The 71249-nt window shown below is 40.7% G+C and overlaps 4 protein-coding genes and 1 long non-coding RNA gene across 10 annotated transcripts in view; 2 read left to right on the plus strand and 3 right to left on the minus strand.

Annotated features, from left to right (window-relative positions):
* Positions 1–5918: 5918 nt before the first annotated feature.
* snrpa (small nuclear ribonucleoprotein polypeptide A) lies at positions 5919–9327 on the minus strand. The gene is made up of 7 exons (XM_076281493.1): positions 9276–9327; positions 8673–8748; positions 8384–8556; positions 7711–7893; positions 7112–7294; positions 6938–7026; positions 5919–6599 (listed from the first exon to the last, which is right to left on the minus strand). Exons 2-7 carry the CDS (start codon positions 8743–8745, stop codon positions 6440–6442), a joined length of 861 nt encoding a protein of 286 aa, XP_076137608.1. The 5' UTR covers positions 8746–8748; positions 9276–9327; the 3' UTR covers positions 5919–6439.
* Positions 9328–9499: 172 nt separating this feature from the next.
* actmap (actin maturation protease) lies at positions 9500–13481 on the plus strand. Of its 2 annotated transcripts, XM_076281494.1 has the most exons (7): positions 9500–9785; positions 10017–10211; positions 10694–10762; positions 11484–11608; positions 11905–12034; positions 12129–12199; positions 12359–13481. In XM_076281494.1, exons 2-7 carry the CDS (start codon positions 10018–10020, stop codon positions 12688–12690), a joined length of 921 nt encoding a protein of 306 aa, XP_076137609.1. In that variant the 5' UTR covers positions 9500–9785; position 10017; the 3' UTR covers positions 12691–13481. The 2 variants fall into 2 exon arrangements, with proteins under 2 accessions (XP_076137609.1, XP_076137610.1); XM_076281495.1 differs by lacking the exon at positions 10694–10762.
* A 723-nt stretch (positions 13482–14204) lies between these two features.
* On the minus strand, positions 14205–39979 carry itpkcb (inositol-trisphosphate 3-kinase Cb). Of its 2 annotated transcripts, none has more exons than XM_076282038.1 (7): positions 38725–39979; positions 22215–22314; positions 20999–21212; positions 19835–20039; positions 18481–18582; positions 18061–18132; positions 14205–17097 (listed from the first exon to the last, which is right to left on the minus strand). In XM_076282038.1, exons 1-7 carry the CDS (start codon positions 39868–39870, stop codon positions 16879–16881), a joined length of 2058 nt encoding a protein of 685 aa, XP_076138153.1. In that variant the 5' UTR covers positions 39871–39979; the 3' UTR covers positions 14205–16878. The 2 variants fall into 2 exon arrangements, with proteins under 2 accessions (XP_076138153.1, XP_076138154.1); XM_076282039.1 differs by lacking the exon at positions 38725–39979 and adding an exon at positions 35890–38660.
* Positions 39980–55015: 15036 nt separating this feature from the next.
* LOC143121602 (von Willebrand factor A domain-containing protein 5A-like) overlaps positions 55016–71249 on the minus strand; it is an 18749-nt gene continuing 2515 nt past the window's right edge. Inside the window, exons 4-15 of one of the 4 annotated variants that reach the window (XM_076282040.1) lie at positions 66423–66645; positions 66052–66221; positions 65849–65963; positions 59102–59277; positions 58798–58886; positions 58477–58621; positions 58244–58323; positions 57337–57451; positions 56870–57169; positions 56516–56619; positions 55493–55894; positions 55016–55099 (exon numbers count right to left, since the gene is read on the minus strand). In XM_076282040.1, coding sequence (XP_076138155.1) covers positions 55672–55894; positions 56516–56619; positions 56870–57169; positions 57337–57451; positions 58244–58323; positions 58477–58621; positions 58798–58886; positions 59102–59277; positions 65849–65963; positions 66052–66221; positions 66423–66645 — 1740 coding nt within the window. In that variant the 3' untranslated portion in view covers positions 55016–55099; positions 55493–55671. Of the gene's footprint in view, positions 55100–55492; positions 55895–56515; positions 56620–56869; positions 57170–57336; positions 57452–58239; positions 58324–58476; positions 58622–58797; positions 58887–59101; positions 59278–65848; positions 65964–66051; positions 66222–66422; positions 66646–71249 lie in introns of those variants that run through there. The other 3 variants (XM_076282041.1, XM_076282043.1, XM_076282042.1) reach the window with 3 other exon arrangements.
* On the plus strand, positions 68460–69264 carry LOC143121603 (uncharacterized). Its single transcript, XR_012986519.1, has 3 exons — positions 68460–68655; positions 68786–68869; positions 69179–69264. It is a non-coding gene; the product is annotated as an uncharacterized LOC143121603 (long non-coding RNA).

A 71249-nucleotide genomic window follows, 5' to 3' on the forward strand; every position in this document is an offset into this window, starting at 1 on the left:
GGGGACTGAGCAAGCCTTGGGAAAATGTGGAGGAATGCACATTAATGTGCACGATTATACTGTGCTCAGGAAGATTGAACTTTCCCTGTTCACTGGTAAAATTGATTTCCACCAAAATGTCATCCTGAGACATTTTAAAACAGCTTTAGTCTGCATGCACAATCTACAATTTGAGATACCATATCATTCACACTACAAACGTGTAAGACCACCATAGAACCCAAATAAGCACAGTCAGCTCTTTTAAGCATTAAACGCCATAATATACACACTTAAAAGCTTCATGGCTATTCTTTTTTCATCCTCGCTTTATAAAATCCTGTCATATCCACCCCATCCATACTCTGTACCTAGACTTGTAGTCAAGACCGCCTAAACCGAGACCAAGACACTACCAAGACCAGAGGGTATCAAGACCGAGACCAAGACGAGACCAAGGCCAAGACAAAGTCGAGACGAGACCGAGACCAAGACCGAGACCAAAAAAAAAAAAAAAACCAGCTAGCGAGCTAGTGTTACCAAAGTCCTTTTAGGCATGTCCCTCCACTCGGCGGCCATATTGTAACGCTTTTTGGGTACTCATCGGGCATCCTATTCAGCAGAAATGCGCGTGCGCAAGGCTTCACCACACCAACCGTGCTCCAGTGTCGAGTTCACAACACATGATTGGCACAATGTCTGCACAACACAGCACATAATTGGCTCAAAGTAGTCAACTCACACCACATGATTCGCTCAATGTATACACATGTCGACATTTTGGCGAGGAAGGGGTGGGATATGTGTAGACAACGGCCATATTGGCGTTGCAAACTAGCCCCATGCATTTCTATGGAGGATTTTTTGAGTGCTGCGTCTCCACATTAGAAAGTCTCTGGTGTTACACCATAACTTGCATCAATTGAAAAAGAGCAGCATACTGGGGCAGGGTTCTCAAGTTTTGAGCTCAGCTTGGAGTGAGATTGGGGGGGGGGGGTTGCACTCACTCACTAATTATAAAAAAAAATTGGAAAGAAGCATTAACCCTTTGAGACCTTGAATTTGTCATTGTAATCTATACATCCTATATCTTGTTTTTGTCTGGGAAAGTATAATGCATAGCCTATGTCTCTTATGTCAGCCTTATCAAGGGAAACCATTTGTCACCAGGAAGCATGTCAGTAGAAATAACTTTTCATATTTAGGTGGGATAGATTGGAATCTTGAAATATAATAATCGTGACGCTGGGATATTCTATGGCTCACCAATTTACGAGATGTGGGCCTATATGTACTGAGTGAGACAAATATTTTATTTATTAGGCTAATTGCTTTATTCACTTGAGTAGCCTATATTGTCACTGAATCATTAGACTAAGCATGTGCATGCCGAAACCGAGGACAGCAAGTTCATTATACATTATGTTGGTTGGCAGGTCATTGTCTGCAGCAGTCCTGTATGTTTAGAAAAAAATGTAGGCCTATGTGTAGCATACTCGCTCAAATTGATAACACTCGTTAATAATAAGCTAATTTTCATTCATTGTTGACATGGTCCATGGAGGATCAGATGGGTGTCCCGGGATCTGATGAACACGGCGCTAAAAAGCACAAACGAGTGCGAAAGTTGCAGCCGTGACGACCGTGGTAAAGTTGGTTTTATATTGGACGTTGGATATTCGACACATTCGAAAAATCTATTTAGCACTGACTACGAGGGTCGAGTTTGTGTCAAACCAACTTTAATGTGTTTAAACAAGGCCTGCCTATATTACACAAAGCTTCTTTTGTCCAAAAATCCATGTTTTGATTTTATGAATTTTTTATGCTGATGAAAGATTTCAATCTATTATGTGGCTTCACCTTTTGACTTACCCATACTAAAACACATCTCCTGAACTCGCCTTACTGCCCTTTCTAGTACACAAAGCTTCTTTTTCCCTAAAACCTACTCTTTGATTTTATACAATTTTTAATGTTAAATGTTTCAAATCTATTATGCGGCTTGCCCTTTTGACCTACCCATGTCAAAACACATCTGGTGAACTCGGATTACTGCTCTATATAGTACACAAAGCTTCTTTTCCCCAAAAACCCATTCTTTGATTTTATAAATATTTTTTAATGTAAAAAAAATGCTATAAATGCTTTAAATCTATTATGCGGCTTGACCTTTTGACCTACCCATGTCAAAACACATCTGTTGCACTCAGCTAACTGCCCTTCATAGTGCACAACACTTATTTTTTCCAGAAACTCACTCTTTGATTTTATATAATTTTTTTACTTTATAAAAATGCTATAAATCTATTATGCGAATTGACCTTTTGACCTACCCATGTCAAAACACATCTGATGCACTCAGCTAACTGCCCTACATAATACACAAAGCTTATTTTGTCCAAAAACATACTCTTTGATTTCATATTAATTTTTTACTATTCAAAAAATGCTATAAATCTATTATGCGACCTGACCTTTTGACCTACCCATGTCAAAACACATCTGCTGCACTCAGCTAACTGCCCTACATAGTACACAAAGCTTCTTTTTTTCAAAAATGCACTCTTTGATTTTATATTATTTTTTTACTATTCAAAAATGCTATAAATCTATTATGCGACCTGACCTTTTTACCTACCCATGTCAAAACACATCTGCTGCACTCAGCTAACTGCCCTACATAGTACACAAAGCTTCTTTTTTTCAAAAATGAACTCTTTGATTTTATATTATTTTTTTACTATTCAAAAATGCTATAAATCTATTATGCGGCTTGACCTTTTGCAAAATTTTATAAAATCAAACAGTAGGTTTTAGGGAAAAAGAAGCTTTGTGTACTAGAAAGGGCAGTAAGGCGAGTTCAGGAGATGTGTTTTAGTATGGGTAAGTCAAAAGGTGAAGCCGCATAATAGATTGAAATCTTTTATCAGCATAAAAAATTCATAAAATCAAAACATGGGTTTTTGGACAAAAGAAGCTTTGTGTAATATAGGCAGGCCTTGTTTAAACACATTAAAGTTGGTTTGACACAAACTCGACCCTCGTAGTCAGTGCTAAATAGATTTTTCGAATGTGTCGAATATCCAACGTCCAATATAAAACCAACTTTACCACGGTGCCGTACCGTGACGACAGGGAAAGTGCAGGCAGCCACGAGAGTGATTGGTCGTGTAAAATGAACGTTGCTGATGTCTGGCTTACACAAAGCTATAACGACACAATCATTAGGTTTTCTTAATGACCGACAGTTTAGTTTAGTGTATAGATAAGAAATAATTTTGCCATAAAGTAGGCTAGGCCAAATGTTCGTGAAAAGGCTTGATTTACACACCCTGTAAAGTACCATAAGTAGGCTGGTTTACCAAATGACAGACAGTTGAATTTCTGAATAAAAAGAATGTTGGTGTAGTTTTGAAATCTTAAACGTGTAACCCCACACAAGCATAACGTGGTTGTAGGTGCTATTTTGGAATTTTACCCGGATACAACGAATAGCCTACTATTTTTTGATTGGATGTCGGTGGCTATTTATTTTTTTGATTTTGCTGGTGAGTGGTGCGCTAGTTCTGAACCCTGCGAGAAATCCTCTCGTATCCCTGCGCCTCCTCTAATAATTATGCAGATACCTTGACATCCCTAGTAATATTTCTGCGTGAGAAATGCAAGGTGTGGTGTGTGAGCGTGTGAACTTGTTGAATTGCGTGTGTCTCACGCCCATTGCGTGAGACTTGAGAACCCTGCTGGGGTAAGAGGTTCAGTCCCAGTTTAAATTAAATTTAAGAAGGTATTATTTCAACTACAGACAGAACAATGCAGAGACAGAGCATGTCATGAATGTGTGTGACTGTGACTGCTCACTCACTGTAAATGTTTTCGTAGACTGGGTGAGATAAACTATGTAGGCTATAGCAATTGCATGACAATGATGAGAGAGAGAGACTTTGCAAAACTTGCATTTTGCAGAATGCTTCTTTCTTGCCCCTGGACTGCAAATTTCTTTATGTTCCGTGAATGCAAATTTAATGATGGCGGAATTCGCTGACATTATTATTACTAGGTCTGACTGAGACTGACAGCTACGACGTAAACCTAACGTTTCGCGCTGGCTACACTTGCGTCTTTTGATTGAATGAGCGCCAGTTTCTTAATCACAACAAAATACATGTATGTCATTGATTGGTTGCATTTGAAAGGTTGCATTTGAAGGGCGTGAAAGGCGAAATAATTTAATGTTGCATTATCGAATGTTATGTTTTGTATCATGGACATATTTTTTGCAAATCTCCCGACCACTATGTCGACCCGAGACCGCAAGACCAAGACAATGAGACCAAGACAAGACCGAGGGATCCGAGACCAAGACAAGACCAAGACCGGTCTCGAGACATTATCTGTACCTCAACATCTTAATACGCACACCCCACTCTATTAGTCGTAGTCATGCCTGACCGATCAATCACTGTTGTCTGCCTTTGTTCAATAATTCCTACTGCCACCACAGTTCAAGACATCCTTAAACTACGATGCTCAAAACAGAAAGTCTCTTCAAGGAACATGTTGCTCAGTACAGGTCATCATTTCAGGATGATCTTCCACACTCCATCTGACTGGAGAATCTCTAGACCCATTTCCAAGCTGCTTTTGAGGGCAGTGGAACAGGGTGGCCTTCAAACCGTCAACATGACCCAAAACACTAATGAGAAACAGTAACAAGGTCACATGGCAGTCGCGATATAATCTGCGAGCGCTACAATGAACCATCTCTGAACATTCTCTTGCTTCAGGACATCCCAAACTCAACGTCGGTACTAAGAAAATGAGAGCAGAAGTCCAGATGGTCAGAGTGCGCAAATGAAATCGGTCCTGTGAGCTAATGGGCTGCTCAGGAACGCCCGCACACTAGCTCCCCTTTAGGCCTACTTGTTTATTTGAAGTATCACCAGAAATATTCTGTATTCTGGTGATACTTCAGATAAACAAGTAAAGGGGAGCTAGTGTGCGGATATTCCTGTTCTACTGTATTGTGCGGAGATGTTCTGCAGCGATACTTTTTTAACCAGCACCTATTTTTGGATGTGCGAACGTAACGTTTTTGGATTACAGCTCAGGAATGCTGCATTCACACAAGGTTCTTGAATGGAGAAAAATGCAATTGCAAACTCCAACTAAAAATGCTAGACAGAAGTAAAGATGAACAAGAGTAATATGAAACCAAAGGGATAAGCTCAGCCAGCAAATGCTTTCTAGCAAGATCCTGCAGGACATGTAACTAATCACATTAAAGGTGCACTTGTACCACCTTGGTGTCACCAATGTTATATTAGGGGTTTGCACGGCGTGTCATTAGATCTGGACGTTGCCATATTGGAGATACTCGCCTCATTAGAAAGCATTAGGCACTGAAGTAAATCCCTAACATCATCAAGGAAAATGGTTAATTATTGCCGTGTTTTAGGTTGTACCAATAGGTCCGACCGAGAAAAACATCTGGTGTAGGTATCGACTTCCAAAAGTTATTAAAAAAACAGGGAGAAAGTAGAATAATGCCAGAAGTTATCGGAGGAAGGGGGGCGCTTGTGGTTGAACTTGGTTACTTCGTCTCCCTCACCCAACTCATATGGATCTGCGCTGCCAATAAACCGTAATTTCTCGAAATATCGCACCTTTTCTTGTGGTCCAAGTCCTGCCCTATATGCCTTTGCATCTTAGACGGATTTTGATTAGCTTTTCTGTTGTTTAGACACGGCTACAATCACGTAAGATATCCAAAGTGCATAATACTCCATTGTACTTCATTCACAGAGTACCGCCAATATGGCCGCGCGTGCTGGGTTACCATGGTTACCGGCCAGAATGTGACGTCCGTGCAAACCCCTAATATAGAATGTGTTCTATAAAACACTTTTGACACAAAATGATTAACACCAGACACCATGTTAAAAACACAAAACATCTTTAATTAAAAAAACAGAAAAGCTCCAGGTATAATGTCTGGCGAACCAGACTCTGGGTGCAATGCTTGTAGAATCAAAACAGAATCAAGTACAAAAACCTAAAAGAAATCTGTACTTACAAACCATACCATAGATGCTGTTCTCCATGATGTAGAGACGAGCCCAAGAGAGACAGACAGCTTTTTTTATAATTACCTGGACAATACCAGTGGTCACCTGCTGAATCTATCCAAACGGCCGCTGCAGATTTGCCCACAGTATTATTTTGAGGAGAAATTAATTTTACCTGTTCCACAGAAGTGTCCTTGCAGACTATATCAGTCTTAGATGAAAGTAGTAGTGCACAGAGGTGATGGACTAATTCATTAATATGGGAAAAGTTCTCTCGAAAGAATCATTGTGTTATTGTCTATGTTGCGCATGAAGCAGCAAGGGCAGTCTATGGTGAGGGCGTTTAAGGGCTGGCGGGGGAGGGTGGGGATTATGCATTTGTGTGTAACAAATTATTTCTTGGCAAAGGAGATCTTCATTGCATTGGTCTGTGTGATCTTAAAGCCCTGGAGGGCCTCTCTAGCTGCGCCTGCCTGCACCTCGTTATCAAACTCCACAAAGGCGATGTCGTGGCGTCCAGGGACCAGACGCACTTCTTTGAATCCAGGAAACCTATAAGAAAAACAGCAATTGTCATTTCTGTCCACAACTACATGTTGCAATTATTTAGGACAACGGACTACTGAATGAGTGTCCAGAGGACAAACACAGTTCACAAATGTCTACAGCTCGCTTAACATTTGACTCAGATAAGTTAACTGGTTATGATGAGTTTTGCGGAAGAATACTGTAGGTCTTGAAACTTTACACAAGGGCTTCAAATATTCATCAACTTTCTTTTCTGCCTTTTTTCAATAGTGAGTCCTGAGTATCAAAGGCTAAAAACATACACTGACTGTTTTGAGAGAAAACAGGTAGAAGAGCAATACAGGTAGAAGACAGCTACTCACTGATTGAAGAGCATAGACAACATAAGCTCGTTCGTCTCTTCTGGAAGGTTGGTAAGGAAAAGGATATGATTGGGAGGGTTCTCGGACACCTGTTGACAAAACAGATTCTGCATCAGCACGAGTGTCAATAACCTTCAGGCTTGTAATATACAAAGAAGTCTGATGTATTCTTACTGCCTGGGCATGGGGCATCTGGCCTGGCATCTGTCCAGGCATCATCTGACCAGGGGGCATAGCACCAGGGGGCATCTGCCCAGGGCCCATGCCAGGGGGAGGCATCATACCAGGAGGTGGCATATAAGGAGGCTGTCCTGGCATTGGCATCATTCTGGGCGCCTGGCTCATGGGTGGCATACCCTGACGGATACAAGCAGGAAGATTAAGGACACGGCCATTCCAAGATGGCACCTTCACTCTAGAGCAGGTCTGATCTTGCTTTGCATACCCATCAGATGAACAACCTCCTCTATGGGTTTAAGTCCAAGGTCGTCCAAGGGTAACCAAATAGACACAGTTGAAAAAAAAAATAGTGGTTTGTCTGACAGTACTCTTTTGGATTCCATAATAATTTGCTAATTAAGTAATATCCAGATGAGTATTGTACACATATTCATACATATGACATATGCATATGTCTGCATTGTCATGGGAGAGTCAATGGTCAGATCAGAATTATTTGCATATCTAAAACATTCTAGACCAATCCAGAGTTCTAACAGCAGAGCGCAAGGTAGCTGTGGAAAACCAAACAGCCAACGTTTTGACACACTTACAGGCATAGCGGCAGGTACCCCAGGGCCCATAGCAGCAGCGGCTGCAGCTGCAGCAACACCCTTTTTCCCTCCAGGAACCTCGGCAGGTTTGGGCTTTCTTTTCTCCTTCTTGCGGTCCCGCTCCACATACGTTCCCTTCATCTTAGCTATGATGTCGGAGTCCATTTTGGAATACTGGATACGCTGTTAGAGATTGTATTAAGACAGTTTAACACAAAATAATGGGCCAATTTCAAAAATCTAGACCAGAGTTATGAAAATGTCATGTGAAAATTTGCCTTTGAGGAAAATCACGTTTTAGCCTTGTTAACAAGTCCGTATGCTGTCTGCTATGTTTTACAAAACATATTGAGTGAAATAAGCAGTAAATGTCATTGCTGTGAATTTCTGCTTTGGATCTACTGTCAACCAATCACAGCCTCAGTTTGCCAGTTCAAACTGCAGCCCTTTATGACCGTCATAAGGGTACTGAACTTGAGGAACAAATAGATCTCAATTCCCATAATAAGTGTGTAAAAGGACATTTAAGCCACTTTAAGGGAATGGGGGGATTTTACTCTAGAGGAACACAGAAGATATTTAGGGCTGTAATAAACTACTGGAGTCCATCTTTAAGGACCTAGTTTATGAAGCTTTGAAAGTGTTGTTCCAACATGATGGTCCTGGTTCATACCATAGGTTTATCATAGAAGGGGAAACCCTGCATAGATCGCAGAGCATTGGAGGCACTGTTGATTTCCTTGAATATAACAAAAGCTTGACCCCTCAGTTTGATAGTCCGGGAGACCAAGATGTCAAGAATCTGCCCAAACTGGGAGAAGATGGCGTATAAAGACTTCTTCAGCTCTGGGGAAAACATAAACAGTGGGGTAAATATGTGACTCCATTTGCAGAAGGTTAATGCATACTGTACTTCATGGGAGTGCAATGTCACAACTTCTTACAATCTCCACACTTCTTACCATCTTTTTTAATCTTCTCGTTTAGATTGTTGATGTAGATGGTATGGTTGAGCCTTACGTCCTGGGCAGCCATTTCCTGTGTGGAAAAAGAAACAGATGATAAAGGTTTCGTGCCTTACTTGTTCCACAGCCAGACTTCTAAGGGTATGTACGTTAACTAACTTACTACAGTTAACGTTACTAACAGTAGGCTACTACTACTTTTTGCCTACGACTAGCTGTTCTTAAACTATACAGACACTGGTTAGGTAAATCTGACTGCTCGCACGTGAAAGATAACAACCATGAGTCGTAGCCCCCAGTCTAACAATGCGTTATTGTACACACAAATATATACATTTACAAACTTCACAATCGACTAAGTCAACTTGTTTTGAAAGCTATTTAGCGAGTGTTACATCTACAACCAGTTTACTAGTTAACGTTAGTAAGCTAGCTACTGATTAGCTAACAGTAACTAGCTTGCCCGACAAACTAAACTTAACGTTAATCCACAGCTTCAAGAGAGCGAAGACCAAACATTATGAAAGACAAGTATTGTGTTTTCAGTCTGACAAGATTATATATTTCCTACCATTAATGCGGATTTTAAAATAAACTTACGATTCCGCTTCTGCGTTTGAATGGACTACTGCCACAGTGAGACCGCCGAGTGATGAACACAGAAGGAGGAAATGAGGTGGGAAGGCATTTGAACATGGACTATCTTGATTGGACAAATCTTCAGTTGTGAATTCACGGATTGGTTAATAGTCGGATTTCCGGTTAGCTATTGAATTACATCTCTTGTAATTGGACAGTATAACAACCCTACTATTCCGTACATGTGATCATAATGTCATAAATAGTTTGGAGTTGAAATGAACTTAAATGTGTGCGTTTGTTACCGTTAGCTGAATATCGATCTCCGAATGGGAGTTTCTTTAATGTCGATGAAAGTAGGACGACGACTTTTTAGTGTTGTGTTTCTATGGGCCCCCATATATTGCCTTATTTGGGAGTCGTCCCCTTAATAGTTGGCTAGTCCTAAACTCAACCCTTTGGTCCTTCATTTCCAGTCGGTATTTGTGTTTGTCTAGCTTCTACGTGATACAGTGTGACAAGGTTATTAGTGTAAGTGTGTTGTTTTCCTTCAAAACATGGTGTTATTCAGCCATTGTGATTTGCCATTGCACGCCTGTTACTTTGAGCAATTGTCAAAAAATTACTACTTTGCTTTGGGCTTCTTGGTGGAATGGTTGGTGGAAAACAGTTGAACATTGTATGTTTCAACAGTAGCCTATTTTCTCATCTAATAGGGACTGAACTTTTCAGCACATGTACGTTTTTTGTGTGTGTTTATAGTATGTCAATGGAACATCCCAATTTGCCACCTCCACCACCGCTGCTGCCTCCTCCACCACCTCCACCTCCTCCCACAGTGCCAGGACCTTCAGTGCCTGGGAAAAAGAAGCTCTATCAGGCCATAGCTGAGGGAAGGCCCGCTGTAGAGGGAGACCATGAGGAGGCTCTGTGCCTTCTCAAGCAAAGGGAGATTGGGTACGTGTATATTCAGAGAGAGAGAGAGATAATTGACATTGATGACCATACATTGCACTTTTTAGACATCATGAATTTCCCCTAGGGATCAATAAAGTATCTATCTATCTATCTATCTATCAAAATGAACCCTTGAGTGAATACCTTTACATGTAGTGTGGCTTGCTAAGAGGGGATAGTGATTGTGTTGTCCATGACTTTGTACTGTAGGATACGTGCATTCACATGGACATACAATGAACAGGCCACTAAAGGGGATAGGTCATGTTTCTACAAATGTCAAACATGTCCTCTATTGTTAAGAAGTGGCAGTTGGGACTGCTGTAAACTTTTCATTCACTTTCTTTGGGACAAGTTAACCCATTACTTTTCCCTAACTGTGCTCCTCTAGCATTGAGCAATCATTAGTTATTTGGTCATAAGCAGTCATACATTGGTTATAAACCACATTGACAACTCAAACTTGTGTCTTTCTCATTTAGCTTTAGGAAAGACCTACAGTGGTTGCTGCTCAACAAATATGTGCCTTCTCTTATTCAGGATGGTCCGCAGTGAGTAGTCATAGTATGTTATTCTCCTTTATCATGGTGCACTAGTCATTATGTAAGATGCTTCACAGATTGTAGCTACAGTATCTGACATTTGTGGCCATGTGCAAAAAGGCCTTATATAGCAAGGCTATGCATAACCTGAAACAGAATGTCTTGTTTGCTTTCTGGTGAACCTCTTACCACTACGAAACGTGATGTACTCAAATTTACCTTAGATTACCCCTGAAAACATACCAAAACCTTAATTTATATTAAGTGGCCCTTAATTTGTAAAACAGGCCCTTAATATTACCCTAAAATTCCATATTAAGGTGTGACCCCTTAATCTACATTTAAGATGTCAAGTCAGGGGTTCTCTTTATTTGTTGTGATAAAGGGGGTAATTCATTTTATTTTAAGGTGTTAATTCAGGGATTCCTTGATTAAGGGGGGAAATTAAGGGAAAATTGAAAAAGTAAGGGGTAAATTCAGGCTTTTCTCCTTAATCAACCTTAATCTATGCATTATTTCTATTTAAAAACGACTTAATTATAGAAAGGTTTTAAGGTCAAAAGTCAGGCTTTTATAAGGGGTGAAATTAAGGGGTTTTGTTTCGTAGTGTATGTCGTTTCGTAGTGTAAGTCCGGAAGTGTCAAATAAGCCTTTGGAAATGACAGAGGCTGAGTTATAATTTTTTGGCTTATACATATTTTTACCCTGTTACTGCTACTTTTCTCCCAAGGTGTGGTTTAGTGGCCTTGTGGATGGCATCACAATTGCTACAGCCGGCAAGGAACATTTCCATGGATGTGGTAGTTCAAACAGCACTGACAAAGGGTTATACTGTGCAAGGGGAGATGTTTTCAGGTGAATAACATTAATAGAGGTCATTTTTGAAGTCTTCTCCACAGAGATATTATTTTTCTGTTTGTCTGTCAGTTCATTTAAAACAATGTATTTGGCCATGCTGCTCCTGTTCATGTGTTCACTCTATGATTAGACTGTCAAATCACTATGCACTGGATTATTATTTTCTTTCTTATTGCAACCAGCCAAATTAAATGGTCTGTTATTCTAGAAATGTTTAGAGTCATTATACAATAGATGTCTGAAGAAGGTCCAATGCAGTACTGTAAAACGCAGTGTGTGTATCTGCCCATCAGCTAAGGACATGACCTCACTTGCACAGGAGGTCTGTGGATGTAAAGCAGAGCTTCTGAGAGGGGGAATGGATGGGGTCAACTTCCCCCGAATCCTGAGGCATCTCATCGAGGGACAGCCTGTTCTCATACCGTATCCTGGAGAGTCTCTCTGTGTTAATATGTCTTATTAGACCATGAGATTAGTATGCACCTTTGCACAGTGTGCCTTGACAGCTTTGTCACAGATATGACGAGGACTTCAACCATGAGCCCTGTCAGCGCAGTGGTCACCGAGCGCACTGGGCAGCGGCATCCGGTGAGACACTGGGCTGATGGTGCACCCCAGGAGTGTGCCGTCATGCATGTACAAAATGGATTGGCTACGTGTATAATATTCACCAAACATGCATTTGCAAACTTCAACCTGGTTGTTACTTTCTCCAGTTTTTATGTGTTTTACTTCTCTGACCCTTAGGTATATTGGTGGGTTTGACCATTAACAGTTTGGACATCAGGCAGCTCCACTCTGACCCGTCTCTTCCCTGGGTCTTCATGCCTCGGGAGGGGGACCCTCCTGTGTGGTCCATGGATAGTGTGCAAGATGTGTATGTTTTAGCCAAGCAGGGCAAAAGCCTACGATATCAGTTGTGGAACTTTGGAATTGTGACTGAAAGCAATCGGCAACTCAGAGAGTTGGATCCGCAGCGGGCAAATGATGGGACAAGCTATGTGCTGCCCCCTGGTGGTGTGGAAATGGGATTGGCTGGCCAGGCGGTGCTGCTCCACACCAAAATACCAGCTTCCTGAAAGTCCAGTCAACTAAAAAAAAAGACTCAACCCAAAAGAAGTTGCAGTAGTAATGTTTCCTAGTTTTAATACCCTCCTGCATCATATATTAACAAATACCATCATAGATTTAGTGGAACATACTTTTTTCAAAGTAAAAAGCTAAGTTTGGACTAATATTAGAGTGATGTGGTCTTGTATAAAATTTTATAAATATTGGAAGATCTATGTTCACCTATCCAACATATCCAGTGTCTTTTTCTAACATCTGTGGGCTCAATCTGTGTATTAGAACACTTTCAGTGAATAGTGTTTAATGCAAAGTGAATAGTGCCGAAACTCTACATATAGTATTGTTTTGAAAACATGTTCGTGCCTTCAACTAAAAAGTCTACATTTTAAGTATTTTTAACATATTTGACAGAGGACAGGAAGCAGTAGGAGAGAGATATGGGGTGGGATCGGGAAATGACCAGGGTTGGACTTCTACCGGGGTCCCCGTGGGCACCTAATCAATAATGAAATGAAATAAGACAATTCTGTGGTAATGAATTGATTATAACCTAAATTGATTGGTTTGGATTCAAAAAATTTTGTTTTTAAGTAAGTGACGATGTGAAAGAACACTACAAAAGCAATACAGTAATTTGCTGTGTATTGGCTGCATTTTGTATAAACCACAGGACAGTGCTTTATGCAAATTAAACAAAACCATGTATTAACAACACCCGGGTATTAAACGCAGTGTCCAATAGCCCAATGAATCAGTCATATTGTGATTTAATCATAAAGAAAAGAAATGCATTCACATAGCCCGCCCCAATATATTAACCTATAGCTGAAGAAATGTAGCAAAATGAAACCTTGATTAATTATAGGAAATTATGTTATATCACAAAACAGAACACTCTATAAAACTAGATCACAAAAGTATGTTGAAAAGCCCCAGAGTTCAACCTCTGAACTGACCATGACCCACTAAGTACATTGCGAAATGCATTAAAATGCAAGGATTTGAAGGGACACCCGGCAACATTTTCGTGTTAATTAATCATCTTCGTAAGTCGGTATATGGTCAAATGACTCATTACAGGGCGAATGAAGACTCTCTCACCCGCCCCTACTGCCTGTAGGAAGAATATCCCGCTTGCAAGTTCAGTGTATCCTACCCGCCGACCTTCAGTCTCACAAAGTCTCAGACATCGTGAGAAGCAGGATCAGTTTACATCCTGCATCCCCAGCACAGAGCCAGGCTAACGACACGCTAGCGATTGTTGCAAACGTGTGTATAATGGCAGAGCCAGCGAAGAAGCAGCGAAAACCCTTGACGGATGATGCAAAGAAAAGGAAAATAGCTTCAGACCGAGCGAGGGCTCGCACACATATCGACACATACAGTACAGACGCTAGGGGGAGCTTCGTAGAGAAAAAGCATCAGGCTTGCCTGGTGTCCCTTTAATTGTTTGTTGAAGAGGTTGATGAATAGGGCAGTATGCATTTATCCCCCTCCTTCCCCCATAAAAGACACTGTTGGCTTAACTCCTGATGTTTTATTACATTAATGGCATTTTATTCATGTGATGGACTAAATTAGTAACAAAGGTTGGAATCCAAGTCCATCTGGTTTTCAATATACAAGGAAATATGCCTACAAAGTCCCACCTTTGACAATCGTATCTCCATAAATGGATGTCTTTTAGTACATGTCACTAAACAGCATATGCCATACATCAGATTTCTGCACATACATGTATAACAAGACTGGTGGCATATGTATGTATAACAAATGATAACTTAGTTGCCACACTAGATGGCAGTCCAAATATTTCAGAAGAATTGTGAGAGACAAAAAAGCAATAATTATGTGTCTGAATTCCTGAAGGGCAACCAGTGCCTGTATTGTGGTATTAGAATGAACTGAAATCCACTCAAAGCTTACGGTTCCAGTTTATTGCATTGGCAGTCAGAGATAGTAGAACCAGGCTCAGTATGCTCTTAACTGAGACTTGTGCAAATCATCTCGATACAGCCAAACACCAGCCTCTAAACTTGCACCAAAATATTCAGGAATGTCAAAAAGAAAGCATAGGTCTGTGGTTAGTTTCTGATAGAAAATATCCAATCAACTTATTGCAATTACGACCAGTAAAGATACATAAGAAATATAATACTTAGCATCATTTGTAAACAATACATCATCAGCTCCAGAGGAAAAGAGAACAGAAGTACAAAGCACAGAAATGGTAAAATGGAAAAGGATTCCTTTGACTTGGTTTAAGGAATGTTAATGGCAATCTTCAAGTATTGGAATGCTGCATGACAGACCAACTAATGCAAAAAAAAAAAAAATCCATACCGAGTTCTGAAAAGACTTGGAGCTGGCTATGCAATACATCTTTCAACTCTGTGTGAGGGGTACACATTTTTGTTAATATCTAAAGCATATTCAAACTTCTGTCCCTGCCAAGCATGCAGAAGGTCGTCATGTCCCATTAAAAAAAATTGATCCGTAAATGTCTTAGTGGTGTTCCACGACTGCCGTGACAGCAAAACAAATGAAGGACTGTGTGAACTGTGAAAAGATCCCATAGAGCCAGTGCACACATATCAAACTGCACTGAAAACATACCCAGCATCATGGCACATTAAATAACAATTACAAAAAACAGTCCAGTCTATAAATGACTCTGCAGTTTTGGAGGACCACTGTTTCCGTATACAGATATTTCACTGGCAGCCAAAAGAAGTTCATTCCAGTTTTAGTGAGTTAATAGTGCAGTTTTAGTGAGACTTGAGTTCTATGCCAGACTTGAGCCTGTAAGACCACTGCATAGCTGAATAAATAAAAGAATGTCACGTTATGAGGGTAATTACTTTAGCCTAGTAGAACATCCACCAATAACCAGAAAACTATTCAATGAGTGCTCATAATATGCAAACCTAGATGGTATTTCAACCAATAATGTTTCCTAACGTAGCCTGTTCAGTTAAATATGATACCCACAAACTACCACTCTCCCAAGGAGTCTACACTGCTATAAGACCCTAATTAAATTTGTTCTAAGGCTTCTAAAATGGCAGATGATCCCTGTTTAGTAGATTGAGGTTTTGTTCCATCTTGTCCTGTAGCTTAGATTTAGTTCTGGGTCAATACATTCTGATCCTCAGAGCTGACATTTTCACCTGAGCCAGTTTTCACCTCTATCAAAAGCTTCAAGAAGACTGAAGGGCTATCTGCTAAGGCTACTGAGAAATCAAATCAGCATCTAACATAGTAGGCTTATAACTGAGGTATTTATGAGCCATGATTAAGGCAGCAAGCTCTCTAGCACTGATATCATCTTCTTGAACAGTGGTGCTTCTTTCACGCGGTCTATCCCACACTAGTACCTGGCTGTAACTTCCTGGTTACCTCCAGTGCTGCTGAAAGTAAACGCCCACCTAAACAGCTAGACTGTGCCACACCAGTGAGTTGAAAAGACTTCATCTGAGGGTTTCCTCTTCCAGTAAAGGCCTGGTACTTCTCTTAGTTACACAGAGCTCAGATTCACACTTGAGTTTTGGAAAGACTTGAGAAACCGCAGCAATAGTGTAAAACTGCTTGAAAATTCTTCTTCATGCAGAATCTCATCTAAAAAAGGATATGCTCTTAAGCAGAGTAAAATTAAATATACAATTATATACATTAAAAAAATACACCAGAAAAGATCCAGTGTGCACTAGTGTTGTAGCGTATTCGGCTGTAATATAAAAAAGTAGGTTGAGTCTCTACATAACAAAAGGTTTTCTCTTCCGGTTGTCCATCTTCTCCTTAAGGTCACTTCTGTTTGTGTTGCCACTAAGGCAGCCAGAGCATTTAAGTGTGTTCTCTCTTCACCCCACCAGAGGGCAGACTACCAGAGAGCAGTGCTGGTGAAAACCACCACAAAGTGTCTGTAGAAGGCAGTGAGTGTCAACCTACATGTCCAAAATAGGTGTCAAACAGTTAATAGGCAGTGTGTGTAAGGATGTTCCCAGGAGTAAGGCACAAGCGGTCAAGCATATCCCTTTCAAAGTTCACACTCAGTCTTTTCATCTCTACCATGGTTTCTTCTTAGGTTCTCTAACCAGCCTGCCTTGGCTGAGGAGGTGGTGGCGGTGGGAGGAGGTGGTGGCGGTGGGAGGAGGTGGTGGTGGTGGGGGGGGGGGGGGCTAGGAGGGGGGGAGGCCTCAGGGTTTGGAGGCAGAGCTGGGCAGCATGGCACTGAAGATGTGGATGAGGTTGTCCAGGCCCCACATGTAGCCGTCCTCGCGGTTGCCTTCCTGCCAAGGCGTGCGGTGGTCCAGAGTGAGTGGCGGGGGCATCGGCACGGTCTTGCCGAAGTCGATCATCCACACGCGCGCCTTCCCAGAGGCGTCATGCACAAACAGCAGGGAGCTGCCCACCACCTGCAGACACAAGAGAGGGGTCAGGCCTGTCCAGATGAAGTTAACATGAGGAGTCCACAGTATTAAAAAAAAAAAAAAAGTTTCCTCAAACAAATGCATATATCTGTAGGAATCTTCTCCATGTTAGCACTTTAGATAACTCTTGTTTTGCTGTGTCAGCGTCAAACAAAGCAGTTTACTTTACAGTTCCAATCCATACACACTTCCTCTTGAATAGCCTTTTCGAGGACAGATAGTTGAAATAAAATCTTGAGCTAGAGCTCTCCTTTAAGTGATTAAAGGAGAAACTACATCAGACTGATGTAGTTTACGGTAAGTTTGTATAAATCCACAATATAAAGACTTGGTTGTTGGTCCTGGATCAATAACACTACCATGAAGTAAATCATAACAGAATGGTGACTAAAATGGGGTTGAACGCATAGGGCTTTATAGGGCTTGGCGATCTAAAGCGCAGAGCAAAGCGTATTCTTATCACGACGCAAAGCTTATTCCTATCTCCTGTTGTTAACTATGACACCACGGTGAAGTTACTTTCACTTTGCCTATGAGTTCAAATAACAGAAGAGTGAAGATCTCGCACTATCAAAATACTGATGGCTGTTTAAAGTTGCGCTGCTGTTAAAGGGAATGACAGATGTCATTTTCATTGGTTTAAAGGATGTTACGCCAAAAACACACCCATGACTGATTAAGAAACATAAGAACTGCCTTTTTGCACCAAGCGCCCGACATTTGATAGCAAAACCACCCCGAATGTGGACTGGACAAACCCCTGAATGTATTTAAGCTATTTGCCAGTGATCATGCGTTTTAGATCGCCAAGTTTACAGTATAAACCAATCCAGACTTAGGAAGACTTAAGACCATCTTGGTCAACAACATAAGCTTTGTCTACATACAATAGCACATACCATTAGCTTTAAGGGTGCATGAGTCCTCTGTGCAGTGTTAAAATCTTACCTCATGGGTCCTGAAGAATTCTGACGTCTCCAACACTGAGCGCAGCTCCTCCAGTCTGTGGAGATACGTTCTCTGCAGGCACCAGAGACATAGTCAATGTCTGTGCAAAACACACCTGTGCACATATACTTGTACACAAACACTCCATAACACCCCTCCTCCCCCAACATATACTTTAGAGCAGATTTTAAGATGACCCTGCAGCTTTTACAACAGGCAAATCACTACAGACACTACAGTGTGTGCACCTCTGGGAAAGGGCTAAGTTAATAACTGACAAGGAACTTGTTTTGCTTTGTTTTGTTTCACAATTCCTTCAGAACAATGTGGTCTTTGTCTCTCAGAGTTGAATTCTTTCCACCTGTATTCATGCTGTGTACATTATTGTAAATCAGACTTGGTTGGGCCACTAAAACTTACCAGAATCTGCATGTTCCCATCCACAAAGCTCTCTAGAGCCTTAATCACCTGCTCTTGGTCTTTGGTCTTTTTGAAGTTGGTGTTGCACGTCCCATCTGCCTTCTGTCCCACACAAAAACACAGCAAGATTAGCATAGCATAACCACATTAAATGTTACACTGCAACCACAGTATAAACATACATTCTGTTACCTGGCAAGAACGGCTCTTTCAAAAAAGGTTAAATGCTCTGGTTGACTGACCATAGGTACAATAATTAAACCAACAATAATACCTATAGTATAGTTTTAGATACACACTCATTTGCAAGTATAATGTTTCCTGCACTGAACCATGAGAAATATAAACAGAACACACCAGCCTTCAGTCTGAGCTTGTTTCAGGCCATCTCTGACAGTCTGTTATTGCATTCATGGCTAACTGCGTCAAAACTTGTGCGGAGATGGCGCAACCTCACCGAGGTTCCATTCCATCACAGATTTCAGCGAGTGATGCATGTTTGTAAGTGATAGATGACATTAACCATGCCAGTGTGAATAGAAGGTCAGTGTTGGCCCTGGAGGAATTCAGCATGCGCCGATCATTTACATATATTCATTTACCCAGGAATGCTATCCTAACGATGCTATCCTAACGCCCAGACAGAAGGATAATATCTGGGTTAGCACACACACAAGAGGACTTGGCAAAGTCAAGACAGCTTTGGTATGGCTTTCCAGTGCTGTTTTCCATATCAAAGTCAATGTTTTTAGAGTCATAATTTCTGGAACCTAAATGATTCATTTATCCAGGAATGCTATCCTAACACAGAGACAGAAGGCTAATTCCTGGGTCAGCAAATGCAAGAGAGCATGAGAGGTTTTGGCAAAGTCAAGACAGCTTTCCAGTGTTGTGTTCCATATCAAAGTAATTTTTTAGAGTCATAACGGTCATATTCTAGAGTCATTAGGGTCATGTTCTCAGACAACAGATATGACATGTGGAAACCTTTCAGGGTTTTTTTTTTTAAGGATTTTTCAGTGAGAGCCTTTCCAAATGAAGTACGTAACTGATAAAAAGGGTATTTCAGGGCCAGCAGAACTACGAGTGCAGCTGTGAAAAGCCGAGGAGTGCCAAAGCAAGATTTTAAGAATCTTTCGAAGACGTTAACTCTACCATGTGAATCATCATCCTTGGCAACAAGGGGAAATCAACAGTTTGTCTTGATTGGTAAAGCCCGACAGAATCCTTCATTCCATTTTCTCTGGGAGTAGTTAAGCCATAACTTTCTCAGAATAGTACTTCTTATAAGAGAGGAGTGAACAGACCCCCAGCGTGACTGCGTAGGGGTTGCGGAGATGGAGACGTGGCCCACCTTGATGCCCTCGATGCGGAAGCCGAGGGTAGCCGTGGAGCTCAGCGTCTCCCTCCACTGCATGTAGCGCGGCTTGAGCACGGCCTGCTGGGAGTGCTCCTCCTCGCTGGGGGAGCATGGGTCCACCGCCACCATCTTCTCATACATGTCCTTCCTGAGCCGCGGCCGCTCGCGCGCCTTCACCAGCTCCTCCTCCAGGTATGTGCTGCAGGAGGGGGGAAGGGAGATATATATACATAACCTATATGTATTGGGACACTTAAAACCACTTAGAATCACGTTCATTCACATTCATGTGTTTCATTCAGCCACCTAGCACCCAGTCGTGCAATCTGCAATCACAAACATTTGAGAAAGAACAGGTTGTTCTGAAGAGCTCAGTGAGTTCAAGTGTGGTACTGTCATAGAGTGCACAAAGCAAGGTCCATAAAGATATGGTCTGGAAGAACTTGAATAGCCGTCAACACCTATGGCTATTTTATGAAAAAAGCATAATAAGAACTATGCAAATTAATAATAGAAATGAATAATAGTTACATAGATAAATTAGATGCTTCAAATACAGACTATAAAAATACTACAAAATGTTTGTGGTGACACAGTAGTAAAAACAGCAGCATCCACTGACGCTGTAAGCACAAGACCTGAGGCTATCTGAAGTCAGACACCAGCTTGACACCAGCATCTTGGCCGGCAGGAATTTAGCTGTGCCACTGTCTGATAACGTCCACATAATAAACAAACGTAAATTCAATCGATGGAAATGACCCGTCAGATCTGGGCAGCAGTGGATAAGTAAAACAGTCAAAGAGAATCTCATTTGCCTATATTTCCATTTATAGGCTTGATTATGCTGACAAGGATTTTAACATTAGCTAAGCTGAAACAGCAGGAACAGGTCTTAACAAGCACTCAGCCACCAATCAATTTTACAATACAACCCCAGATTGCATGGAAAACTCTACTCTACATACGGTATATCATTTCTATTCTGTTCTTCCTATCAGATTAGCTATTTCACCTTTGTTCTGAGGTATACTCTATTCAAAGCACCTCCAAAGCACACAGACCACTAGCTGTAGTAGTAATTCTCTCTGCCTCTCCCATCCTATGTTCTACTCTCTCTATAAAACATCCTATTGGTTCTTCAGGCCCAGGACTCACCGGCTGCCCATCTTGCAGTCCATGATTGAGGGCGAGTCGAAGTTGGCCAGCAGGTCGTCCATCAGGTTGTAGTCCTGCTCATCCTGCTGCACCACCCCGTAGTAACCGGGTACGAACGGCCGCAGTACATCCCCCATCAGCTCCTGCAGACACAGCTGCTCGCACTCACAGTACTTCTTCAGCAGCTTCCCATACTCCCCTGCCTGGAAACTACCTGTGAGAGAGAGAGAGAGAGAGAGAGAAGAAGAGAAGAGAAGAGAAGAGAGAGATAGAGAGAGATTATGCTATGCTATTTTTGTGGTTGTTTACACACAAAATTCCCCTCTCACTCACAACTTTGCCATGTTTTTTTACTGGTGAATACCCTTCTCCTTGACTGGTTCAGTATATTGATGTGCAAATGTGACAAGATGGCTTATTTCCATGTGAACTGGTGCAAGAGTGTGAAAGAGGGGGGGGGGGGTGCAAATGGCCAGACTGCACAACTGCTGAAGAGGACAACAGCGTACGGAGTTATAATAATGGTGCCTTCTGACTGGTTGCCTTAGCATTGTACAATTTGAAAAGATTCATGCGGAAACTAAACACTGGACAAAAAGGTTATGGATATTCTGTCAAACCAACCTCACCACCTCAAAAGACAAACTCCCTAATGATCTAAATTTCAGCAGCCTTATCAGTTCACCAGTCATCCGTTTAAACATTGCTCAATGTGGAGGGCAAAACCAGAGATGGCTATCTTGCCACTAAATTTAATTTGGTCACACTTTGTAGGCAAAGTGGCTCTGTTCTGATAAAGGGTTATGTTCACATTGCTCAAATAAGAACTGAAGATTTGCAAGCTGAACTTAGTTTGAGTTCACATTGCGTCCAGTGGTTCACTGCACATGCACCATAAATGAGGAAAATACTTTATTTTAGCTCTGTGAGCCAGTGAGAAACCAGTGAAGGGTGTGAGGATGAGCTATTTTGACAGGAAGTGTATCTAAGCAGTCAGGAAATGAGAACAGGAAGCTAAAGGGGTGTTTGGTCTTACCTTAAGAAAGGGAGACAGACATGGAGGTGTGAATTTCTATTCATGCCTGTGTGGTGTGGTGTGTGTGGGTGTGTGTGTGTGTGTGTGTGTGTAAGAATGAGAGACAGAAGAAGAAAGAGAGAGAAGAAAGACAGAAGAGGATAAAAAGAAGCACAGATGGACAATGGGAAACGAGTTTACCTGCATGTCCAGCGAGCTGTACCCAGGGATAGCGCTTCTTGAAGGACACCACAAATGGCGACCAGTGGACCATCGTCTTCAGCTTCCTCCACGACTTTGCCTGCATGGCGAAAACATGACAAGAGAATAAAACAACGGGACAGAAATCCAAGTCCACACCTTTGGACTTTAAATAAACTCTCAGCACATGGGGCACAAAGAGCAACCCGCGCTGTAATGGATTAAACATTATCCTGGCGGCCACACCTCAGTCTGGTCGGATCAACAGCCGCACGTCTGAAATCACAGAAGGCCCACAAGGTAGCTCTGCTGCCTCGCTCTCTCTTTCTTTCTCTTTTTCCCCTCTCTCTATCTCTTTCTCTCTCTATCTCTTTCTCTCTCTCTCTCTCTCTCTGTCAGGATCTTTATTGATCAGAGGGCATGGAACGCCAGGCTGGATGAGGCGGAGATAAGATTAACACGATTTTCCAAACAGACGGGTCATCTGTATACAGAGTGGCCACTGTGTTTGTAGTGCTTTTCCCAGGCCTCAGGGCTGTGCGAGTGTGAGCGTGTGTGTATGTGTCTGTGTGTGTGTGTGTGTGGGGGGGTGTATGTGTCTGTGTGTGTGGGGGGGCGGCGGTATATGTGGGGGTGTGTGGTCGGAGGTGGTAGTGAAAACAGGGTAGAGGGAGTGTGGGAGTGTGGAGAGGGTGGGTGGGGGGAGGTCGAAGTGTGTGCGTAATTTGTGTGAAGAGGCTGGGTGTGTGTAGGAGGTTGGGGGGTGCAAAAACAATGTCCAGGGAACAGAACAAGGTCACCCCCGTCACTGCCTGGGGGTTCTGACGTAAACACAACACACAACAGGTCCTGATTACACACAAAAGTAACTGATAAGGTCACCTGGATGTGTTGGTTTCACATCGCATACTATCTGATGCAAGAGAGAAAGAGTGGTCTTGTTTTACCAGATTAAGTCTTTGAGCACAGCAACCCACTCCTTTTCAAATAGATTGGATTATCCAACCACAACCTACACCTGCCTGTTGTGAATGACCTGTTATTGACTGTGTGTGTGTGTGTATGTGTGTGTGTGTGTGTGTGTGTGTGTGTGTGTGTGTGTGTGTGTGTGTTTTAGAAACAGATGGTGAAGGAGGCAAAGGGGGGGCAGTCTTTTTTTTCAGTAGGGCAGATATTGCTTTAGGACATAAGCACGGCCCTGCAAAGATAAAAAAAAAAACTGGGTGATCCCAGTGTGTGTGTGTATGTGTGTGTGTGTATGTGTGTGTGTGTGTGTGTGTGTGTGTGTGCATGTGTGCGTGTGTAAATGTGAAAGGGGGAGAGGAATAAGTGAAGAGACAAAAAGGAGGGAGAAAACAAGAACTCTTCTCATTTGTTTCTCTAGGCGAGATCACAATACATCACATCACGGTACAACACAATGTAGCTCTCCATGCACTGCCCAAAACCTCCTGTTACACCACCCACGGTCACCGTTTCTCCACCTACTTCAACTGCTGTAACTAGGGTCACTGTAATACCCGGGTACAAAAAGCACTACACCTGCCACAGACACCAACATCTCAACCTGGAACTCTCAAGACTTTTTTTCAGTTAATTATACCCTGTAGAAGACATACATTACAGTTGTCTGTGCACACAGCATACAGAGCTGGTGGACCAGTCTTTTGTCCAGAGGCATGAGCATGTTGTGTGTGAAGTGAAGTCTCCGCTGGATGGGTGACTATTTAGAGTAGCTGGGGCATCTGGCTGTGGCAACATCCGCCCCCGTGGCCAGCTAAAAAAAACGTCACCACATATACCAACAGCCCTTTGACAGTCATCACATCCTACCCAACAAACCACCACAAACGCCTAGACATCGTTTTTTCAAACGTTTAAATATTCAAAACAACATTATGCCATTTTTTCCCTTCATTTTAAGGCTTGTTTTTGTGGGCAGCTACATCCTTGAATGGATTTTGATGGTGATCATATTAAGACACAAACGTGACATCCAGGCTGACATCTAGGCAAGTCTGCAGGCTTGTTAGCGTGCTAGTTTTGCATGTTCTATAACGCAATGCATAGCTCATTTCTAACAAAGAAATGATAGTCTCTTCCTATCTACAAACTGAGACAACAAGATGTTTCACTACCAAGTTCCCTTCAGCTGACTGTTTTAATTTTTCATTTTTAGGCCTGTCTTGGAGTGAACATAGAGATCTCCAGATTCCACATCTGGTGGTCAACTGTCCCCTACCCTTTAGGAATGGCAGGAATGTCTGGCTTTCGTCATAGTGACGGCAGACCGACTTTTAAACTGCAGGCACCAGTTCTACCATATTCATTCAGGTCTGCCTGCAGTCAAAGGTCACCCTGCTAGTGATTATGCCATTGCTCTCGCTCTCATGCTCTGCAAAGATCTCCGGCATGAAGCAGTGAGCATGTGCCTGTAGTCTGGGATGAATGATGGCCAGTACTGTCTCATCTAATGGATGACTGGTAGTTATGCCATCTCACTGGCTGAACAACGTATGCCTTAATTTATATGATTCACACTGAGAGAGAGAAAGAAAGAAAGAAAGAAAGAAATTAACTGTAAGAGACTTGTATTTTAGCCAGATGGTGGGAACAGAAACAATTTGGAAACTTACAAGCTGACTAATACTCAACAAGCCATGACTTATTTGTAGCTTATTTGTGTGCTGTGTGTGCGGTTAGTGGCACAGGCTTGGTCTGACATGGACAGCACATGGAGGGCCAGCGGGTGAGGTTGGCTGCCCTCACACTCTTTTAGCATGACCACTGGCCTATATGCCACGAAAGGCTGTTTCAGCCAGCATTAGGGGTGAACGATTTTGGAAAAAAATCTAATTGCGATTTTTCTCACCAATATTGCGATTGCGATGCGATATGCGATTATTTTTAAGCTCTTTATCTTCTGTCTTATTCAACAAAGACAAGCAATATATTATTCTATAGTATGACCAACACAAAATTAGATAAGTTAAAACATAAACTGTTCTTTCCTGGAGCCCAGGCCTATGTTATGATGGCATTAGGTCATTGAATAAGATTGATGAATGAAATATTTGTTATTTAACTATTTTAATCACATTAGTAGACCTATATTTGTTGAACGTCCAGCCTTGTAAACATTTAATGATTCTGATTCGTTTCTATTTCATGTAGATAGAACCTTCTTTCGATAGTTAACAAATACATGCAGTGGCACTGACACGGCTTCTCATTGTCCTGTGCTCTCCATACACGCGCGCGCGCACGCCCACACCCACCCACCCACACACACACAGACCCGCTCCTCTCCTCTGTAGGCTACTTGCACGTGAATCGGAACAAACTACTGTAGATTGTTGTAGCGCAAATAAATGCGGCTCGGTGTTAACTAAAGGTTAGCATCATCAACACCGCAGCGCAATACGCATGCATGCAAATTAACTAGCTTGTTCATATCACAACAAAGCCAATCGCGGAGACAAAACTCTTTAAACAGGCAAAGTTATCAGCAGTTAGCAGCATGTATGTAGCCTAGAGCCTTTTAGTAAGCTAATGTTAGAACAGCTGGGTTTTTGGTGGTTAGCCGTGTCAACTACTTGCGGATAACATTATGCATCAATTCATTACCTGTGAGATTAAGGGCTAGTCCACACGTACGAAACCGATCTTTTTTCCCTCCGTCTTCCCTGAAACCGCATCAAGAATATTTGCGTCCAAACGGATCCATCTCAACACGACTCAACACGTTACTTCATACCCCAGGCCTATAGGTGGCACTGTTTCTTTACAGAAATTCACCAAAGTTTTTGCTTTACAAACAGACAGAATAGGCTATGACAAAATGGCTAGTGCAAGGATTGTTTGTGTGGACTGATAGTGAACTGTCAACTGTAGTCAACTGTAAAACTAATAAACTTTATTTTACGGTTTGTGAAGGGTGCAGTCCCGTCCTTTATTTGGCTAACGCAGGTAGGCCTACTAATCACCTTTATTTTCTTTGTTTGTAGGATAGTCCGTGATTCACATTAGTTTTGGCTATCACCGCAATTAGGCTACAGTACTAAACACAAGGCTTACCCAAGTTCTAGGCTACTCTGTCGCCACATTTATAATATTGCTATAAAACCTTCGTTAGTAACAGTCAATACGTTTGCCTGCATCAAATCAAATCGCGCATTTGCATTCAGTGTGCTACCATCGGCTTAACGTGAGTTCTAAGCGTCTTTGTATGCTTATATCTGATTTCACTCGACTGTGAATGCATGTATATATGTTGTAAACATGTAAAATAAATTAATGTAGCCTAATGGTGCATTCAGAGCACCTCGGAATGACAAGGACCGCCCCCATGGCTACTTTTTTTTTCCGACAGCAAGTGTTCAAGTGCTTTGCCATCGAATGTGTCACAAACACGGATGCCACAACAAAGGTTAAAACATACACTCACTAATCCTAAACAAACAACTGTATTTGCTTAAAATATAGTGTAAGATGCTCGTGAAAGAAAGATATGCAGCTTTTCAAGTGATAAAAAGGGCAAATTCCCAAGTTTACATTAAAACTGTTGGACATGAAAGGCCACATGGACTACAAACGAACTACAACGTACTACAACGATACTTTTGCTGATGAGGGTTCGAATCCAGCGCGACACAGAGAATCGAAATTAGGTTACTTTAAAAAAGCATTTTCCCCGCTGGAAAATGTTATAGTAATATAGTGCTCAGGTATTCAGTTCAGTTCAGTGCAGTTTTTATTGAGGTGCGACATGCAAAGGCCAGTAAAATGTTTATGAATATGTAGCGAATCTGTCGACGTGGGTAGTAGGCCTGTCAAACTCGATTCCTTTTAAGGATCCGGGTTATTCTGAGTCACTCACTAAACTGATCCGGGTTGAACGAGTCACTTGAGTCACTTGAGTCAGTATTGCTAAATCGCAAAGAAATTCAGTCCTACGTACAAGCAGTGCAGTGGGGTGCTTCATTTCGTTAAGTGCCTTCTCATGTTGGATGTGGATCCTCCATGATTTGAAACCAGGTTTTTGCAGTACTTGCATTTAGCCTAAGAGTTTTGCTCTCCTGGTCAAAGTGCATCCACACATTGTTCATCTTTTTGGTGCTCATGTTCAGAAACTTTGATCTTATTGACAGAGAGGGTAGCCTATATAATAATTAATTATTTGTTGTTGTTTTGTTAACAATAGAAAATTTGCCTAGGTCTCATGCTACTCTGCTACAATGTTTATTACCACTACTATACTAATAGTAGGCTACTAGGAATCTATTCTAATAGGTATTACTAGGCAACTAATATTATTAGCCTATTAATCATAGCTATATATATATATATATATATATCATGTTAGGTAGCCTAATATAATATAATATAATATAATATAGCCTAATATAATAGCATCAAAACCTCCACCCACTCACGGTAAAGAAAGCAGTTTGAGCCAGACTGTTTATTTATTGTCTTAACCTAGCCTTTGCAATTGACTTTCAATGTAGACATAGAAACAGGAACGTAGAAATGCCCTGCAGTGAATAAATTATTATTGTTATTATTATTATTATTACTACTACACTACTACTACTAGGCCTACTACTACTATTCTCATTAGGCCTATTATTATTATCACCTTGACACGAGTAGAAACTAGGCTACTTGCTCGTCTACAGATCCACTCATGACAATGTAGCCGGCTGATTCGACTGACTCGCACTCATAACAACATAATGTAACCGGTCCGCCCGACTGATCCAAATGACCCAGGTAGGCTAGCCCAGTGTTTCTCAAAGTGTGGTCCGGGGACCACTGGTGGTCCGCAAGCTATCCCAAGTGGTCCGCGAGCAAATGTTGTAAAAAATAATATAGATGAGTTGTTTGTAATATTGAACCAACTTGTATGTAAATCCAAAGTTCTGCAATACTGCCTATGTAAGCTATGCCAATTTAAATCATATGAATCCTCTGACACAATAAGCAAGGTGCAAAGACAATAAGCAAGGAGGTTTAGTGAGTAGGCCTATTGTGTCTATTAGCTAGGTGGTCCGTGAGGTTTTTTCTAATGGTTAAGTGGTCCTTGGTCTGTAAAAGTTTGAGAAAAACTGGGCTAGCCTACTCAAACAACTCCATACAGAGCTTGCAATGTTTCGGACTGTCTTCGCGACCTAATTGCATTTTAAAGTAGGCTATGCGTGCAGAATATATGTTATTTCAGAAGTGAAAGCATGGCTTTTGTTGTGGGTTTTCTTTTAACCTTGACGAGGAGTTACTCGCTCCTCTAAAGATCCACTCATGACAACGTAGCCGGCTGATTCGGCTGACTCGCACTCATAACAACAACGTAACCGGCCCGCTTGGCTGATCCGACTAGCCTACTCTCCATACAGAGCTTGCAATGTTTCGGACTGTCTTCGCGACCTAATTGCATTTTAAAGGCTATGCGTGCAGAATATATGTTATTTCAGAAGTGAAAGCATGGCTTTTGTTGTGGATTTTCTTTTAACCTTGACGAGGAGTTACTCGCTCCTCTAAAGATCCACTCATGACAACGTAGCCGGCTGATTCGGCTGACTCGCACTCATAACAACAACGTAACCGGCCCGCTTGGCTGATCCGACTGGCTAGCCTACTCTCCATACAGAGCTTGCAATGTTTCGGACTGTCTTCGCGACCTAATTGCATTTTAAAGTAGGCTATGCGTGCAGAACATATGTTATTTCAGAAGTGAAATCATGGCTTTTGTTGTGGATTTGTTTTTCACCTTGACGAGGAGTTACTCTAAAGATCCACTCATGACAACGTAGCCGGCTGATTCGGCTGACTCGCACTCATAACAACCTAGCCGGCCCGCCCGGCTGACCTGGGTAGATAGGCTACAAGCAGCTCCATGAGCGTGCAGTTCGGACTGTCTGCACGACCTAATTGCATTTTAATATGCTACATCTATACACCAAATCTAATTATGTCTAGGCTACATGCACAACATTGAATGTTATTTCAGAAGTGAAAGAAATGGCTTTTGTTGTGGAATTGCTTTTCACCTCGAGGAGGAGCTACTCTCGCAGATCCACTCATGACAACGTAGCCGGCTGATTCGACTGACTCGTACTCAACGTAGCCTAACCGGCCGGCTGATCCGACTAACCCGGATTGCTACTCAGCCGCTCCAATCTGAGTCCCATGGTCTGTGAGTCTGCAATGTTTCCGGCTCTGCGGGAAGTTAACCAGTTATCTCGGACTGCCTGCTCACTCAGTCGCTTGAGTTGATTTGTGGAGTTGTGGTTGCCTACGAAATTGTTACATTTTTGGCAACTACGATGGCTAGGGCTAGGAGGCTAGCTAATGTTGCAAGAGGTTTGTGTGTGGCGCTGTTTATCGTTTTAGATTGAATTGTAGTAGGACTCAACTGATCCGAGTTAATGATACTAGAGACTCGCGACTCATGGGTTAATTTAAAGATACGGGTGAAAGATCCGAGTGAATCACAACTCAAACAGGCTTAGTGGGTAGCAGTCTACATGACATCTGGACAGGCTTGGAAACAGCTCGGAAACCAGTAGGTGGAAAAACCAGAAGGGGCACAACACCGGCTTCGCACCTACAGGCGTCTACACGGCGAAAGTTAGCCGGCGGTTTCAAAAGTTCCCACTTCGGAAGCCGGTTTCAAAAGCTATCGGTTTCAGTCTCCTAAACTGCCGGCGTCGTGTACATGCAAGGCGTAACCGTTAACAAAACCTCACCGGTTTCACAAAAACCGGCGTCGTGTGGACGGCCCCTAAATGTTTGTGCCGCCAACCCCCTTGGATATCGCAAATGCCCCCACTGTCACTGTACTCCAGTAAACAAAGTCTCCAGTGCACAGGTGAATGGCTGCTGTGCAGCATAAACAGTCGTGGAGTTTTAATCGTCAGCTGGACAAGTGAACGAAGTTACCAGCCAGAGTAGCAGCACAGGGGAATTATGAACTAGAACCAGGGACATGACAGGTTCGGGCAAAAGGTAATGAAGAGGTTTTTAACCAAAGTAGCTCTACTGATCAGACCTTTCTTGACATTGTTAGCTGGTCCTCTTGTTTACGTTTTTTGCTTTTTCAATGGTTGGTGAGAAGAGTTGGTGGCGCGTCGGCAAGCGCAAGTATAAATGCGTTTTGTTGACGTCACATATTACAAATCGCAGCCTTTGCGGTTTGAAATTCATGTTTCATCATATCGCGATATTATCGCAAATGCAATAAATCGTTCAGCCCTAGCCAGCATATTTATTTCCAGTGGAGCATCAGCAACTGCATTTACAGTCATATTCTGCTACTTTTATGTAGTCTGGAAGCCAGCCAGAATTTAACCCCCCGCCTACAAACTTTGAGGTTGGGAAATTGAGTATGGCTACATCAGGCTACTCCGATCTTGTTTATGCCCAACAGTTCAACTCTTTATTCCACTTCAACACACGCATAAATCCTTCAGCATTTTAACATGCTCATTCACTAGGTGTAACACTCAACCGTGTCCATATAAACAAGCACGCTAAAACAATGCAGGTAATGGTCACTCGGAAATGGTTGCTGGCTGAAAAGCCTTCCAGGAAGTGCATTGCATATAGGCAATGTTGGCACACGGAAAGTAGGCAGTAGCTTTCAAAGCACTGTATTCCAGCAGCCATAATCAAGTAAGCTGTACACCTGCCCAGTTTATTCACATCGGTGCTATACAGGTTTAGGCTGTTGAAATATTTTCTGCTGAGGAGCAGCAGTTCAGGACTCCAGTGCATCTCCTCTGGAAGTGTCCTGATATGTGGCTTTGGCCAGTAGTCCAGTGCACAATATTGTACTGTACACTCACATCGTTTCCACCCATTTGTGCAGAGGGCTAAATGCAGCAGATGTTATAAAGTATGCCAGTGCCAAGATCAACCCACATAATTGTCCTTCTACTGTGAAATTGGAAAACAGCGTGTTATTCTATTCCTTCAACATCAACAACAAAATGACCAATAAGGATCACTAAAGGTCTGAAAATCTGATGAGCACAGAACACGCTCATCAAAGCTGCAATTCACAAAGAAACCCTTTTAAGTGCGGACCTTCCAGTTGTTCTAGTGTTTACGCCATGAATAGGGATGTAACGATATGAAAATTTAACCTCACGGTTATAGTGACCAAAATTATCACGGTTTTCGGTATTATCACGGTATTTCTAAAAGTGTGTTCAATTATGTTCAGAAAGCACTGATAGGCCTACACAAGCTGAAATGGTTTCAAAAAGTGTCCCGTTCACTTTTTTCTTCATGTTTAATTGGATGTGCTTATAGCTTAACTTACCCTACCATAACTTGGAGTTTGCTATTTCTGTTATTTGGATGCAATGAGTGAGACCAAAGTAAGCGTTCAAAATAAAACTTTAGGCTACTGTATTCTCCTGATAACGTGAGTGGAATGGATTTAATGTGGACGCGAACATAAAAAGATGCAGAGTGGCTACATGATAGTGCACATAGGCCTACAGTGAAAAAGTTCCGCCTTTTAAAATCAGGTGTAGCCTAATCCGAATCGTAGTTAAAACCATCAATTAGACAACAGAATCAGTAGGGTACCAGTTTTGTTCCATTGTACCAGGCCTACTGTATGTCAAAAGCAGGCTTAGATGAAGCTGGGAAGGAGTAAACACACGGTTTCCACACCGCGGTAATCAACAGTGATAATCATGATGTTTGAAATGAAAACGGTAATTATTATCGTCAACATTTTTATCGCGGTTTACCATTATACTGGTAATCGTTACATCCCTAGCCATGAACTTCTCAAAGTTACACTGTGAGCCAGCCCCTTCTGAGACCTGAGAACAGAGACCTGTTCCTTATATTATATATATATATTAGTCACTTTGACAATTATAACACAGTCAAATACAAATAGCTTTGGCTGCATAACGCAACTACATAACTCCTGCCCATCCCGTCACTCTCCCTCTGCTTTCACAATGGCCGGTCTCTCTTCTAGCCTTCCTCCCTCAGCCACAGCACCACAGCACGCTTTCACACATACGCACTCGCACATTTGTGCACTGGCAAAAATAGACAGACACACTTACAGCTCATTATGCAGAGCCTCAAATTGTTCTTTCCTGATGCATAAATAAAAACAATGACATTGATGATACGCCTAGATGACTAGCTGCTGAGCTCTTGCCAAAGCCAAGTGTGTAAAGGAAGATACAGGAAATTGTCAAATTCAGTTTCAGTTTTAGGGGACTGAAGATTTCCTATTCATAATATAATGGCACAGTTACCCTCTTATCACCACAAAGCTCTAACTGAATCTAATGCAAACGTAATGTCATACACATTCATCACCAGTTCACTCTAGAAACTGCTAAACAAATAGGCTACACTCTGTTGTTGCGACTTCAACCTTTCTTGTCTGCCCTGGGCTTGCCTTACCTCCCTCCCTCATTCCCTCCCTCCCTACCTACACACCTCTGCGACCCATAATTATGCCCTTCCTCATTCTACCCCATTTCTGAGAAATTCCTTGGGGCGAATACAGGCCTACTACACCAAACCGGGGGAGGGTAAACCAGTCGAACAACTATTGTATCTTCAAGTAAAATAGAGACTGGAAAGGAGGGAGGGAGAGAGATGAAGAGAGAAAACTCTGGGTGTGTTTCAGTACAATAGAGTCTATTAAACATCTACAGTTCAAGAGTAACAAACTATATCAAAGAATGTTGAGTAGAATATAGGCTACATTAAAAACAATTTACATTTGAATGCACCTTTCTATTTAAAAGGAAGAGAATGGCAATGAAAATAAATAAGCCCAAGACAGTCTTTCCACTTCACAACAGTCTTTTGTGATCAGGTCTTGAGGGGTTTAGAAACAAGTCTATCCCGATAGGGGCTGCTATCGAAAGTGATGGCTAGTTTCTGGCTGGCATGTGGAAGGCCACCTCTCAGGGTTGTTTACACCAAAAAAAATATATCTCTATATATCTCTCTCTCTCTCTCTCTCTCTGCATTTCACAGAGAAACCCTCTTAGTGTGGTTCTTCCAGTTATTTTAGTGTGAACAGAGAGATCTGTTCTTTCTTTTATTGGAACAACTTTTATAATGTAGGCCAGTGATTGTAACAAAACATTGTGAGTTGTAAGGTTTAACTTTGTAGGGATCTACAAGATGCACAATCACATTAGAACATATTAGTGCATGCATGCCATGACTGTTCTATCGCATTACTTCTATTTGCAATATGCTATTGATATACTGGCATCAAATACCAATAATTTTACTAATTGTACAATTATCTCATTCACCTATTCACATATTTGCATAAACACCAAAACGTCTCTAGAAACACAAAAATAGGCAAAATAATTTCTTGTGAGGGGTATACTTTTTGTGCCTTCTAAAATTTTTTTTTGATTTTAAGAGGCCCTAAGCTCAATGTATGCACTTTGTACACTGTATCAGTGCAGTAAATAAATATATATTTTCATATTTTTGCCATTTTCTTCTTCTACATTCAGACAGATAGAGTGATGCATTGTAAACTAAATCGCTGAATTGTTACATTACCCTTAATCAGTGTTGGGAGTAATGCGTTACAAAAGTAATGTAATTACTGTCATATATTGCTGTTTGCGGTAACGCGGTAATGTAAGGCATTACAAAAAAAAAAAAGGGTAATATTTACTCGGTACAAACTTAAGTAACGCGCGTTACAATGCAGTTTAACCCAAAATTAAGCGCTTGTTTTGTTTTGATACATATTCGCAAACACCACGCGAGAACAACAGAGGAGAAAAAATCCACGCAAAATAGTAGAACGTTATCTCCTGATAGCCTACTGGTTGAATATGACTGTGGCTGCAGCAGACTCGCAGGCGGACTCTATTTGCGGGATGGACATAAGCCTACGCTCATTATTTTCAGCTTGTCAGAGACAAGGCTATGAAGAACATAATAGTTAGTGCACTTTGTGTGCGAAACCGAAAGATCTCTCAGCTCGCGAAATAGCACAAGTAAATTAATGAAACATCTAAAGTAGTGCCACGCTAATCTTTTTGATTCTTGATAAAACACAAACTATGCTGTTGTGCATGTCAGCTTTGTGCTGTGAACTTAAATTGAAGAGAATAAAGGGATAGAAATGCAGAAAAACATTGTGTAGCCTGGCAGTGCCACCGCTCCCACGCGCATCACGCACTTTGCGTTGGGCACCAAAGGACAGAGGGGGCACCCAAATGTAACCAATGAATAGTAGCTTTACTGCAAACTGCGTTTCACTCTTCATCAATAACGTTTACAATGTCAAAATGCACTAACACGATGTTACATGCAAGTTTGATACCTTTTGGGTTCTCTCAATCACCACCTAGTACTAGAATTGGTGGGTCTTCAATCATTCGTTTTCCAAGCATTTAGGCTACATGAAGCACATGATATGCTGAGTCGACTGAAACGCATTCCATTCAGATAGCTAGGTGGATACCAGGCTCATAATTCACTTGTATTCGCACAACGAAATGTGAAGCAACATGTCATTGCATACTTCCATTTCCAAAGCAATGAGTGTTGCTTAAAACAACTTAACATTTTGCATATTATTGTTAATATTGTGCTATCAATGTAACTCAAACAAATAAGGCTTGTAAACAAGAGCTGGCAAAAGGGCATTATGTCAACGTAAAGATCAATGCTCTTAAAGTGACAGTGCACCATTTATAAGTAAAACAGCATTTCTTCAGAAATTTATGTTTAAAAATACACAGTAATGGTCTGTAAATAATAGGCCTTTTATTTTACTTTAGGTGTTTGAGTTATCATTTAAATGTCACTCACTCAAAGCCACTCACTTAGGGCACCGAAATGGCCAGCAGGCCACCATCTTGACATGTCTTTATTAAAGGCATGTATGTATGTAAAAATTGTATTTCAATTAATCATAAAATTGCCCTGATATGTCACTAGACATTAAGAAATCATGTTCATTTCAAATACTTATATCACTGACAACAGTAGTCTGGCCAGGATATTGTCATTTAAAAAGTGAAGTTGCAGCCCTCAACTGATGTGTTTTGGCCTAATGCGCCACCCTCCACCTATCTACTAATCACAAAGTCAGTAGTGTTTCGTCATCCGGTTGCCAACTCTGCCAGTCAGAGGGGAGGCGAAGGGGATACACCGCTCTACAGTAATTTGAAAGTGATTGTAGTCCCCGTTTTGGCCACAATCTTACATACGGTTCCTTTAAGCTTTGATTTACAATATAGTAGGCTCTCTATTGATTTTAATGAGTAGGCCTAGGCCTTAAACTTACAGTATTTCTATCACAATTTACCAGACTTTGACCTTTTGTCGGTTTTTTACAAAATTCTGACTATGATTGTTCCTTGTATTGCATTATGAGCACTGCGCCTATTGCATTCTACTGTTGCCTTAAGCCTAGCTCAGTCATTATGCTATACCACATCTCCCTCCATTGGAAGAGCAAGCTGCATTGAGCGTAATAAACTGCATTTAGAATGGCAAATCCATATTTCTAGATATTTTGGTGAAAGTAACTTAAAAGTAATGCAATAGTAGTGTAATGCCTTACAATTCAGAGACAGTAATATTATAATGTAACAAATTACTTTGAAATGACAGTAATAAGTTATGCATAGTACATTACGTTTTTGAAGTAACTTGCCCAACATTGCCCTTAATGTGGACAAAGTATCATGACAGTATCGATTCATGAGTTACTCTGATTCCCACTCGTACTGTCAAGTGTCAAGAGAAGCTTAAGGTTGACAGTCTGTTTTTGTACTCGTGCATGTCAGTGTAAGAGGGAGTAAGAGTTAGAGAGGAGAAAAAAAAGAGAAGCAACTCCATATATGGAAACAATGTTGCATAGCAACGGAACCGCCTTCAGCCCAATTTTCCATTACACACTGTCGACCGTGACAGAGATGCCATCAGTATGTGCGTAGGTATTTGTGCAAGTTTTTACATTTGTGTGTGTGTGTGTGTGTGTGTGTACTGTATGTCAGAGAGAGCCTGTGCTTGTTTTCATCTCTCTAAAGCGTATATGCAAGCCTGTATGGTTCTATTCCCTGAGGTGTAAGCATGTTACATAGCTAGCTCATATGCTGTTCCTTGGACAAATACCACTACCACTAGCAAGTGCAGTGGAAGTTGCCGAGGACATCCTCCATGTTTGATTCAAAGGCTAGTCTAAATAGCCTAACAGACACTGACACCATCAGAAAAGAATGCTAGGAAAAAACAAAGCACATGCCAATACCAAATATACGTAAGCAAAGAAAAAAAAAAGGCTTTAGAAGAAGACAGAAAAAGAAAAACACAGGAATAGATAAGCAGAGAGAGAGAGAGAGAGAGAGAGAGAGAGAGAGATACACAAGCTGTTTACAGGAACATCAACATCAACCAGTCTTTCCTCAGAGTCAGCCAGGACACTGAGGCAGAACTTCCTCACACTCATTTTCTCCAGATTGATTCATAGTGACTCAGGCACTGAAGGCAAACAGTCGGTCAACCGTCAGCCCTCAGACATGCCTCCCTCTCTTTCTTCCAATCCCCACTCCCACCAGCTACACACCACCACAGCAAACCTTCACGTTGGGAAGGGAAACAGAGAGCAAAATTCCCTGAGAATCTGACAGACAAACAAAAAGAAATCAATGAGCACACTTCCCGACAAGCGTCTATATGCAATAGCCTAGTAATCAGAAAAGCACTCCTTTGAAGAGCACCGTCACACCAACCTGACCCTCGATTGCCTGTTCCTGGAGTAACACACCCAGTTCAGGATGACAGCAAAGCTAGTTTATGGCCAGGATCATCACATGAAAATTACACCTCATTTAGATGTACCAAACATCCCATAAAACAGAAACACAGTCTCATATACATACATGTTAATGGCCCACTAATAAAACCATGTTATCAGTAGGGTTGTTATGTCCCCAGTCTGATTCATCAAGGCAGAAAGATAAGAGGATCTCAAGGAGATTTCAGCATGAGACTCTTGGGAAACCAATTTTCAGGATGAGAAATCGTCCAGCAGAGAGGAAGCCCTCGTTCTCGGCTCGGTGCTCTCATGAGCTTTACTCTGGCTACGTGGATAGGCTGTGACCCAATTGCAAACTATTGTGACATTAATCACTGACAAGACAAGACAAGCACCGGACAGACAGTTTTGGCTGGAAGAGATGTAGGAACATTTTCAATTTAGAGATCAGTCTCAGAAGAAAAATTCATTTGACTGCACGATATACAAATACAAGTACCCAAGAGGTCAACCTGTACAAGTGACAACAGCTTCTGAAGAATATGGTAGATGTCTGATTCCATTTAGAACAGGAGCATACAGTTTTATCAACGCAATAATAATGAGTAATGAGTAAGCTTAGGTCCAAACTTTTAAAAGTTTGCACATCATGGACATTACACTCTCCTAAACGATAACGCTTGCTGTGCAGTCTTTTGCTAAGTATGACATCAGTTAAAATATTTATGACTGTGCCAGAGGTTAGGAAGTAGCTTGATGTTTCTATGATTGCTGTTCAAGAAATTTTCCATAAAATGTTTAATTATGACTATTAGTCTATATCCAAGCCAGAGTGTTATTTCTCTTTTCGTATGCAACAGCGGAAATGTTGGGCCATTATGTGTGGATGGCTATCAACAGCCTGTTAGACCCCAATGATTAATATTGCCCAGTAGTAAGTGTTACTCAGAGCTGCTATTAAATGCTCTCGAGTAACCTTTGAGAGTAACCCCACATAGACTACACTAAAAAAAAAAAACTCGAAACACACTTCATTGCCACAGTTCACTCAAAGAACAAGATGCACTAGGCCAGTGTTTCTCAAACTTTTTCAGACGAAGGACTACTTAACCAATAAAAAAGAAACGCACGGACCACCTAGCTAAAAAAAAGATTAGACCTACTTCAACAGTATATTAGCCTACACAATAGGCCTAAACTTATTCACTGAACCACCTTGCTAATTGTCTTTGCACTTTGCTTATTGTGTCACAGGATTCATATGATTTAAACTGGAATATCTTACATAGACAGTGTTGCAGAACTGTTTGGATTTACATACAAGTTGGTTCAATATTGCAAACAACTCCTCTATATTATATTTTACAACGTCTGCTCGCGGACCACTTGGGATAGCTTGAGGACCACCAGTGGTCCCCGGACCACACTTTGAGAAACACTGCACTAGGCCTACTGAGTGAAAATATAACTTCTCAATTATGGCAATATAGGGTCTGGACTGCTCACTTGCATAATTTGTACAATAGGCCTAGAACTACAGTGTTTTAAGCTATGTGGTTGATGACTCGGGCTCCACTCAGTGATCATGAGAATTTAGTACATCAGCAGACAAAGGCATTACCACAGGCTTACAGATATATGAATAACACCTTCCACATAAGAAGGCTACAGGGGAGGGGAACAACATTTGACTTAGGAAAACGTAATACTTACTCCTGTAACATCGTCTGGGCTGCCCAACATGTTGTATGAACTTGGAGAGAGACTGTTCGGTTCGAGGTCACTGCCAGTGAGGTCGTCCTCGGATTCCTCAAAAGATGAAGCAGAAGACAGGCACGTAGAGGAAGAACTTGAGAGTTTTCGGAGAGACAGTGATGGGACAGGGGAGCCTCCACATCCACTGTCCGAGCAGGGTGACTCCTCATCTGGATGTTGATCAAGAGATTCTCTGCCGACTCCTATGTCACTAGTTTGTGGTCCAGGACCAGGACTTGGGGTGATGACAAGTCGAGGAATGGTCCCTGGGTAACTGACAGACGAACTACTCTGAATAGGACATTCTAGCGAGTCTTGAGAACGAGAACATTCCTGGTTGCGGCTCTCCGTAGGCCTTATACAACTGGTATTTCGTTCGCTCAGACACGTCGATTTGGGAGAAGTCACGTTTGTGTTCGGAGTTTTTGTCATTTTAGTACTTACAAGAGGAAAGCTGTTATCAGCATAAGAATTAATAGGGTCTTCTAGTAGTAAAGTCAAATCTGACGAGGGCTGCTTCTCATTTGTCGCTGTAAAAGGGACTGATCTAACCGGTAACGCGACATCCGACTGGGTCCTGCTCTTAGCTGCACCTCTTTCAAAGTTCTCTCCAAACTTTTTTTCCATGGTCCAGCGTGAGACATTCCAATCATTGTCCTTTCCCGTTGTTTTTGAATTGACACATTGAAAGTGTAAGGGGTCAGAGCAAGCGAGCCCGTTAAACGATGTGCCAGAACCGGGCGCATCTAAGTTTTTTTCAGCTCGTGTGGTTAGAGCCGACTCTCCAATAATCCGAGTGAGCACATTATTACCGGATGGGCTTTCGTCGGCGTCGATTCCCTGACCAGCCTGGTAGTTTCGTAAGAGTTGCTTTAAAGTTACTTCTAAACACCTGCCGCTAAATAAAGTCACGTTCGGTTCTGAGTTTGGTCGATTATGTGAAAGCCTCGACAACTTATTTTTTCTGTCCCTGTCAAACCAGTACCCTCCTTGCTCCAGGTCTAAACTCCGCCGTGTTCGCATTCGATCTGCTGCGGAACGTGCTGAGCAGCTTTTCTCTTCGCTCGATTCGAACACTCTCAATAAAGAATGCGACTGACCCATTCAGCATACCGTACTTCTAGGTCCGCGTGCTGTTGGCTGTAGGTGGAGTCAGAGCCCGTGGAGATTGTTAAAACGCCGCCTTAACGATCTTTGTTATGAATGCATTTTCTCGTTTTTTCACGACGTCACGACACGCACTCGACGTTAAAAAGAACACGTACATTTAGGGAGGGACTACTACTAGTCTAAATTAAAGCCAATTCGACGCACTCTTTCCCTTACGAAAAATAGCTATTGGGTAGGCTATTACAATAACATTTCTATAGTAGGCTAGGCCTACGACTGGCCTAGTTCATTTTGGTAGCCTAGTCTATAATATTTAGCCTATGTGATGTGCTATCCTTACCTTAAAGTAGCCTAATAACAGTCGGATTCCAATTATCTAACCTAGCCTATTTCATATTTTTGTCGTCGCTAAATAAGATTCATAGTTCTTTTTTGTACATGATATGCTAGGCTACTAATCAAACAGAACCTACATTTACGTGTGCAAACATCTTAAAAAGGCTTTCTTGTCCAATATCCAATATTTTTTAGGGTTGCTTTTGTGTCAGCCAGTTTTGGAACAACATAAGTAATTGAGTGTTTGAGCTAGGCTTAAGTTTTATTTTATTTTGGCTTTTTCTTTTAAATGTATACCCACAATATCAAAGCATGGGCCTATATGATTAAAAAAGAAACGAAAAAGAAGAAAGAAAAATGGTAATGAAAGATACACGCCTATTTGCTGCCCCCCAGTGTTACAGAGACACTGTAACACTAGCCTAGGACTGCCAAACCAATAACAACCAGTAACCTACTCTACTGTGAAGTAAAACATAGACTGCCCAACGCAGGCATATTCACCAAGAACACTGAACACTGCACAGTAAAATTGACAGAGTTGTTTTCGACTCTAATAGAGTCGATTCTGACTCTGTCATAGAGACCCATTGGTCCCACCCCACAGAGAGTAAATTTGACTCTTCTCCTAGAGCACATTTTTCAGAGTTAAATTTACTCTATAGAGAGTTGGAAAATCACCAAGATAAACTCCACAGGGAGTAAAGAAAAATCTACTCTATAAGCCAACAACTCTTTCCAGAGTCATCTTAACTCTTAATGGGGTAATCTTAGTTTATCTCTATTCAGAGTTTATTCCCAGCTACTCTTGCTAGAGTCACCATTTTGCTTGTCTTTATTTACCCTTTATCAAGTTCTACAAAATCTGAAGGACATAGACAAATTATTGAAAAAATATTTATTACAAAATATTATGTTAATGTATCAATATACAATATATTTCCTTTTGTAAATGCATGTACAGTACAACACATTTGGCATCAAATGGAACAAAGCCACTAGAACATAATATCAAGTTGTTGTTAGTGATACATTAGCTTACATACCAATTTTACTCACTCTACAGTCTGTACTGAAACATTCTAGCATCACAGACATGTTTAAGTCCACACATTCTAACAGTGAAGCTACACCAGGCGCGTAACTGAAGCTTTACGTTCGCATAGCGTCTGCTGCAACAATTAGCTGGCACTATAATCAATGGAGGTAGCTACACCAGATGTGATAGCGGCGCGTACGTTTGAAAAAAATGAATTTTACGCGTCGCGAACAGATCGCTTCAGTTACGCGCCTGGTGTAGCTCATACCTAAGGCATGATCCAATGGATGGGGCCTAGAAGAGATTTAAGATGACTTAAAGTATGATTCATTTCCTCAACACTTTGCTTATCACTCAAAAAACTGAATAGTTTCCTCAACCTGTATCTCATGTACAGCAGAATGCATAACAGGAACCACTGTATCAAAATCTACCGCCAAATCATTACTTGTGTGTTCACTACAGTTATTTTCCAAAACATGAACATTATTAACGCTATACTCATGTAACCTTTCCAAATGTTTTCTAAAAGCCAGAAAATGTCCCTGAAACACCCAGTCTCACCATACTTTAACCTGAGTGTTCTACCGGGACACAGCCCATGTGGTGATTCTGCTACCTGGATCCTTTTTTGCAGTTCGATGCTGGAGGAAGAAAGACCTTTACTCTGTTTAATAGTCTTCTCTTTGAACATAGTTGACCACCTCTCAAAAAGCTTCGCTGAAATCTCACCAAACAGTAACAGTCTTGCTCAATCTGATCCATTACATCCACAAATCGAGAGAATGTTGCAAGCATATGAGGTGATTGAGGGTCATGGACCATTTTTTCTGACGATAATCAAACGTTCACCTTCAGCCGCACAACTTCTTCATCAGAAGAATGCTTCATTAGAGATACCGCCTCTCTCAGCTGTTCTTCATTCAGGACTGGCTCGGGCACATCTTCAGAAGCTGGTCCTCCATTATGTTCATTGTGTGCTGGACTTTGTGGTTCCTGAGGCTTTCCTCTGAATTGTTTTAATGCGTCAGGCCAGGTACCCTGATCCGCTGGCTGGATCATAGAAATGTTCCTATAAAACAGTATAAAGTAGGGTGAGTTACAGCATTAAGGGGAAATCCAGCGATTTTCCAAATAGATCTCCATTTCTTGGATCACCGAGTATGTAAAACGAAAACAATCGGTTTTACATAGCTCGAGTTGCTACAGCCAGCAGCTAAAGCGACTGTGCAGCTGAACATTGGGGCTCAGGAACATGCCCCTAGAGTGTAGCGCAGTAGCTTCGTGGCTGCAGCATCTCGAGCTAAGTGAATCCGATTGTTTTTTTGTTTTTTGTTTTTTCCCTGTACCGACAGTTCTCGGTGACCTTGAGAAATGGAGATCAATGTGAAATTCAGTGCACTGTAAACAATGTATTTGATCTTAAACAGATTCATTACAATTTGTATGCAGAAATACTTATGAAATGGTTTCATTTCAAGTTCAATCATTTAAAAGAAACAAAAAATACTGTTCATCTGGTGGTTGAGATACTGGGATTTAAAGTCAAAAGTCAAGCACAGCATGACAAATCCACACACTCGCATCTGTGCAAAATTATCTTTTTATATAGCTTTTGGTCATAGGCCTTTTTCAGGATTCCTGAAGAGGGTCTATGACCGAAATCTAGAATAAAAAGATCATTTTGCACAGATCTGATGTGTGGAATTTTTTTGAAGAAAAAAAAAATACCTCAGTGTGGGTTTCAGTTTAGGTTACCTTTGTGTTAATGGGCAGCATAAAGATTTTACCAATATTTAACTAGGGAAAAAATGCCACTTACTTGCTCTACCCCATCATCTCCCTTGGGCTTATTTGGAGACAAGGCAGTGGTGTCATCTGAATCACATAATGCATCTACTACAAAGCAGAGGACAGAATAAATCAGTAATATAGTCATGTCCAGTACCTGTGACGGCTGTATGTCATGTAGTCTTTGATGACTGAGATTTTTAAACACTAAATAGGCTCAAAGACGGACATAATCAACATCCACAAACCCCACAGAGTGGCATTCCATCAAAACAATGTGTTGCAACCGCTGTTGATATATTCACAAAACTTGTACCAAGTTTTAACTACATTCCATAATACAACTCACCATCATCTTCTGCAGGCTTCAGCTTTAATACACCACAATTTGGATCCTTCACCACATCTTCAGACACATAGTTGTCAATCTTCTGTACCAAACTCATCATACATTTTAGCCCAGCTTGGTGTTTGGCTTCAATATCAAATTTCATGAACACTAAAATAAAAATTAACAGAACATTACAAAAAAAACCTGACAATAGACTTAAACAATGCAACAATTGAATAAATCAGTACCTTGGTTAAAGAAATCCTCTAGAGTGGCATCAGTTTCCACCATTTTAAATGTATCTGGTCTGCCTGGTATTTAACTTTCACCAACATCCTGAAAAAACATAAAATCAAACATTCAGACAAAATCAACACTACTTTTAAAACACTTTCTTAAAACAAACCAGGTAACAACTCTCAGTGACACTGACTAAACTAGTAAATGTGGCACGTGCACCTGTTGGCACTTTGCACTGAACACGTGTCTTCTATGCTATCAATGATGCACATTCAGCAATCAACACATGTCCTTGATAGTAAATTAATGCAGCTAGTTTTGAAATAACCAACTTGTGAAGGCCAAATTCATGCTTATGGATGCCTGCTTTACGTGAAACAAGCTTTTTAGTAGAGCATGACCTTTAAGCTAATTTGCCCTATTAATGACTGTTAATGTTAAGTAGCTAACAACAGTAACTGTTACCTCATTAAGCTAACCATAGCCTTTATTTGATATCTGATTTGCATTATGCTAAGCTGCCAATGAGAGCTACGTTGGCTGATAGGCTAACCAAGTCAATGTTAACCATTAAAGACGATTATACTGGTATCATATTTGGTTGAGTAAATATTAACATGATAAAAAAACGTATAGCATTGTACAATACAGGAGCACGAATTGACATGTACCTCATGTTACACAGAGGTAACGTTAACGTTCATGTTAACTTTCAACCTTCGTTAGCAGTTAACTTAACGTTAACGTTAGCCCCTGAAGGTCAACACATTTCAGAACGATATCTTGACCATACATTTACGTTCAGTTTACACTCCTCTTTCGCGTCACCACTTATCATTTATCATTTTCGCGGCATACTACGGAACATGTGAAATAAATCTCTAGTAAGTGTATTTTAGATGAACATCTACTCACCTTCAACTGCAACAGAGAGATTCTTCTAATCAGGCTCCGTCGCGTCGCTGCAGTCTCAAATGGAAGGAAGTGGGTGATAAGCTACTAACGTTCGTCTCTGACGTGAGATACCAGAGGGCACGTTTCGCCAGTTAGTAATTTGTCTGAGCCCTTACACAATTGCATGTAACAAACATACAATAATAATAATTATTATTATTATAATGTTTGTTCGCTTTGACTATTCTTTGTGAACAGCAATAGGCTTGATAACAGAGACTCCGTTTATAGCCTGGTTTATGGGTGATAGCTTAGCAGTATTTGCCTATTTTACTGTAGCACATGCTAGCCTACAAACTTGCAAGTAATTTTTTAGTAGCCTAGTCCAGAAAAAAATCTTAAAGCTACCGAATGACTTTGGAATTAACCAGAAGAAAAACACGATTTTTTATGAATAATATCCAAATAATAATTAGGCAGACATCTCCCAAAAAAATTTCTAAAATGGCGTCCAAATGAGAAAATGGGGTGGATGATTAACTCTTGTGATTTTAACTCTGTTTTTTAACTAATATGCTAGAGTACATTTTACTCCAACTGTAGTAAATGTAACTCTATTAGAGTCAATAACAGTCTACTCTGTCATTTTAACTCTTGGAATTTTACTGTGACTAGATAGGCCTATATCGAAATAAGTCATGGTGATAGGGCAGAATTACCATATCATTTAGCCCTACAGTATCCTGTGCTGTTGACACTATTGCTGATTTAGCAAACATTTATTTTATGCAGTTTTATGTTCACATTCCTGACATTGTGTTTATTATATTGATTTAATTCTGCCATCTTATTAGACTTTATAATGTAACCACTCAGATACTAAATTTGAAAAACAGGAAGCATAGGGGAACATTAAGCTGAGCTATGCTAATAGGAAGGGTTATTATGACAGACTTGTGATTCATGAAGACATGCATTGCAAACTCTTCAAAAAACAAATGCAAAAGCCAACATCCCACCACTTTTCCAAACATATGCCTACGGATTTGTTTTTATCCAAAGTGTTTTAGCACCATTGATAAATTATCCAGTCCATGGCATGAAAGGTTTAAGGGGAGTTGGTCTAACCATTTTACCTGTCTGTCTATTGCTGTTACCTTCAGCTTTGAGGATGACTGACAAGGTTACAAAAAAAATACTCACTGGTTTCTGCACGTAGTGACTATATTGCTGTTACCTTCTGCTTTACCTCCTCATGACAAGGTTACAAAAAAACAAAAAATGACACATACTCCCAGGGACTGTACACCAGCCCATCACACTGGTTTCTGCTCCTTGAACTCCTCTATTGCCTGCACTTCTCTTATCTCTGACCAGCATGTTCTCTCTCTGTAAAAGTTAAACAAATTAGCTCAGGCTGACATGCACTATTCTACCAATCAAAAGGTTTCTCCGGGAGCATGGCAGGCAAGTAATTTAATTGGCTGAAGATCAAATATCAACCTTTTGCCTGGATTGAGTATGCCTACTGTACCTTTAAACTGTTGATTTATCACACAAACCCTTACATTTCAGACCCAAACAATCATCACACTGATGGATTTTAACCCCATAAAGATACTAAGTGATTCAAAGTTATTTCTAACCTGTAGCTCTTTTTGTTACATCTCCTCAGAATTCGGTAGCTGTCCATTTTGTGAGTATTCTGTAGAAAAAAGCTCTTTCCTGCGCACACAGCACTGGCTCTGTCTATTGTAATACATTGCTATCTCCGACAACATTGGAATGTAACAGTATGGAAGAAAACAGTGATGCCAACCATAAAATTAGTTCTTCTTTATACAGCATGACTGTAACGTGTGGTATGTGTACCATGAACCGTGTATTGAATCAAGTTTCAACACATCTAGTTGTCATAGTTTATCTTGCAACACACTTTCCTGAGAACCAGTTGGTGTGCCCTAAATATTTAAAATGTGTTGCTCTTTCATACTGATAACTCATCAGTCACCTTCACCATTACACAGATTAAGAATCAGGGTGGTTGATTACATTATCTCAGGTATACACATCTTTTAGGCTGCATGATCTCAGTATTCCTGAAATCAACAAGCCTTTCTTGAGTTCCTGGCAAAGTACATTCTTGCCCAGTAGATTTAAAAAGTAAGAACACAGTCTATAACATCAAGGAAAGACCAATGTTTCTATTAATAGTAACACATAGAGCATGATAGAGCATACTATTTGAGCAGGATTTGTCATCTGAATCAGTTAAGATCAGTCTGATGTGTTGTGTTTCGCAGAAAGGTGTGGTGAAGTCCTCAGAGGGCCAGGGTCTTCTGCTGCAGCTGACATCCCAGCAGAGCATTTCCAGCCTGCACACACTGAGACACACAGTCCACTGCAACACAAGAGACACACGTGAGCACACACACACACACACACATTTTTAAACTGACAGTGACTGAGAGGAGACAGTTTACCTTTCTGAGCTTGAATCCAGGATGCTGCCTTCATGGCTACAAACTGCCATTCATCCCGGGCCTCCAGGCAGAAACCATAGAGCCAAATCAGAGCCAGAACTGTAGCCCACACAGCCTTGTTTGCCTATGCATAGACAAAACACTGAACTATAAATATCTCCTACTGTTAATCAGTACAACTTAGAAAACATGAACCAAAGAGAGGTGACATAACTAGTCATTTTACAATGTGTCAGGTTTGAGCTCTACAGAAATGTTGTCAAATCAACAGCATATATGCAATAATGACAATGATTTTCCCAATGAGAGATTGTTACAAAAAAAAAACCCTTAAACACTGAAATTTCCAGCTAATGAGTTTTACGTTTTCATCAGTAAAGTATGCAACAGAATTATACCCTCATTGGCATCGACTTATCAGCCGCTTCATGTGTCCTCCCAAGTAACTTGACCAAAGCTGACTCCATTTTCCATGACCCATCAGCCTTCTGGAGGGAAATTAGTTCTAGAAGAGGGTCCTCATGGGTCTGGGGAACTATGATAAATAGACATAAAATGCACTTTGACTAACTAAGAGTGTATAGAAACAGAAATTCCCATTCATATTCACATGCACAAAGTTGTAGGTGATTTTTGGCAGATGTTTAATGCAATATCTAGGCCTACATCATCTGACAGTGGCCCATTATTGGCCACCACTTGTCCTGTGTTCCGATGGCATGTTGCGTTTGCTAATCCGAGTTTATCATTTTAAAATGCTAATGCTTCATCGTAAAACCTTTAGCTATTTTGTGAGCACAGCTGTCAACTCTTCCCCCTGATTAAAAAGGCAACACCACTGGCCATCATGAGTAGACCATCAGCTTTTGTGGATTCAGTAAAGACTCAAAATGGCCAGAAACAAAGAACTACTCAAACTCTGCTCTGGGAATGGAAGGCTATTCCATGTGAGAAATAGTCAAGAAAATGAAGATCTCATACAGTGATGTGTACTAATCTCTTCTCAAAAAAGCATGAATTGGTTTTAAAACTGAGAAAAAGAAGAAGAATTTTGGCAGTAGCATGAGACGAAGTCATTTAGTTCTGTCCCGTTTAGTGGTTTGTAAACAAGCAGTGCTTTAAAGTAAATTCTGACACACCACAGCCAGAGCAAGGACTTAAAGGAAATTCTGGTTTCACAACAACCTAGGGTATTTTTGGACGATAAGGACTATTTTGGTTTGGGACCAAAATAACGTAAATCAGTGCCGTTCTGAATACGATCGGAACATGTATTTATCTAACTAACATTCACTATTCACCATTAACTATCTATATACAAGTCGGAAATTAGATATACCTCATAGCGGTACAATGAGCTCAGTCCTGCACATTCTTTCTGCAAAAATAAATCACGCTTGTCAATTCTCACACTTGTCTCCATCTCCTATTCCATCCCCTACTCTTGCAACTTTTGTGTATGCGAGTATGTGCGTGCCTGTGTGTGTGTGTGTGTGTGTGTCTTTATTTGTGTATGTGTTTATGTGTGCGTGTGTGTGTGTGTGTATGTGTGTTTATGTGTGTGTTTATGTGTGTGTATGTATGTGTTTGTGCCTGTATGTGTGTATGTGTTTATGTGTGTGTGTGTGTGTGTGTGTGTGTGTGTGTGTGTGTGTGTGTGTGTGTGTGTGTGTGTGTGTGCATGTGTGTGTATGCGTGCATGTGTGTGTGTTTTTCTGTAAAAGCTTAGTGGAGCTGCCCACCAAGTTTCATGTGCTCCGGGAATCGTTGCAAGTTGACGATTCATCGGAAGTTGATGACTCCTTTATAATCGCTACACTAGCGGCGGTCATAATATTGTAAGATTTCATCCTGCCCAATAAAATTTCTCAGAGTGATATGATGCATAATCGCGCACCAAATGGTGTGTTCTTATTGTTCCTGCTCTGGCAACCAGACAACCTGGGGCCAGGAAGAAATTGAGGTGTGAGAAACACTAGAATAGGTATGGGGGAAGGCCTCTGATAACCATCCCAGTCAAGGTGTTATCTAATTCTCATGCAGAACATTTAGGGGGTAGGATGGAATTTTCAAACAGAATATATGCCAAGAGTTTGAGGAGCTCAGGCTCACTCATCAAGTCACTCATTAAGTGTCTCTAATGAAGGTTCACTCTGCAAGATGGGTGCCCAGAAGTATGTCCCACATGCTTCTGTGATTGCTTTTTATTGGAATAAAGATTGAAGCTGCATTAACCGAAGAATCATCTTTTTCCCTATGAACTCCTCGTGTTTTTCTTACAATATAGTTAAAGGTTGTATCAGCGATAGCAGGGATACGTCACTTCTGTTGATGTTCAAACAAAACAGAGAGCTAGCTCGCTACTCCCTCCCCCTCCCTCCCGTGCAATTGGAACTCTCCTAAACGCGCATCTCGTCGGTTATTGGTTGAAACACTTTATTTTGTCTTTGAGTGGTTGCCAACCCTTGTTGGTAATTGTTTTTGTCTACAGATCTCGGAGCCTAGGCTGCCTACAGAGACACGTTTTTTTGACGGCCTGCTTACGGGCCTTTAATCACGGCTGCTCAAACCCTTTCCAAAAGAAGTCTGTTTGATTAGTATGCTTAATTGATTATTTCAGCACCCAAATATGTTTTACATTAATCAATTACCTACTTGACTTTACCAGTGCAGCTGGGGCAGCTTCACTTATTTTTGTACATACAGTACATGAATTCCATGTTTCATGATTTTTTAGCTTCTCACACAATTCCCTCTAAACAAGGATGCATTTGATAAATATACACCTGACAGTTCATATTTTAAAAACTGGTGATGATAAAAGTCATGATAAGACAACATACAACTCCACATTGCACAAGGGGTTCACATTCTCTCAAGCAGCACTGTACTATTGAAATGTATTACTGATAAAGTAGCCTACCTTTAATCACATTACTGTTGAATTGTTCATTTGTGAAGTCACAATTTACATAGTTTTGCTCATTGCAATCTTCATCGCTATCCAAATCAGCAGGGCTACATCCTGAACACAGAAACACAGTTCCGTTTAAAATTGTAAAGCAAATAGGCAAATAATTGAATATTCAATTTTAGCTTTCTGTATCTCCACAAAAAAAACCCTATGGAGTGCATCTTGACTTTAGTGAGAGGTCCTTCCACAAAACACGTATTTCTTAATAATAATGTATGTATCCCTTTGTTTGTGTTGTTCAATGTGTAATGTCATTGTACCAATTATCTATGTGTTTTTAGATGATACTTTCTTCCATGTTTGTGTTTTGACTTATGCTGTCCAAAAAGGTACTAGGCCTCCAAAATGCATAGCCATCACTACATCCTGAAGACAGAAACACAGTTTAATTTGAAATTGTTTTGCTTGCAGTTTAAATTTTAATTTGCTTTGGCAAGATCCGTCTAGAGACCCTCCCATTCAAGCTGATTTACAAAATCAAGAGATGCCAGGAACCAATAACAACTGCTTAACAATTGCTTGTCCAGCTGACACGTTTTTCTTTTTGACACAACTAGCTGCGCTAATGCCGTCTGTATTAAACATAAGCCTCTGGCATGCTCCGCGTCTGCATTCCACGCATGCAGTGCTGGCTGAGCATGTGATGAAAATTGCATCATCAATGCAGCATGCAGGGGCTGTTGCGTCCCTCCAAAATTTTGTGACACATCACATCAAGGAAGGTTTCTGTGGCTTCTACTGTTGAAATGTGTTACTGATAAAGTACCTACTGTTGAATTGTTCATCGTTGGGTAAACAATTTGTGTAGTCTCGTTCTCCACAGTCGTCACAATTCACATAGTTATCGTCATCACTACATCCTGAAGACAGAAACAGTTTCATTTGAAATTGTAAACAGAACATTTTGGATTGTAAACTGTTTAACATGTTCTCTGTGATACTAAATGTGTAATATTATGTTCACCAAACTGGAGCCTATCTCTTAGACAACACACCCCCACAACAGCTAGTATAATCATGCCAAGTTGTGATGTGGTGTTGATTGATCACTAAAATGTTGAATAAAAATGTTGAATAATTGAATGTTCAATTTTAATTTTGTATACTCCCTGTGGGCTGTACCCTGGCTTTGATGAAACTCTTCTCCAAAAAACAAGTATTTCTTAATAAAAATATACTTTTTATTATACTTTTTTTTGTTGTTCTATGTTTCCTGTCTTTGTACAAATTATTTATTTTATGTGTTTTTCAGATGAGACTTTCTTCCATGTTTGTATTTCATTTGTGCTGTCCAAACAGGTACTAGGCCTACAAAATGCATTCAGGCCATTTTGCTTGTAGTTTAAATTTAAATTTTCTCTGGCAGATCCGTCTGGAAACCCTCACATTCAAGCTGATTTCCAAAATCATAGAGGTGCCGGGACCCAAAATGAAAAATAAAAAGTGGCGATTTTCTAGGCTGATTTGACATGGAACTATACTCTCATTTCAGCGTAATAATGGGCACAGCAGCACAATGATATTATTCAGCACCTGAAAATAGTCCCTGTAGGCTAACTTCCAGCAACAAGGTTGAGCTGCAGCAGACGAATCGGTTAGTGACTGGATTTTTTACGCCTGAATGAGAGTATAGTTCCATGTCAAATCAGCCTAGAAAATCGCTACATTTGATTTTCCGTTGGTCTTATTACACTTTAATCTAACTTGAGAGGAGACATGTTTTAAATAGGAAAATTATCAGAAATCTTAGTCGCTTTTAAACGTGACGCTAGCAGGCGAGATGCTAATGGACTAAATCAATTCAATGTTTAATGCTAGGCTGGAGCTAAAAGTGGTGTCGCCAGACTCAGAGAACGGCTGGATGAACTGGAGAAAGGTAAAAATCAATTGTTTAACTCAAGGGGAGGTGGAAAATGAGTGTAATTCCCCAAATGGTGGAATATCCCTTTAATACGAACGTAACCGCTATCTCTAAATTCGGTGTACTAGCAAATACTGCTGTGATTTCATAGCCATTCCATTCTATCCTATCATGTTTCTCGACTTCACACACCGGCTCTAGCACCAAGTGGCCCAACGTTTAGCCTGGCTAACGTCATACCCTCATCTCAAATGAGTTCTGGGAACTAGGCATTCATTTTCTCGTATTTGAAACGTGGTTTACGAATGCCCAGAGCCGTTTATTGGGCGCTACGAATGTCTATCAAATGCGTCTGTACGTGGCTCATAACGGCTACGGTGTGTCGTCATCGTCTTACTGGCCTCCCTCCGTTCTGTGATTGGTCCCCTAACTGAGGCAAAAATTTGCTCCATGGTATCCAGGCTGCCTAGCAGCGTGAATTAAATCGCGCGTGCAAGGCAGCATGGGAAAACCCAGGCTACCCAACGTTTAGGGTGGGCCAGAAATCAGGGGCCAGTAGCACCAATATAGCCCCCAAGTGGCACCAGTTAACACCAGCACCTGAAGGTGTGAAAGCAATTAGCCCCGGCACGGCCTGGCTAGCTTGGCTTTGGCTCGACGGTCTGAAGCCGGCTAATGTGATTGGCCTGAACGAAGTTTGGTCTTTCCAGCTTGCTAGCCAACAGAGACTTGCTAGACGACCCTGGCTGCAAATTACATTTGCTGCCGCTGGGGTGTGTCTAGGCCTAGTCCACACGTACCAAAACGATCTTTTTCTCCCCCGTCTTCCCTGGAATAGTTTCAAGAATATTTGCGTCCAAACGGATCCATCTCAACACGACTCAACACGTTACTTCATATTCCAGGCCTATAGGTGGCACTGTTGCTGTTACAGAAATTCCCCAAAGCTTGCGTGCTGTATACAAACAGACAGAATAGGCTATGACGAAAATGGCAAGTGCAAGGAAACCAGAATCGCTTGTGCAGACTGATAGTGAACTGTCAACTGTAGTCAACTGTAAAACTAATAAACGATTTGTGAAGGGTGCAGTCCCGTCCTTTATTTGGCTAATGCAGGCGCAAATAATCTTTACTTTCTTTGGTTGTATAGTCACATTAGTTTTGGCTATCACCGCAAGTGCATAGGCTACTAAATGCTAAACCAAGTTCTAGGCTATTTCGTTGCCACATTTATAAAATTGCTATAATACCTTCGTTAGTAACAGTCGATACTTTTGCCTGCATCAAATCATGCATTCGCATTTAGTAAGCAATGCGCATCTACTAGGCTTAACATGAGTTCTAAGCGACTTGTATGCTCACATGTGACTTCACTAGACTATGAATGCATTTATTTATGTTGTAAGGCATGTAAAATAAATTAATGACATCGGCACTACGCACAAATTGATTTAAACGTACACTGCTAGTTCTGCGTCAGTCACTGACAGTAGCTAGAATGCATCAAGAAAACACATAGAAAAAATAAAAAAATACTGGTCCACCAAGTCATGATAAGCTATTGGCGCTGCGCAGCACCAGTTGTGATCTTTATCCTACTGAGTGTAATCGTAGGTAATGGCATGTATGAAAACTAGTATTGTTAGGCAAGTAGGCTATAAGTGTCAAGTCCAGGGCAGCTGAGGTGTGGCGATGACATCATCGATACGCATGTATGCGCTTTTGCCGTCCAAACGAACTGGCAAGGGCTACGGTTTCGAATTTTTTCACCCTGAGACCAGGTTTCAAAAAAGTGCGGTTTCAGGCAGTGCTTTTACAGGATTCGTTTGGACGATCGGCCAAGACAATGCAAAACATGTGCATTTAAACCAAAAAGCGTCTCCATGTGGATGGCCCAAGATGCTGGCTGAACATGTGATGAAAATTGCATCATCAAAGTGGCATGTGGGGCTGTTGCGTACCTCCAAAATGTTGCAACTGCGCATCAAGAGCGCATTCATGGTGTATGGACTACGCATGAACAGAGCCCTGCTCCAGGAGAAGCAACAACACGGAAAGATCTTTGCTATATTGTTAGTCTAGTGAGCTCTGTACTTATTGCAAGAATCGTCACCCAACATATACCACAACATCCAAAAGGTCTTTTTGTCTGTCACATTGTAGCCTACCTGTGTGTGTGTGTGTCTATAATGTGTGTCTGGATTTTAGAAAGGTTTCTGTAAAGGCTTCTAATGTGGAAAGGTATAACTGGTAAAGTAGGCTACCTACTGTTCAACAGTCCATCTTCGGGGTGAAAATTCACGTAGGCACAGTCGTCTTCATCGCTATCAAAATCAACTGCAGAAGCGCTACAATTTATGTAGTCAATGTCATCACTACATTCTGAAGGCAGAAACAGTTGAATTTGAAATTGTAAAACAAACAGAAAATGTTAGATTGTAAACTGTTTGATATGTTCTCTGACACTAAAAGTGTAATATTATGTTCACCAAACATACTTCTCTACTACTTCTCTTAGACAACACATCCATTAGATAACAGCTAGCATATCAGTATCCAAGTTGTGGTATGGTGTTGACTATCACTAAAATGTTGAATAATTGAATATTCAATTTAAATTTTCTGTTTTTTCACAAAAAACCTCCCTGTGGATTGTATCTTGACTTTGGTGAGAGAGTTCTCCACAAAAACATGTATTTCTTGTTTGTGTTGTTCAAGGTATCATGCCATTGTACCGATTATTTAGATACATGATTGTTCTATCAGAGACTTTCTTCCATGTTTGTATTTCATTTGTGCTGTCCAAACAGGTACTAGGCCTACAAAATGCATTCAGGCCATTTTGCTTGTAGTTTAAATTTAAATTTTCTCTGGCAGATCCGTCTGGAAACCCTCCCATTCAAGCTGATTTCCAAAATCATAGAGGTGCCGGGAACCAATAACAACCGATTATCCGGTATGTTGGTTTTATACAATGGCCGGCACACCGTAGTTGCTCTGCTGGCACCGTCACCGACACAACTAGCTGTGATGATGACGTATTAAACAACATAAGCCTCACATTGTAGCCTACCTGTGTGTGTGTGTGTGTGTGTGTGTGTGTGTGTGTGTGTGTGTGTGTGTGTGGAGGATTTTAGGATGGATGAACAAGCTTTGAACTGTTGAAATGTGTTACTGATAAAGTACCTACTGTTGAATTGTTCATCGTTGGGTAAAAAAACTATGTAGTCACGTTCTCCACAGTCACAATTCTCATAGTCATCATCATCACTTCCTGAAGACAGAAACACAATTTAATTTCAAATGGTAAAAACAAACAGAAAATGTTGGATTGTAAACTGTGATAATGATGTGTGTGTGTGTGTGTGTGTGTGTGTGTGTGTGTGTGTGTGTGTGTGTGTGTGTGTGTGTGTGTGTGTGTGTGTGTGTGTAATGACTGTGACACACTAAATGTGTTATATTGTCCGAAACCACCAACAATGGGATATGACATTAGTTGGAGCTAATAAAAGGAGTGGTAGGATTACTATGTTCACCTTCAACAACAACAACAAAAAAGTCACTAATCATATAGGCATACATGCACTTCCAAGAATACATTTTAGGGTAATGGTGTATTTATAAAAATAACTTTTTGTGCAGTGTAATGTGTGGAGCAAACACTTACCATAACCTGCAGCCATTGGAATTGAACAGCCATTGGCCAAAGGTGCAACAAAAAACGTTCCAGGTAAAAGCATAAAACGTCAGAAAAAAACAGGTTAACAGAGCAACTTGTATATTATTTTCCTGAAAACAGAATCACTGGGATATTATACAGTAAGTGCCACAATATAGAGACCCACTCTAACCTGGCGTTGGCACAGTTCTGTGGAGCAGTGGTCCCTGCACAGTCTGCCCGCTGCCCTTGTGGATGGCGATGAAGGCGGTGTGTGTGCAGCTGACTCCAGACTGCAGGCTGAGCTGCAGCAGCTTCTCTCTCAGGGCCTTCGCCTCTGGCCCTGCTGCCCTCTCCTCCATCTCCAGCGAGCGGATCAGAGCCCGAGCCCCCAGCCGGTGGAGAGTCACTCTAAAGTGGGAGGAGGACCAGTAAACTTCCACAATTCTTTATGTTTATTTGTTTATGTATTAGCAAAGGCTTTTATCTAAAGACATCTATAAATTGCAGGAATTTCTGTCTGTCTGTGTGTCAGCGTGTGTGTTTTTGTGTTAACCGCATATCTGTCGAACCATTGGTCCGTTCGCCGCCCCCTCTCCCACAGCACACCTAACAGGGTAACAGAGTTCTAGCAGCACTGAATCTGTGAACAGTACAGATCAAAATGCAAGATGTTGGCCTATGCAGTGGCTATTCAAAATAACGGAAAAATTGGAATAGCCCAGGCTACTTTTAAATATCCAACCAAAGAGTCATGTGATCACCAGGTGAATCCATTCATTGAGTCTCATCTCAGCAGGAACTGTGTAAGGTGCAACACTGAAAGTGTTCTGCGCCACTTGATACCACCTGTGGAGTATACTGCAGGATTGGAGCCTTCACAGCAGTCCACAGAGATAAAAGACCACTGCTAATGTGTGAAAAGTCCCACTTTCTACGAGAAACCATTCAGCCGCTACCAGTGAGTAAGTGTGTGTGTGTGTGTGTGTGTGTGTGTGTGTGTGTGTGTGTGTGTGTGTGTGTGTGTGTTACCCAGTATCTTGTGTGGGTTTCAGACAGAAGTTCAGTTGCTCCTCAATCAAGTCTTCTTTCATGTTGTATTGTATTGTCACAGACCCTTCAGAATGTTCTGAACTCTAAGGAGAAGGCAGATAAAATATGAAGCTAGAAACTTTGTATATTACTATATGCATTTTGCACTTTCAAATGAAACTCTGAAGTCAAATTGTGATTTAAATATATTTAACTGATATTGTCTATAAGAAGTCCCAAGCTAAAAACAATAATAGAAATAAAACAAAAAAATGGAAAAATTAACATTAATCTGTGAAGGAACATTAATGAACATTTAAGTCAGTGCAGCACTGAACCAAGAAAATTTACTACCACTCCATTGAGCTGGGCATAGAACAGTGCCCTTTGACCCTGGAAGAGTACAGTGATTGGTGGAGATAAAGGGGTGACTGAAAGTGGATTTAGGCCATCTCCTCCAGGTGGGCCAGGTTCCTGGGTCCTCTTCCTTCTTTGAAAAAAAGCTTTCACACTGCCGAGTTTTTGAAAGAATGATATTCGGCTGTGGACTACACTTTTAGTTTGAAGTGCCCCTATGACACCATCTGAAATGTTCCATTTGATTGAGATATTTTTGACTATTGGCTGTAGAGCAAAGCGGAGAGACTGCATCACCTATAAGAAAAGAAAAAAAAGAAAAATAGACCAATCACAATTCACTGAAATATAATAAATATCAGGTCAGACAAAGAAGTTAGATGCAGAATTTTGTTTAGTTGAATAGATGTGATTTCTTCTCTCTTTCAGAATTCAAGCCTTCTGCTGTCTCCATCTCCTCCTACCTTTGGCTGCATGCGGTCTGTTCCTGTGAGGAACTGAGCATGACCAGAGGCCTCCTTGGCCAGGCCTGTGATTAATGCAGTGCTGGCACCCTGTCCGATTCCAAAAGAGAAGCATCTGGACACAATACAAATTAAATTGCATTACAATAGTAAAAAAGATTGTACCTCAAAACTGTGCAAATAATAGTCCGATCTTTGGAATTACCACCTATCAAGACTTCCAACCTGACTGCACAAACAGGAACTAGTTCACTTAGACTAAGAAGAATAAATCTTTGAAAGTCCAAAATGAAACCTATTCTCTCAAAAAGAAAACATAAAAAGACAACATAAAGAAATAAATTATACTTTTACACCATTACAGGTGAAATAAATTATACTTTTACACCATTACAGGTGAAATAAATGATACTTTTACACCATTACAGGTGAAATAAATGATACTTTTACACCATTACAGGTGAAGTAAATTATACTTTTACACCATTACAGGTGAAGTAAATTATACTTTTACACCATTACAGGTGAAATAAATTATACTTTTACACCATTACAGGTGAAGTAAATTATACTTTTACACCATTACAGGTGAAATAAATTATACTTTTACACCATTACAGGTGAAATAAATGAAAGGGACCTGCCATTAACAAATAATCTAGAATCCTGCAAAAGATGTGAAAAATATCTGATCATCTTTTGCCAGAGACACTCTGCAAAGATTTTTCTTTTCAGTTCTCATTAAGAAGGAATAAGCTAATAAGAAGGAATATTATGACAGACATACAGTACACTAATGCAGATCTGATTCTGTGCCCATTAACTGAAATAGGAAACTTTTCCTTTATGTACATAAAAAAATAGAAAATACAACTATCATCATTTTATAATGTAGTAGGCTACCAGCCTGTGAGAGTGCCCATTTTTCTTCACCAGGTCCAAAACCTCCTTGGTATTCCCCACCTCTCCATCAGTAAAAATGAACAGCTGAAGAACATACAAGAACAGCTCTTATGAAGATAGGGCAGGAGAGGCAGAATTCAGAAGTCTCAAAACTGTTATACCTGAAACTTTAAATCTACACTGACTATGCTGCCAGAACTGGAGGCAGGTAACCATACAATGAGTCAGTAGTCACACCTGTCTGGGGTGACTGGGGATGCAGGGCTGGCTGTAGATGTGTTTCAGAGGCTGAAGAATCTCAGTGCCCCCCATGTCTGCTCTAATTCCCTTCACTTTCTCAAGAGCATCATCCATCGTCTTCTGGTTGTACTCAACACTCTTCCTGCAAGAAGGTGAACAGTCATCATTTTAGTCCTGTTACTCAATTCATGGAATCCATCATTTGATTGAAGGATTAATATCCTCCTGCAAGAGGACAAAAGTCATCACATTGCACTAATCTGATATGAATAGTTCACTGTTAACATCAGCTATAGATAAATGTAAAAGCATACTGACGGGAAGAAATGTTCATAACGGGAGCCAAAGCCATAGATGTTGAAGTAACAGCCCATGGGGAGGCTCTTCAAGAGCAGGAGCAGAGTGTCCTAGAGGTAAAAATCAGTGAAAGTCAAATGCCTTGAAAGTCATTACGAGTATGAAACTCATTGTAAGGTCTCAGGCTGTAGTGTGCAGGTTAAACATGGGTGGAGTGAAGAGTGCAGCCCAGGGGACAACGTTAACATGCATGCCATATCGCCTGAGTGCACTGAGAAGTGCACCATTTAGGTTCTCTCTAGCACCACATCTGCAATCATGGTACCTTGGCACTTGCTATGCGCATCTTTGCATCTTTTCCTGTGTGCATCTTGTAGTCCATACTCCCTGATCGGTCCACCACAAAAATAAACTCTCCACTCATGTTTCGGGAGGATGTTACTGCAGCAGGGAACTCTGGGTATAAGCTGAGCATTACAACAGGGTCACCCATTAAAGAGCCTAAGAGAAACAGAGAGGGGAACTCAATTTGTATTACAGTAACTTGACTACAAGCGGTTTCCACATCAACGGGGCCTAACCATTTGCATACTGCTAAGTATTTCTTAAATGTTGCCAATTCTATCATAATTGGCCACAGCAATGAAGAGGAATGACTGATAATGACTAACTCTTCTGTATTATTGTGTTACATGCTCCAAATGTAAAGCACTTTGAGCTGCATTCTGTGTATGAAAGGTGCTATACAAATCAAGCTTATTATTATTATTATAAGGTCATATAGGTTTAGTCAGATTTTTTTTTTTTTTTTTTTTTTTTCTTTTCTTTTTCGCATGTCCAAATTTCTGTCAATGATTCCCGGGACACTGAAAGACCGGGGTAGACGAAACTTGGTGGGCATGTAACCCCATATGGATAGCATGGAACCATCGTTTTTCGTTTTGATCTGTAGCCCCCCCGCTGGACTGCACCCCCCGAAAGGAGGGTAGGGCAGACACAGTTTTCTTTGAATATCTCGAGAACCGTAAGGTTTAGGAGGACCATTTTTTTTTGTATGTTGATCTCAAGGGGCCATGTCAACCCATTCCATAACCACTCATTTCATGTATAGCGCCACCTAGTTAAACACAAAAAAGTAAAAATGAGGTGTTGTAATCGCAGGTATCTGTGACCTAACATAGTCAAAACTGCACGAAATTGGAAGTGTAGGATCATTATGACACCCTCTGAATGCACGCCAAGTTTCGTGGAATTCCGTTCATGGGGGGCCACACAATAAATTAATTTATGTTACTATACACCAACTGGCCTGTAGGTGGCCGGAGACAGTTTTCTGTGAATATCTCGAGAACCGTAGGGCCTAGGAGGTCCACCTTTTTTTTGTATGTTGATCTCAAGGGGCCATGTCAACCCATCCCATTACCACTTATTTCATGTATAGCGCCACCTAGTTAAAAATTAAAAAGCAAAAAATTAGGTGTTTTCATCACAATATCTCTGGCTGACATGGTCAAAACTGCACGAAATTGAAAGTGTAGGATCATTATGACACCCTCCGAATGCATGCCAAGTTTTGTGTACTTTCGTTCATGGGGGGCCTTACAATAAAACAATTTATGTGTACATTTAGTGACGTACACCAACAAGGATTCCCGGGACACTGAAAGACCGGGGTACACAAAACTTGGTGGGCATGTACCCCCACATGGATAGCATGGAACTGTCATTTTTCGTTTTGATCTGTAGCCCCCCCCGCTGGACTGGACCCCCCGAAAGGAGGGTAGGCCAGACACAGTTCTCTGTGAATATCTTGAGAACTGTAGGGCCTAGGATGACCATTTTTTCCGTATATTTGCCTCCAGGGGTCATGTTAACCCAGTTCATGTGCACACATGTGCACAAACAGATACACACACACACACACATTCACAGTAATCATACGTATGACCAGGGCCGGCCCGAGGCATAAGCGAACTAAGCGGCTGCTTGGGGCCTCCTGGCCACCAGGGGGGCCCCCAATCGAGTTTCTTTTTTTTTTTTTTACATAATAAATAACGTAAACAAGTGACATCAATGAATGAATAAATGAAACAATTATCATTCAAATCAAGAAAATTATGATTTCATGATCAATATGCCTGCCTACTGCTACTGTGTCTGCCAGCCTTTGAGTCACGCGCATAAAGTGCTAGACACCTCAGGTGCATATACAATTCGTGCAGACACTGCATCAAGTTCAACAATCGGAAGAGACGGTAATGTTAAGACAAGTCACAAAAAAGGACGTATCTCTCTGGTGCCGAAAACAGAACGAAGAAAATGACAGAGGAGGAGAAAAACGAGCAAGATACAGGTATGTTTTGCATGATTATTTACAGTATGTTTTGTGCTTGAGGTAGCTAGCTAGCTGTCATGATCTAATATAAGCCATCACCAGAGCTAAATCTCCGCCATCAACAGAGAAATGTCTCCCATTCATATATATTTATCTAGATGTATTTCAGATGTCAAGGATATTGGGATTGTTTTGGATGTTCAATCAAGCATGTACCCTTGCTCTAGATGGGCTTATTATGTCGTAAATTAAAGTTAGCTAGCTGACTGAAGTGGACATTAGCACTACAGTAGCTACATGAAAACGTAGCTGAAGGCAAATTTACCACAGAGGGATTGTTTCTGATTTCGTACCTGAAAGTGTTGATAGTTTATTACTGCTCTATAATATGTGACATAGTGGTAAGTCTGATAGCAACAACAGACTAAGCCCAGGCTCCCAGTCCCAACCCAACCCACTGACTAACGCGACTCTGGGCATCGGTAACGTTCCAGCTTCATAGGCAAAGATGGAACAGCAGTGCGCTCTGCTCTAAGATCTTTGGAGAGAGATGGTAGTGTTTGAGAAAATATACCATGTTGGGTGGGGAGACTTCTGTGATGAAAATAAACTTACATTTGATTAAGATAGTGGCAAGTGATGTAGCGGTGCTACCCTAATATTTAGGCTGCAGTAGATCACCATGTTAAGCGTTCACCATACTGCAATTAAGTATACTCTTTTGATTATGCCTCATTTGCCAATAGAATATGAATTGTTACATGTGGAATTGCTTGTTATTTGAGTGTAAGTAATGATAGCAAAATAAACTCATTCTGCTCGATCAACTATGCACTTATGCAATATTTTTTTTTTTTCAGAGACACTGTTGAAGTCCTTTGGAGCACATCTCCAGGGTGTCCGCGCGGTAGTAAAAGGTAGTAAAAGGTAGTAAATAGAATCTACCAAAATTAAGGCCCTTGAAAGGTAGTAAAAGGTAATAAATGCAATTTGACTTGGTAGTAAATTTTTCATCACCACCTCAATATATGAGTTTACATTTTGCTTAATATTTGTGTCTACATGTTTTAACTTCATCTTGCCTAATTAAAAAATATATACGTGCTAACAGGACCTGAGTGAGTCGGAGTCGATAGCAATGACGTAGAAGTAAACTGTGTAGAGTTCCGTGGTTGACAGCCAACAAACAACATTTTCGCCTTTTTGCTTCAGTTGATATTACAGGGATACAAACAACACGCTTTTCGGTGTCTCCTTCACGTTGCTTTGGGCGACTTATATGAATCGTGCAGATCCGAAGAGTTTTTTAGGGGCCAGGGATGCAGGGATGCTTTTCGGCGACTCGCGTTTTTCACGTCATCTAGGCCCTACCGCAGGCTACCAGAGCTGCGTTTATCATATGGGCCTGCTGGTCTGGTGTCCGGTGCTTCTGTCACTCATCTAATAATATTTGTTCATGTAGCAAAGGAGCGGTAGATGTAGGCCTAGGCTAGCCTATCACTCGGATAGCAGCTAAAAAATATATAGGCTACACTCACTCCGTTAGGAGGCAACTCTCTCAGTTTACACTAGGCTACTTCAGCTGGAAGTTTTAACAACTGTGGACTTGACTAGTGTAGGCCTAAGCTTTCGTTCAGCTGACGGTAGCGCTGCCATCTGACTGTGATCATCCAGAACCATGCAATAAAATTCCACCTATCCCATCAGTAACAAAGTTCGAACTAGTCACTGTAACCGACAACATTTTTTTAACGTAACCTAGACCTAGTATCTAATGTAACGGAATTGCAAGAAAACGAGTGAAAACAATTCCTTACTTTTAACCACGCAAGTGCGCGTGTCATTTATTAAAACGGTAGAAAACTGAATCAAAGACGGAACTGTCCATCAACAAAAACAGCATGCAGTTTAAAAGTCCCGTTATTTAAAGTCCCAGACATTTAAAGGGACAGCGGTCACTCAAGACAGACCTACACCACAACTGAGTGATGAACGTGAAATTCTTTGAATAGCCTAAAACACTGCATTTAGATGACAACTGCGTGAAGAACCACGCGAATCTAGTTAATGGCGAATTAAGTTTATGGCATTCACATTTAAATCATTCAATAGCCTATGAAAACTTGATCAGTTAAATTGTTCTCATAAAAGGAACAGCAAATTATACAAAATATTCAAAATAGGCTAGTTTTATTGCAGTGACAGAAAACTGCAACATATGAGTTTAAAACCATGTTAAATTTGAAAGCATCTAGCTAGTGACAGGAGGTTTTAGGGGGGGAAAGAAACTCTGTAACCTACTTGATTCCACAGTCAATGTTCAGTATTTGGCTTATAATTTAGCCTATAATATTGGCATTTGAATCCATGAAAACTAACCAAAATCTATCATTTCCTATCGACAACAGACCAGTAACGCATCGAATCGCATTGCTACACATTTTGAAGTATTGAAAATAATCAAATCATTGGCTTAAAGAATCTATATTTTATCAAATTGTGATTAAACTTGATTTACACTCCTAAATGGCATCCTTACCTACCTACCTAACTGTTGTTTTGGGAAGTATTTATCATGCAAGCATCGTGCATCCATGCTGAGTAATGCAATGAAATCATAGTTTTAAATTTTGCATTAAAGCAGTCCACTGATGTGCATGTTTTCACGGACTGCTTTGTGTCAAATGTGCAACAACAATACCATACCAATAATAATGGCTTTATATATCCATATAAATAGATTTCTGGGCCTATCCTTAGACTAGAGTTGTTTCGGTGGTGTTTGTTCTTCATTTTTCACCACACATGTTTGGTGTTTTAGCGTCATTTGTGCCAAGGTTATCATTCACCTTATTAGGGCTAAGGGCTGGTTAGGATAACTCAAGAGCTAGGGTTAAGGTAAGGACAACTGAAACTGAACTCCTCGACACTACAAAAATACATTGTCATTGACAATGACCATACTTAATGATCACAATTAGAAATTATTAGTGTACCTAATATTTATGATTTATACCTTATAGCAAGTAGTAAGTGGTGCTTTGTATACCCCCCCCCCCCCACACACAAAAAAAAGGGCTGCTGCTTGATGTCGTGTTGGTAGTAAAAAATATTGTGGAGGTAGTAAAAAAGGTAGTAAAAAGTAGTAAATTCAACTCTATGATTCCTGCATATACCCTGATCTCTACCTCTACCTAACTCTACCTACCAGAAGGTGAGGTTTTCTTGATGGCAAATGGTTACATAGCCTGTTAATATGACACGACACATTTAACATCGTTTTTTTTTTTTATTTATTTATGTATTTATTTAATCATTGCAGGTTCGTCCACTGCAGAGTTGCAGATGCCTAAAAACCAGGAACGAAGTAGGAATAATTATCTATTTTTTGGGACATTTTATTTTTGATTATTAATGTTTGTCTATTTTGTTTTTATTTTGTAGTTGAAAATTGCTCATTTAATGCACATTTGCGGATTTGTTCAGCAAATCTGTTGAAAAACAAGTCATTAAACTGATGTACTTGTTTACAACAAATACAAATGCTGTTGTATTTTGTTATTTGTCAATTCAACTTCAGTAAACCACCCTTAGTGCTTCACTTTGAATATGAATGTTTCAAATAAATCTGTGATTTTAGTACCCTCTAAGATTAAAAGGTGACAGGGTTGGTGTAAATAACAACTATATTAATACATTGGTTTACCAAGCACATAGGGCCAGAAGTCTAGATTGGAGCCCCAAAACATTTTTGGCATGTGAGCAAGGATGGATTACTGAATGAGCCTACCGAGCCCAAGAGGTCAAGGGACCCTGAACCCCAAGTAGTTGTGTGAATTCACTACCAATAAGTCAAAAAGCAAAAGGCTATGAATCTGAACAAATTTAGGTACTGCCCTTCTCCAGCTGACCATCCCAAAAATGCACCAGAATACAGGAAATCACATCTAACCCCCCCCCCCCCACACACACACACACACACACCCACCCGTTTGTACCCACATTTGCACAAACAGGGTAGGGGGAGAGGGTCCTTATGCATCTGTGTCCAGGGGGACAGTAGTTCATAATCAGTCGCTGTATTAATACATAACCTCACTGTATTAATTTATAATATGACATTATAGTGTGAAGTTGTCAATTATCGCCAAGCACAGGTGACTGCGTTGTGGGAGGGGGCCCCCAAATCAAATTCTGCTTAGGGCCCCCAAAAGGCTTGGGCCGGCACTGCGTATGACACATACTCACACAGTAGACATATGTACGCTTCCATGCACAGGCACATACGCAGGCACGCACACACACACACACACACACTCACAATCAAGAATTTCTCATAATTATGAACAGGCAAGATGGAGGTGGGGTTGTATAAAATGAATTTTACATGTGAAATCTATGAACTAATCATGTTTTGGTACTTGTTGTCTAGCAGATACCAGTGAGAATTGAGTGTGGATAATGCAATTTAGTGAGACAGTTAGAATCATATAGGCCTTTCAGCGTGATTTCTTTTTGTGGAAAAAATGTGCTGGACTGGGCGGCGGTCATATTTTGTACCGCTCTGCGGTACATCTAGTTATTATTATTATTATTATTATTATTATTATTACTATTATTATTACATTTCTATATCAAAAATGGGTGTGCTACTTTTCAACCAAAGCCTTATAATATAAAATATGAGCTCCACAGAAATGTGCAGTTTATCAGCGGGTGAAGAGCCCAGTCCCTCACCTGGCTCAGCAGTGTCCAGTCCAGCCTCCACTATGGCAGTGGGCTTATGAGCATCGTCGTAATACAGCAGCAGCTCCACATCACGATCAAACAGGTGGCCTGGAGAGAGACTCACCTGGAGGATCAGAGAGAGGAATATAGCATTACACCACACTATACCTACTGCTTATAAACACACATTCATAATGTCCAGCACTCCATACCGTGGCCTGTGTTTTGTCTGGGTTGAGGTAAGCCAGTGGTTCCAGATCACAGTTGGACTCCACTTTAGAGATGGGCTGGGGGGAGGACAGGTTTGCACTGAGAGCCAAAGTGTAGGGCACCGTACCAGCTGGGACTGATGTCACAGTGGCCATTTGACTCCTGTCCATGTCTGAGAAGACAGTTGGGAAGATGCTACTTTTTCTTTTCTTTTTATTTTAATGGTGCACTCTTAGGCTATATAAGAGTTGGTTTCGAATAACGTTGTTTTTTAAATAAATGTACTTTTTCCAAACACACATTAGTCAGAACAGCAGCGTGTTAGAACACTTAAGAAGTATTTCCCACAAGCCTCCATGTTTCTGGGCCTCACCCTGGGGTGTGTAGCGGGGGTTGAGCACAGCGGGCAGACAGAAGCGCAGGGCGTTGTCAGCTTGCATGTCCAGCTCTGAGATGTAGACCAGAGTGATGGCAGCACTCTCTCCTGGAGGCAGGCTGCCCACGTTCAGCTGGAACACGTCTGGGCTCTGATCACTCTCCTCCAGCAGGAAGGCCTGGTGGCCCGAGCTCAACGCATCATCATATTTCTCCCGGGCCTCGACAAAGGGAGAGGTCAATGCATCATCATACTGCTCCTTGGACCACGGGAGAGTGTCATTGTTTTGAGTACAAAAGTGCGCAGAGACCAAGAAACGCACTAATAGGCACATACAGTAGAAGAAATGTTGAATGAAGGTACGGTCAGCAACCGTATGCAATTTCAAGCCCATGACATTTTTTTGCCACATTCAGCAAACATCTCCTCACGATCCAATACATTTAAATACAAATACGCAATGTCATGTGCGATCGCTGATTGTACCTTTAAAGGAAAAGTTCACTGGCCTTCTTTTTTTAATTTAAAAGGAAAGTATGCATCACCATATTGCTCTTGTACCTACATTATTGTATTTTTTTTTACACACTCTACTTTTCTGTGCATAAATGTGATTTATTTACTCAAAGTCACACAAATAATGTGTGTCTTTATTTACCAATAACCCATGTACGGTATGTCCCATATTCCACTGGATGAATCAAGGCATAATTGTAATAACATATAATGTATATTTATCTATTTGCACTTAGTACGATACAATGCCAGCAATACACTACATGTTTGAATTATAAGTGCACTGCTATTACTGTGTAATACTGCATACATACACTCAAAAAAATGAAATCTCACTATTGTTCATCTTAATAAATCCTCTTTCGTAGGATTTACAGAACAAAATTAGGTTTCTAAGGTGAAATTGAGTTAGTTGTGTTATTTCAAATCAATAATGCGTTTTTGCTGATTAACTTAACATGTTTGCATTGGATCTACACAACTTTCTTGAACAAAACGCATTAGATTAGGAAATGTGTCCCTCTATAGTTGCCGTAGCATTATTTCACAACTTATGAGGACCATGGTGAGGACTCCGCCAGAGACGGTTGAGAAAGTGAAGTTCCGCCATTTTTTCCTTGCTTACTCACGGAACATTTTTGGATCCTGTAAAGGTATGTATTTGTTGCTGTTCATAGTGTTTTTGTTTTGAGTTTAGCAAGTTTGTCGTAACAACAACTTAAATAATCATTTTAGTAGATCTTATAGTGTACATGTGTTACTAAACTCGAGCAGCTAGCTTCTAATGTTAGCTACTAATCTGTCATGGTGGCTGGCGAGCTAAGTCATCTCAGGCTAGAATTCTATCATGTTTCCCAGTTTAGTTTTACTCCCTACTGAAGATAGACAGGGGTGGTGCCTTGATGGGGTTATTTCATATAAACCACAATTGAATGTTCATAGAAGTGCCAAGGTCAAGACAACTTCATGTATTTAACTGGTAAGATAAGATAGCAGCTATCGTTAGCCCCATACAAACCCTGCCTGGGGTTTATGTGAATACTAATTGTTGGATCAGTATAGGAAAAGTTTAATGTTTAAACGTAACTGTTAGGTGCACCCCACTCTGTTTGACCAAATTATCCTTGTGTGTCATGAACAATTATGCAGGCTCTAAAGTCCATCAAGAAACATTTTAATCATTTTAATTTTCGTGTAGCAAACTCTGCCATCTTGCCTAGTCTCTCTGTAGCTGCTAACATTAGCCACGTGTAGCTGCAAAAATACTATAGTATTTTTGTATTGCTATCATAGGCTACTTGGCTCTCATCCGGCTTATATATCAGTTAAAGAAAGCAAATGGCAGTTTCTTGCATGGGAACTTGTCAATTTTAAGCACACACATTTGTTCTCAACCACTATATTCGGGAGGTAAATAATTTCACATTTGTCATGCTAGAAGCTGCCTACTCTTCAATGTTTGAATGATTTGTTAATCACAAACAAGTAACTAAATCACAAACAAGCCAATCTAATTAAAGGTTATCTTCCTAGTTCAATTTTATTAAAATTCTCAATTGATTCTGTGATCTAATATTATTATAGTTTTACACATTTTAGTGTAAATTTGTTGAGTTTGATATACTTTCTCTTTCTCCCCACAGGCCTTTATGTGGCAGTGCAAAGAGCGCAAGACCGGAGTGTCATCAAGGTCTCATTTATTGAAGTATTACAGGTTAGCTCATGGTCACTTTGGTCACAGACACCCATGCCAGATGCTAATTGTATTTCTTTCTGTATTTCCAAATGCTGGGTTGTATTGTTACTTGTTCTTCCTATCTCCTCTCCCCTCATAACGTTGTCAGAATGTCAGAACTCGACATCAACTGCTCCAGGCTGTCTGCTGTGTGTGCGTAGGAAGGGAGGAGATCATGGCTGCCATTGACCAGGTTAGTGAGAAGTTGTTTTGTGCCTCCCACTTTGAAAACCTGTGATCCAATATTAGGCCATGAGACCTTACCATGCAACTGCTAACTTTTTTTGAAAGGTCTTACCTTGCTGACATGAATTTGAAAGTTAACATTGACATAGGGGTGTACTGCCTGTTTCAACCCCATGAATAGATTTACATTGAAGATCAGTGCGTTCCAAAAATCTCTTTTAACATTTAACATTGGGGGTTGCATGGTAAGGCATGTTAAACATTAAGATACTTAATTTGTAAATGTAAGTTGTATGTTCATTTCCCTATTTTGCAGAATCATACCATTGGCTTGTTGAGAACTTGCAACCTGAAAGCACTTGTGTACGAAGGCTCGGAGAAACTCATAAAGGAATACCTGGTAAGTGTAAATGAATATCAAAAAAACAGTAAAGCATTACAGCAGCGAGAGTAGGAGTGGTACGTCTAGTGGCAAGATTGGTATGAATGAATATGGCTTCTTATATTATTTTAGTACCCATGGACATTTCCTTGTTCATGTTCCAGTGCTTGTAATGTTTTGTTAAGTCTGTCTATATGCATATTAAAGCAGAATGCATGTTACAGCAGAACAAGTCACCATTGGTCTGTTTGTCACTGACCATGCATACACCCTTTACAGACAAAGCTTCCTAGTCTGTGTTGGTAAAATGTCACCCAAAGTTTTAATCTTTGGTTAACTAGCTTTTGAGTTAAAATAAATCATAGACGTTAGAGGGATTTGGGAGAGCAGAGAGTCTAAAGCAATGGTTCGGAGTGAATTTCACCCTAGGGTCATTTGCACGATGACCACGAGCCAAACACACCCCCAGAAGCTTTTTTCCCTTGGTCGAACATTGGTCAAGTTCGCACTATCAGTCTATGTTTCAGCCCAATGGCTTAGCATTAGCACTTTTGAAACCAGAAGTGTATCTCGTAAATTACCCCACTAATAAAGTCCGGAATATTACCAAACTTCTACAGTAGTACAAAAAGGGTCTGTAAACAACACCTACTGCAACGCTACGTCGACGTCACTTTGTGATTTGGGAAAAGCCCGTAAAAGTCCTGGCAGAAAGCGATGCATAAGTTTTATAAATGCTTGTATTTTCAGGTCAACACTTATTGACCTGAAAATACAATTTCATATATCATCCAGTTATCAATATATGACTATGGAGTGTTGAATTCACTAGCTTTTCCTTTACACGTGTGAATTTTGCAAAGGACTTTTACGGGCTTTTCACAAATCACGGAAGTGATGTTGACGTAGCGGTAGCAGCAGAGAGTAGAAGCTTTCAGGCAAGTGTTATTTAAATAAACTCCTGGTGTAGGCTACTTACAAACTTTCGACCAAAGGAAAAAAAGCTACTGGGGGGGGTTGGCACTCGCAATGATCATGCAAATGACCCAAGGGTGAAATTCACTCAGAACCATTGCTTTAATTTAAAGGAGATGGGAGATGTGAGGTTAATCCACTGAATTCAAACATATCTAAAGACATATACTTTTGTTTGAAAAGTCATCAATTAAATGTATTTTTTTTGGTCTGTGGTAAAGGACGCTGACTGATGCCCAGAGCCAGATGGAGAAAAGCACCATCGGGATCTTGGCAATCAAACATGAGGGTGCCAATGCCTCCACTAGAAGATGTAGACATTATAGTTGAATCACTAACAATGTAACAAAACTAAACATGCCGTGTTTAGCAGAGATATTTTTCTGTTCATTGCATTTCTATTTTACTAAAAAATTCCCTGATGGTTTGATGAGAATGGAGCTAAATAAATGCAAATTTGTTTTGAAGACCGTGTGTCTGTTTGCTATTTGAACACATTTGTTCAATTTTATTTAGAAATGTTATGCAGAACAAATTCAACTTGTTTACTTTGGATTTACTTAAAAACTTTGTTTTTTGGATGAGTTTACTTAAGAAAGTTTTGTCAAGTGTGGTTCCACGTAACTGTATCACTTAAACTTAAATTAATATGGATGTGTGCTAGATATCTTTTTAACTTAAATTAATTGAACCTAACAATGTGACTTTGATTGAACAGGACAGTATTAAGTTGAGTCAATGTAAGAATGCTGAATTAATTGAACATAACAGCATTAAGTTGGTTGAACACAGCCATATTAAGTTGGTTCAATGTAAGAATACTAAACAAAAATAAAGGAATTCAATTACTTACCATCTACTTTATTCACTCTTAATGTTATTTATTTGAGTCAATTGAAAAGAATATAGTATCTTTAGAGTTATTTAATACAGTTTCGTGGAACCACTTGACAAAACATTTTTAATTAAATCCAACAAGATATTTTTTTGAGTGTAGTAATCAATTGAACCTCATTAAGATATCTCAGCT

Source organism: Alosa pseudoharengus, unplaced genomic scaffold (genome assembly GCF_046254945.1).
Source record: "Alosa pseudoharengus isolate Yale_2024_CS ecotype anadromous, Long Island Sound unplaced genomic scaffold, YU_APseudo_1.1 YU_APseudo_1.1_scf_13, whole genome shotgun sequence".
Taxonomy (NCBI): domain Eukaryota; kingdom Metazoa; phylum Chordata; class Actinopteri; order Clupeiformes; family Clupeidae; genus Alosa; species Alosa pseudoharengus.

What these genes read in the sequence shown, in the direction of transcription:
- snrpa (XM_076281493.1), bottom strand. Translation starts at nt 8,745, where the DNA reads ATGGCTGCCCAGGACGTAAGGCTCAACCATACCATCTACATCAACAAT. An exon ending in CGAGAAGATTAAAAAAGATG is followed by an intron (nt 8,557 to 8,672) that starts GTAAGAAGTGTG and finishes TGTTTTCCCCAG; the next exon opens with AGCTGAAGAAGTCTTTATAC. An exon ending in AGATGCCCCATGCCCAGGCA is followed by an intron (nt 7,027 to 7,111) that starts GTAAGAATACAT and finishes TTTTGTCAACAG; the next exon opens with GTGTCCGAGAACCCTCCCAA.
- actmap (XM_076281494.1), top strand. Translation starts at nt 10,018, where the DNA reads ATGTCAATGGAACATCCCAATTTGCCACCTCCACCACCGCTGCTGCCT. An exon ending in GCAAGGGGAGATGTTTTCAG is followed by an intron (nt 11,609 to 11,904) that starts GTGAATAACATT and finishes TCTGCCCATCAG; the next exon opens with CTAAGGACATGACCTCACTT. An exon ending in GGACAGCCTGTTCTCATACC is followed by an intron (nt 12,035 to 12,128) that starts GTATCCTGGAGA and finishes GCTTTGTCACAG; the next exon opens with ATATGACGAGGACTTCAACC.
- itpkcb (XM_076282038.1), bottom strand. Translation starts at nt 39,870, where the DNA reads ATGGGTCAGTCGCATTCTTTATTGAGAGTGTTCGAATCGAGCGAAGAG. An exon ending in GCCCAGACGATGTTACAGGA is followed by an intron (nt 22,315 to 38,724) that starts GTAAGTATTACG and finishes TTCGCCATGCAG; the next exon opens with GCAAAGTCGTGGAGGAAGCT. An exon ending in ATGGGAACATGCAGATTCTG is followed by an intron (nt 18,133 to 18,480) that starts GTAAGTTTTAGT and finishes TGGTGCCTGCAG; the next exon opens with AGAACGTATCTCCACAGACT.